Here is a 72,089-nt window from a genome sequence, read left to right as displayed (position 1 = left end):
CCCTTTCCTCTGTTTTATGAGCTGTGGAAAAGAAGTTCCTGTAAAATAGTCTAATAGGGGTTACAGGTGTTGTGTTAGTTGTCTCTTCAGAGGTTGCATGGCATTTCACCTTCCTTCTTATGATGTCTTCAATGAAACCATTGGAGAAGCCGTTGTTGACTACGACCTGCCTTACCCCACAGAGTTCTTCATCCTGCATCAGAGTTGCTTCCATCCTGAGCTGTGGCTGAGAGCACAGTCGACATAAGCGTTAACGACACTCCTCTTGTACCTGTCTGGGCAGTCACTGTTGGCATTGAGGCACATTCCTATGTTTGTTTCCTTAGTGTAGACTGCAGTGTGGAAACCTTCGCTCCTTTCCATGATTGTTACATCTAGAAAGGGCAGCTTCCCATCCTTCTCCATCTCATAAGTGAAACACAACACAGAATTCTGCTCAAATGCCTCCTTCAGCTCCTGCAGATGTCTGACATCCAGTACCTGTGTAAAAATGTCGTCAACATACCTGCAGTATATGGCCGGTTTCAAGTTCATGTCGACTAAGACCTTTTGTTCGATGGTTTCCACATTGCAGTCTACACTAAGGAAAGAAACATAGGAATGTTCCTCAATGCCAACAGTGACTGCCCAGACAGGTACAAGACGAGTGTCATTAACGCTTATGTCGACCGAGCTCTCAGCCACAGCTCAGGATGGAAGCAATTCGATGAAGAACTCTGTAGGGTAAGGCAGGTCCTAGTCAACAACGGCTTCTCCTGTGGGAAATTTTTACCCACCATATCTAATTATCATCTAAGAAATGTATAATTTCTATATCATATCTATATCATATCAAAATCATATCAAAATCATATCTAAATCGTATCTAAATCAAATCAAAATCATATCAAATCGTGTCTAAATCATATTAGAATCATTATAGATTCATTATACAGCTTGATCCTAGATGACAATGCCACTATGATCACGTACGCAATAGGGCCCTATTGATGCCTACATGACTTAATGCATGATCTCTCAAGGATCCAGAAGCTTCTAGAAGTATTTCTTAATTAAAAAACTATTGGAACATTAATCGCTTCTGGTAGAGAGTAAAAATCAAATCCTTAATAAGAATCAGTGGTACTATCAAGTACTACTTATAATCTTTAAATCCTATATCTAATTATATTCTAATCACATTTTATCTCAATCATAAGTCAAGACTATAAAAAAAATCAATCAATATTCATTGAAAGCCACCTCTCAAGGGAAAGGGAGGGCCATCTTGGGAACAAGAAGCGCCCACGACGACACCCTGGGGACTTCGCGTTTGTTTACAACACAGTGAACAAGTGTGACGGATCCTTAGCGAACATTATTTGGCTTAGGACACCTTATCTAGTTATCTTTATCACCAGTGAATGCTCTCTAGAACTGGGGAAGTACCTGGACAATATATCTACAAAGGAATATCCCTAGAACATTTATATCTATAAGTGTAGAGTGGAGCACACAGTGACTTGGCTCCACCTTCACCATCAACCCTCATCTTCTGAAACGCAGTTAAAGAAAAATCCACATAGCAATGCTACAACAACAATCTACAGGAAAGCTGTGAAATATAATATTGTGCCAAAACTCGCAACAAGAGAGTTATCAGTCTGGCACACTTGTCAGACAGGCACCCGGCATTCAGAGAAGTATATTGAAGGTTATTTGGGTATATAGTTGGCCAATTATAAATAAATAAATAAATAAATATGTTTATTCCGGTAAGGTACATACATACAAGTGATGTTACATTAATGGATTGATATATAGATAGCGCTAGTACATACAATGCCTAAAGCCACTATTACGCAATGCGTTTCAGGCAAGAAAAACATTAATATCTAGAACTTAATACTAATTGAGCATAAAGAATAAAAAGTGTTGAGAACAAATACAAATAAAGATAAAAAAAAAGGGGGAACATGACTGAAAAAGCAGCACAAATACAATAGGTTGACAGTGTTGATTAAAAAAAAAAAAAAAAAAAAATAACAGACATGGGTTGACAATAGAGGAGTGAGGTAGGTTACAGGGAATTTATTAGGTAGTGTTTAGTTTTTATCGTAAACTGGTTGAGAGAGGTACAGTCTTTAACATGGTTGGGAAGGTCATTCCACATTCTGGGTCCCTTGATTTGTAGAGCATTTCTAGTTTGATTAAGTCGTACTCTAGGAATATCAAAACTGTATTTATTTCTGGTGTGGTGCTCATGGGTTCTGTTACAACCTTCAATGAAGCTTTTGAGGTCAGGATTGGCATTACAGTTCAGCGTTTTATATATGTATAATACACAAGAGAGAATGTGCAGTGACTTAATATCTAACATATTCAGAGATTCGAGTAAGGGTACCAAGTGATGTCTGGGGCCAGAGTTGGATATTGTCCTAATAGAAGCTTTGTGTTGGGTAATTAGAGGACGTAAATGATTTTGGGTAATAGAACCCCAAGCACAAATACCATAGTTGAGGTATGGATAGATGAGGGAGTAATAGAGAGTAACCAGGGCAGGGCGGGGTACATAATAACTGATCTTAGAAAGAATGCCAACAGTTTTTGAAACTTTTTTTGATATATTTAGAATGTGTCCCTGGAAATTCAGCTTGTGGTCGATGAGAACGCCAAGGAATTTGCCATCTAATTTGTTACACATTAATGATTGTGTGACTTTAATATTCTATAAATCTGTCTGTCGGTTATAAAGCGAGGCAAAGCCTCATATCTCAGTAAGTTTATTAAAATTGTAGTGTAGCAGTGAATCTTTATCCAAGCACTAGACCTCATGAGTGTCCATTTGAGTCAGAAAGAGATTCAGCTGCAATAAGTAAATATAACCTCATAAGTGTCCATGGTGTGGGAAGAGATTCAGTCAAGCTGACTTTACCTAATCAAATAAGTTGAATATAAATACATTGCATATATACTTGAATATATAAATTGAGTTAACAATTGCTTTCTTAGTTATTTTTTAGGTTATCATATAAGTTCATTTAATTGAATATAATTTCTAGTACTTAGTTAACAGTACTTAGACTACATTTAAAGTCATTTATTATACTTTTACAATTTAAATTGTTGTTTATAGTATAAGAACATATTGGCTGTTAATATTTATGGTGTTAGGGTAGACTGTACATGTTTGAATCTCTGATTTAAACAGAGAAAGTGTTCAATCATTGAACTGAATTTATTAAATCTTATCCTTGTATAAAATACAAACTGATGTGAGATCCCTGTCTACAGGTGGACTGGAACTTCTATCAACTAATTCATTCACCCCACCTGTCCCTTACAGCCCACAATCTGTCATTAGGAAAAGAGGAGCTAGGATTTACAACCCTAGCTAGAGATTTTAGTTGAATTAATTTGCAGACAGTAATTTTTTAAATTAGTTCAGTACAAGTCCCTGGTAGTCTCCTCTTATATCAATCCCAGCAGGTTTTTCCTACATTTTTGGTCCTTCGAACCGGATAATAATTCTTAACCCCTAGATATTTCTGGCCTTTTAAACCTAGATAGTCTAGAAATTAGATTATATTTCAATAGCAAATACATAAGAAACTTCTTGATTTTGCATTGGAATAATTTTTACATATCCTAACCTAACCTAGCTAACAGCCAATATTTATCATTCCTATATATCTAAGTAAACAAATTGTTTGCAGTGGCTTAAGCCACCATATCCATTAACTAGTAAGCATTCATAGCATACTAATATTGTTCTATGTTAAAAAAACACAGTACTTAACACTTTGATGCACCCGGCACCTGCGAAAAAACTCTGCGCATTGTGCGCGCTGCGTTTTTTTCTCATGAACGTAAACACCAAACAGTGTGTAATCTTTTCACTCTCCTGACACCAATTCTCAAGCTACGTATTTCCTTTTGGTATCAATGTGTTGGCAATAAAATTCTCTTCAAGATCATATGTATAAAATGTAACCAAAGCATTAGCTATTCCATCACGAAATAAATAAAAATGTAGATCACTTGCCATCTCGCTGTACGCCCAAACAGCTACAAAATGTTTATACATTTTGTTTGTTGTTAGCTCCACATTAGTCCTACAGCGTTAAATTTTATATCACTGAACTCGCAATAAAATTCTTTACACAGACATATGCATATAAATGTAGAATCATGATCGCGGCCAACACAAGAGTGTGTGGAGTGGGCGATTACCCTCGTTGTGTCACCAACTCAATAGTCTCTCCTCTAAGTTACAATACAATGCCGTTTTCTCAAATAGGCACTGTGCCTATTAGAGAAAACGGAAATTTAATGGCAAACATTCATACAAACCCCAAGTCGATCGAGTAGTATATACCCACTATAACACGGACCGTAAATGTACGTCGTGATCCGACAAGCGCTTAAATAAACCGCCCGTATATCGAAGTGAAGATGGCACGAAAGTGTTAAGTATATCAGTGTCACAGACACAACTGCATCTTAATCATACATACATATTTAAGTGTATTATATAGCATTATCTCTAATCAACTGATTTTCAGAGCTGCTCATTACATAATATTCTTTAAAAAGTGTTTTTATCACTGTAAGAGCATTTCATTACAATCTGACCATAATGAACTGTATCAAACCCTATTACAGGTAAAAACAGTAGGCATTCTACTGTATTTTATCAAACAACTATTAGGGTAACAGATCTTGTAATAACTTTGCAAAAATAGTGCCATTTACTATTTTTAAAAAATTATTACAGGATTTACCAACTTGGCGCATTCGGGTCACAAATCAAATTATTACAGTACTTTTGATAATTGAACACCTGCTACATCCAGATTCCAGGGAGGAAATGAAGGACGATCTTTGGAATCATTACCTAAGTAGACAGGAAAGCTCATTTTTCAAAACACATTAACATTAAACATATTTATCAGAAAAGAGAAAATATCTCGGAATCTCCGAAACTCGGAAACGGTCAAAATGGCTGACAGTATTCCACCAGCAGCTGAAACAGGAAATAGGAGGACACTTAATGGTCTACAAAATCACCTAACTCAACTGATTGACAAATGTAAAAAGTTAGCTAGACAACCATCTCCTGATTTAATAATTGTGAATACCAGAGTAATAGCAGCTGTTGATAAGTATGAACAAATCAAACGCCATGCAGAGATTTATCTAACAGAAATGGCTACTGCAGATTTAACCCGAAGGGAACTTGAGGAAATCGTTGCTGAAATGACAATGTATGAAGATAAAATCCAAGATCAACTTGATCCTTTAATCAAACAAATATCTCTAGCAGGAACCCAATCCAATGTGAGCTCCTCCACTCAACAGAGCAAATGCAACTATCACACATATAGCCGCAGAGCTCCCAAAGGTACATTTACCATATTTTGAGGGCAAGGATGAAGACGATTGGGATACCTTCTGGAAAGCCTTTGATTTTATAATAAACTCCAAGGCTTCTCTCAAAAAGGCGACGAAGTTTTAATATTTGCAAGGCCAGTTACGGGGAGAGGCAAGGCAGGTCATTGCTAATTTTTCATTAACAGATGATGATTACGACCATGCCTTACAATTGTCACAAGATAACTACAGTGATAAGGAGACTGCAATTGCCCATCTCTCATACAAATTATTGGATTTACCCTCTCCAAATAAAAGTTATGAGCCATTACAATCATTTCGATTGTCTATAGAATCAATCATCAAAGCCCTCAGTACAAAAGTACCTGTAGGAAATGCAGAGTGGCTTACAAAGTTAATCATTCAAAGGAAACTTCCTAATGAGGTCATAGACAGCCTATGCACTCATTATAACACCAACATCTTATCACAAAGCCAAATCTTTGATGGACTTCGAGCTTACGTACAAAGATTACGAAGCCGAGGAAAACTTAGAACACAATAAAAAATCACTAAAAGTGAATCCACGGACAAAAACAAAAATGTCCAAAATGGCAGTCAAAAATCAAGGCAACAAAACTCCTCTTCTGCAAAGTGGAAACAGAGTAATGTTGGCTCTTATGCTATATCCCCCACAGTTAACAGAACTGTAGGAAATCAAGCTCCCAAGACAGATACGACAAAAAAAGCTGCAAGTGCCCCAAAATGTTTATTCTGCCAAGAAGCACATAACATTTATTAATGTACAGTTTATGAAGGCCGTGCCAGTCGAATCAATCGACTGAAATCTCTGAACACGTGCATCCGTTGTCTACGGAAGCACGATACAAGTGAATGTAACACTCAATTGCAGAACTGCCAATATTGTCATAAAAGTGTACATCACACAGCACTCTGTGGTGATATCAACACTCAATCCAGATCACAGACATCCAATAATCAACCTACATCTCAGGCAAAGTCAAAAGATGATAATACCACAACAGCCGTACAATTCTGCACAGTAATGAGTAATGTCAATACCTTAGATACAGAAATTGTTACAACAGCCATATTGCCTACTGCACAGCTAGAACTATGCAATCAAGGAATTTGTATTCAAACTAGAGGCTTTTTTGATTAAGGGTCACAGAAAACCTTTATCAGTAAAAAGATGGCAGAAGATTTACAACTTAAATCTTCAAAGCAAGTATCTACATCCATATCAGGGTTTTTTACCAATTCAGGTCGTAGAACCTTTCCAGTGGTAAAACTCAATATCTGGCTAGATACATCCCAAAGGACAGTAGAAGCCATAGTAGTTGATAAAATTCCTACTGAAATGGAAGTGACTTGTCTGGCAGCCACAATTAAATTCCTAAAAGAAAAAGGAATCCAATTAGCAGATTCTCTGCTCGATTCTGACTACATAGGGGATATCGGAATCCTGATTGGAGCTGACTACTATCATCGATTCATTCTGGGATCAGAGGAATGTATGGGTATGAATATACTCAAATCAGCAGGAGGCATATTGATGACAGGACCTATATTAGATCTTGAACCTTCAACTCCTGAAAAATCACATCATATAGAAACTGTTATCGTGGCGTGACTAGGCAAAGAACAGTCACCACCTAAAATCCCCCACATGATTGATGATGGATTAGAATCTGTACATCAGTTGTGGGAACTTGATGCCATAGGAATAATTCCTGAACAACCAAGTCCTGATGATGTCTGTGTATACAATCAGTACTTAGAAATTGTACAGTACCATGATGGACAGTACTGGGTAAGGCTACCATGGAAAATCAACCATAAAACCTTACCTACCAATTATCACATGTCTTACAGTCAATTTAAATCTCAATTAGCAAAGCTAAGAAAAAGGCCTGAGCATATAAAACTCTATCATGAGATTATTGCTCAACAATTAAAGAATAAATTCATTGAAGTCCTGAAACATGACAATAAGCAAACAGGCCATTTTTTACCTCACATGGCTGTAATGAGAGAATCAAAAACAACTCCTTTATGGATAGTTTTTAATTGTAGCTCTAAATCTGGACCCCAAGGAACCAGTCTAAATGATTGTTTGCAAACAAGTCCAAGTCTAACTCAGAAATTGTATGACATACTGTTGAAGTTTAGACTTAACAAATATGCGTTTTCAGCAGATATAAGTAAGGCCTTTCTAAGAGTTGGCTTGCAGGAAGAAGATAGAGACTTCACTAAGTTTCTATGGGTAGAGAACCCAGAAGATATCAATAGTCCTATAGTGACTTACAGATTCTCATCCATTCTTCTTGGCGCAACGTCAAGTCCATTTCTGTTGCAAGCAACTCTAGATACTCATCTGAAGAAATCATCAAGTCCCTATAAGGCTGAAATCAGTCAGAATCTATATGTAGATAATTTTCAAGTGACAGTTAACAGTACTACTGAACTGTTAGAATTATATCAAGAGGCCAATAAGGAGCTACAAGGTGCCAACATGCCACTACAATCTTGGGCCTCTAATAATGAAACATTGAATAATCAAATAGCAAGAGATTACCCTGAATATCACGTACCAGAATCACAAAAGGTGTTAGGTATGGAGTGGGATTTAATCTCGGACACGATATCGATCAGAGCTGTACCGGTAAATTATTCCATTGCTACAAAAAGGGATTTGCTTTCACAAGTTAGCAAAGTATTCGACCCACTTGGTCTACTAAATCCTTTAACTATCAAGTGGCGTTTATTGGTGCAAGAAGCCTGGAAGACTAAAGTTCGTTGGGATGATCCACTACCATTCCAGTTACAAAAAGCTTGGATGGAAGTGGCTCAAGAACAAACTTTAGTCGAAAAGATAATCTTTCCAAGACACACAGTCGAGGAAAATGAAGTATCACTACATGTATTCGCAGACTCATCAGCCATAGCTTTTGGAGCTTGTGCTTACTTAGTGACTTCTAATCAATCATATCTTATCACCTCTAAGGCCAGAGTTGCTTCATTAAAAAAGAGGACTTTGCCTCAGATGGAACTAACAGCACTGCTAACTGGCACACTCTTAGCAGTGCATATCAAACAAGTCTTGTCTACCATGAACTTCAAAGATGTCTTTATATGGTCTGACAATGAAGCTGTCTTACAATGGGTACGAAATGACAACTGTCCGACTCCATATGTAAAAAATCGCGTCTCGGAAATTAAAAAAATTTCCGCAGGCTTTCAATTGCTGCATGTACCAACAAAGGATAATCTAGCTGATCTCTTATCAAGAGGTATGACATTTAAACAGTTTGCAAAGGCAGATATTTGGTTACATGGGCCTCGATGGTTAGTGAATGATAGTTGGCCTGAACAAAAGCCACACGTCATCACGACACAAACCATAACTACCACCAGGCAGCAAGCTGAAATATCAGTCTTGGATTGTACTCGTAACTCCTCGCTCATCAAATTAATCAATATAACACAGAACGTGTTTCATTATCTCAGGAAAAAAGGTATAAAATACACTTTTCCAGATGCACTTATCTATTGGGTAAGACAAGCCCAGAGAGAAACTTATGGGAATAACTATGAAAATCTTCCGCATAAGTTAAAACACAATCTCGGTCTGTGGATAGACCAAGAAAATCACAACATTCTGCGTTGTGGAAGGAGACTTAAACACGCAGATATCAATCTAGATACCGTGCATCCATGGCTTTTACCAAAAAATCATTGGATCACAAGGTTGATTGTGTTACATACACATCAACAAATCATCAAACATGGAGGAGTGTTAGACACACTCACACAAATCAGACAGCAGTACTGGATTCCTCAGGGAAGACAGTCAGTCAAATCAATCTTTAAGAATTGCATGATATGCCGAAGGTACGATGCAAGAACTTGCTCTTATCCAGGGCCACCACCCCTACCAAAGGAACGAGTGGTCCATCTACACCCTTTCGAAACGACAGGAGTAGATTATACAGGAGCAATATATCTAACAGGGACTATAGATAAGCAACCTATCAAGGCATACATTTGTCTGTTCACCTGTGCTACCACCAGGGCAGTACATTTAGAGGTAACAACCGATATGACTGCTCAATCATTTATTCAAGCTTTCCGCAGATTCGCAGCACGCCGATCATGCCCTAAGCTGATGATTTCAGATAATGGAGCAAACTTGGTAGCTGGAGAAGCATGTCTACGGGAAATCTGCTCCCATCCTGCAGTTACTTCCACACTGGAACAGCGTCATTGCAGATAATAATAATAATAATAATAATAATATTTTATTTAGGTAAGGTACATACATACAATAAATTTTTACAAAGATTGGTTGACTTATAGGTAGAGCTAGTACATACAATGCCTAAAGCCACTATTACGCAAAGCGTTTCAGGCATGAAAACTTAAATGACAAGCTTAATACTAATTGAGCATAATGAGTAGATGAAAACAAGAAATGAAAACATAGATGAAAAAGCAGCACAAATACAAATATGTCGACAAACAGCGCTCTTTAAAGAAAAACAGACATTGGTTGAAATTTATGGAAATTTATCCCTCCGAGAGTCCCATGGCACGGAGGATTTTATGAACAGTTAATAGGAACTGTCAAAAGATCCTTGAGAAAATGTCTACACCGTCAGAAAATCAATCTTCAGGAACTCCAGACAGTAATCACGGAAATAGAATCAAGGGTGAATAACCGGCCGTTGACTTACTTGTCTGATGATCCTACTCAACATGAGCCCTTAAGTCCTGCCCACCTAATGTATGGAAGACTTCTGACTCCAGTACCATCTCTAGTGGATGATGAGATCAGAGATCCCTCATATGGGGGTCAGTGAGAGTTGGTTCAGGGGTATAAGCATCTATCCAGCATAATCCAAAAATGGAATGATGTTCGGACAAAAGAATACCTTACATCTCTATGAGAACATCACTATGGGGCCAATGTCCCACATAATATATCTAATCTCCAACCTGGCGATATTGTCTTGGTAGACAGTGATGGCCCTAGGGCTGACTGGCCATTAAGTAAAGTTGTCTCAGTCCATCCAGATAGCCAGGGGATTTTGAGAATAGTCAAAATCCTGTCTAAAGGAACAACTTCCCTGAAGACATTGGACAAACTCATCCACATGGAATCAGTGAGCCAGCTGCAGTTAGATCCAGAGAGACCTCAAGACATTCTAACTCCACTTGACCCGCAGACTCCTAACAGACACATTCGTTCACAACGGACAGCAGCACAAAAGTGCAAGCAAAATTTGCACTTGTATTATCAATCCAATGGAGAGTAAATAAATACATATGGTTACTATTGTCCTTAGTATTGGACTCTGTGCCAGTTCTCTCCCTCTGGAAGATGTGGGAAATTTTTACCCACCATATCTAATTATCATCTAAGAAATGTATAATTTCTATATCATATCTAAATCAAATCAAAATCATATCAAATCGTATCTAAATCATATTAGAATCATTATACAGCTTGATCCTAGACGACAATGCCACTATGATCATGTATGCCATAGGGCCCTATTGATGCCTACGTGACTTAGTGCATGATCTCTCAAGGATCCAGAAGCTTCTAGAAAGATTTCTTAATTAAAAAACTAATGGAACATTAATCGCTTTCGGTAGAGATTAAAAATCGAATCCTTAATACTATCAGTGGTACTATCAAAAACTACTTATAATCCTTGAATCCTATATCTAATTATATTCTAATCACATCTTATCTCAATCATAAGTCTAGACTGTAAAAATAATCAATCAATATTCATTGAAAGCTACCTCTCAAGCGAGAGGGAGGGGCATCTTGGGAACAAGAAGCGCCCACGACGACACCCTGGGGACTTCACGTTTGTTTACAACACAGAGAACAAGTGTGACGGATCCTTAGCAAACATTATTTGGCTTAGGACACCTTATCTAGTTATCTTTATCACCAGTGAATACTCTCTAGAACTGGGGGAGTACCTGGACAATATATCTACAAAGGAATATCCCTAGAACATTTATATCTATAAGTGTAGAGTGGAGCACACAGTGACTTGGCTCCACCTTCACCATCAACCCTCATCTTCTGCAACGCAGTTAAAGAAAAATCCACGTAGCAACGCTGCAACAGCAATCTACAGCAAAGCTGTGAAATAAAATATCGTGCCTAAACTCGCAACAAGAGAGTTATCAGTCTGGCACACTTGTCAGACAGGCACCCGGCATTCAGAGAAGTATATTGAAGGTTATTTGGGTATATAGTTGGCCAATTGTATGCCTGTGTGACTTTAACCCTCAAACCGCTAGGGGCCCAAATGGAATTCACACCCACAGGCGCAACAAAAAAAAATCCAAAAAATTCTTTCGTCTTATAGAAGTGTTCATTTTTGTTCCCTGATCACGGAAAAAATAACAAAAAAATCGTAGGTGGCATATTTTAGCCGCAATAGGGTAGGGAAGTGTGGCAAAAAAGGGGCGTTGGCAGAGCCTTCGCCAGACGAGGTCTACTTCGCCCGAGCTGTCAGACGGCAGTTGCCACAAATATATTATTACCTAATTATTTCAATGTCTCTGATTGATTTTTTCCTAGTTTTTTTGCAGTAATATTATTCCATACAGTGAATTGTGGTATATTTATATTATAAAATGTGTGAACCATCGCTGTACTCAAAATTATGGTGTGCATATTAGTGATTCAATTATTATGTTCATAAAGCAATAAACAAATAGTTTTGCTGTTGTTACATTATATACACAGGTTATATATAAGTATCTGCATGTTTTGTACACCATAACGAACTACTAAGTTGGTCTTGTGAGTAAAAAAGCAACGAGGAGTGACCGCCAAACACCAGCGAGCCACTCACTGCCACTCCCTCCCTCAACACCACCTCACTCACCCTCATTTACCTCCCACAATACTCTTTCTGTATTTATTCACTATATACAAACGTTATATATACGTATTTACATGTTTTGTTCACCATAACTGTACATCTTTTTTTTTTTTTTTTTTTGAGATATATACAAGAGTTGTTACATTCTTGTACAGCCACTAGTACGCGTAGCGTTTCGGGCAGGTCCCTAGAATATGATCCCCTGCCGCGAAGAATCGTTTAAGCTTGTATGATGAGTAAAGGCCATAAGACGTAGCTACTCACACAGTCAGCTGATCGGTGGCCGCCCTCAAGGCCAGACGCACTAATATTTGTCCTCCAACAATATTGTTTGTGGTGTTATTACGCTATATACACACATTATATATAAGTATCTACCTGTTTTATTCACCATATCTGAACAAATAAGCTGGTATGGTGCCCAAAGACCATAGTGGCCATCAGTAAACAACATGCCAAGTCGTGCAGACGACGCTCCTCCCTCACCAAAATGGCGGCTCCCAACCTACTCCTCTCGCTGTTATCTCACACTATATACACGTTATATATAAGTATCTACATTTGTGTTCACCATGGCGAACCACTAAGCTGGTATGGTGAGTGCAGTCAATAAATGGTGACCACACACAGTCAGAAAACGACGCCACAACCCTCCCTCCCACAGTATTACTCCTCCTTCCATGGAGCACAGCACTAAATATCACCACAATCCTGCTATTATCAGAATCCTGGTCAGTTTTATCATTCAGGGGGCTTCAGTAATACTATCACTGCTAAATAATAGCAGTATCATTTATATTATGGTATTTGTAGGCGATGCTGTGGTCACAAGCTGAACAGCGGTGCTGTAAGCTCGTGCTGTGTGCGCCAGCCTTGGTGGCTTGCTCAATATTGACGCTGTGACACCCAAGAATGTTGGCCTGGATTTTTTTTCTAGGTGACATCTGGCAACTATCGGTCGTGGCTGTACTATAGCTGCCCCTATCCCAGGCGGGGCGTTTCAATTATAGTGCTAGACACGAAATCATATATAAATGATGTGCGCGGTTTCGGTTTTTTCACTGAGATCATTTATATATGATATGCGCGGTTTGAGGGTTAATATTCTATAAATCTGTCTGTCGGTTATAAAGTGAGGCAAAGCCTCATATCTCAGTAAGTTTATTAAAATTGAAGTGTAGCAGAGAATCTTTATCCAAGCACTAGATTCCATGAGTGTCCATTTGAGTCAGAAAAAGATTCAGCTGCAATAAGTAAATATAACCTCATAAGTGTCCATGGTGATGGAAGAGATCCAGTCAAGCTGACTTTACCTAATCAAATAAGTTGAATATAAATACATTGCATATATACTTGAATATATAAATTAAGTTAACAATTGCTTGCTTAGTTATTTTTTAAGTTATCATATAAGTTCATTTAATTGAATATAATTTCTAGTACTTAGTTAACAGTACTTAGACTACATTTAAAGTCATTTATTATACTTTTACAATTTAAATTCTTGTTTATAGTATAAGAACATATTGGCTGTTAATAGTTATGGTGCTAGCCTAGACTATGTACATGTTTGAATCTCTGATTTAAACAGAGCCAGTGTTCAGTTATTGAACGGAATTTATTAAATCTTATCCTTGTATAAAATACAAGCTGATGTGAGTTCCCTGTCTTCAGTTGGATTGGAACTTCTATCAACTAATTCATTCATCCCACCTGTCCCTTACAACCCACAATCTGTCATTAGGAAATGAAGAGCTAGGATTTACAACCCTAGCTAGAGATTTTAGTTGAATTAATTTGCAGACAGTAATTTTTTAATTTAGTTCAATACAAGTCCCTGGTCGTCTCCTCTTATATCAATCCCAGCAGGATTTTCCCACATCTCCAGTGATTTCGTTGAAGACATCATAAGAAAGAAGGTGAAACACCATGCAACCTCTGAAGAGACAACTAACACAACACCTGTACCCCCTATAAGACTATTTTACAGGAACTTCTTTCCACAGCTCATAAAACGGAGGAAAGGGTCCTGAAAGATATTGTTAATAGAAACGTTATCCCTACAGACAAAAATCAGAAGATACAATTGACGATCTACTATAAAACCAAGAAAACGGCCAACCTACTCATGAGAAACTCTCCAGACACAAAGCAGAATGCTTTAAAAGAGACCAATGTCGTCTATGCCTTCAAATGCCCACTTGGGGACTGTAAGCCTCAAAGAATTCAGTATATAGGCAAGACAACAACTTCTCTTTCCAGGCGATTAACAATGCATAAGCAACAGGGCTCCATTAAGGAACATATAATCTCTTCCCACAACCAGACCATCACCAGAGAAGTCTTAACAAAAAACACGGAAATCATCGATAGATACAGCGATAGCAGGCGGTTAGATATCTGCGAGGCACTACACATTAAGAAGTCGACACCAGCAATCAACAGCCAATTAATGCACATCTATATTCTACCCACTTCAAGACTCCGCACCAATATAGAAGCATCAAGAAATATGGGCCAATAGGCCCTTTGCAGTTACTTCCATTCTTCCCTTTAACTTACAAAATATTATACCCATTGTTTCATGTTCTGTCTTGTGTTGAAAGTTTGTTTTCACCTCATCCAAAACTGTTGTAACATATCACCTCACCCAAATGCAGGTATAAAATCGAGGATGTTAAAGCTCTGTTCCCCCGCTCCTGTGCCAGGTAAGTCCACTACGGGCTCACCATAGCCCGTGCTACTTGGAACTTGTTCCGAGTAGTGAATCTATAACAACAACAACAAGCTCTGTTCAGTTACAAGTTTGTGTGTGTGTAAACTAAAGTCTTTGAAAATGTAATAAGTTTTACGAAACGCGCTCAAGTGTCGCGTAAGACTAGAAATAAAAATGAATTTTGGAGAATTGATTCTTCAGTTACCATCAACAGTGAAGAAAATTGTAAGAAACATTGAGAAAATTCGGGTTAGAGTTATTAATCTTACTTTTTCGGTCATATTTAATAATATATATATACATATATATATATATATATATATATATATATATATATATATATATATATATATATATATATATATATATATACATATATATATATATATATATATATATATATATATATATATATATATATATATATTATATATATATATATATATATATATATATATATATATAGGGTATTAATTTCATCAACACAAGACAGAACAAGAAGTGGTATTAATAGGGTATTAATTTCATCAACACAAGACAGAACACGAAACAATGGATATTGAATAGAAGTGTTTGTAGAAAGCCTATTGGTCCATATTTCTTGATGCTTCTATATTGGGGCGAAGTCTTGAGGTGGGTAGAATATAGTTGTGCAATAATTGGCTGTTGATTGCTGGTGTTGACTACTTGATGTGTAGTGCCTCGCAAACGTCAAGCCGCCTGCTATCGCTGTATCTATCGATGATTTCTGTGTTGTTTACTAGGATTTCTCTGGCGATGGTTTGGTTTTGGGAAGAGATTATATGTTCCTTAATGGAGCCCTGTTGCTTATGCATCGTTAAACGCCTAGAAAGATATGTTGTTGTCTTGCCTATATACTGGGTTTTTTGGAGCTTACAGTCCCCAAGAGGGCATTTGAAGGCATAGACGACGTTAGTCTCTTTTAAAGCGTTCTGTTTTGTGTCTGGAGAGTTTCTCATGAGTAGGCTGGCCGTTTTTCTGGTTTTGTAGTAAATTGTCAGTTGTATCCTCTGATTTTTGTCTGTAGGGATAACGTTTCTATTAACAATATCTTTCAGGACCCTTTCCTCCGTTTTATGAGCTGTGGAAAATAAGTTCCTTTAAAATAGTCTAATAGGGGGTATAGGTGTTGTGTTAGTTGTCTCTTCAGAGGTTGCATGGCTTTTCACTTTCCTTCTTATGATGTCTTCGACGAAACCATTGGAGAAGCCGTTATTGACTAGGACCTGCCTTACCCTACAGAGTTCTTCGTCGACTTGCTTCCATTCTGAGCTGTGGCTGAAAGCACGGTCGACAGATGCGTTAACAACACTCCTCTTGTACCTGTCTGGGCAGTCGCTGTTGGCATTTAGGCACATTCCTATGTTTGTTTCCTTAGTGTAGACTGCAGTGTGCAGGAGCTGAAGGAGGCATTTGAGCAGAGTTACGTGCTGCGTTTCACTTACGAGATGGAAAAGGATGGGAAGCTGCCCTTTCTAGATGTAACAGTCATGGAAAAGGGCGGAGGTTTCCACACTGCAGTCTAAGCTAAGGAAACAAACATAGGAATGTGCCTAAATGCCAACAGCGACTGCCCAGACAGGTACAAGAGGAGTGTTGTTAACGCATATGCCGACCGTGCTCTCAGCCACAGCTCAGAATGGAAGCAAGTCGACGAAGAACTCTGTAGGGTAAGGCAGGTCCTAGTCAATAACGGCTTCTCCAATGGTTTAGTCGAAGACATCATAAGAAGGAAAGTGAAAAGCCATGCAACCTCTGAAGAGACAACTAACACAACACCTATACCCCCTATTAGACTATTTTACAGGAACTTCTTTTCCGCAGCTCATAAAACGGAGGAAAGGGTCCTGAAAGATATTGTTAATAGAAACGTTATCCCTACAGACAAAAATCAGACGATACAACTGACAATTTACTATAAAACCAGAAAAACGGCCAGCCTACTCATGAGAAACTCTCCAGACACAAAACAGAACGCTTTAAAAGAGACTAACGTCGTCTATGCCTTCAAATGCCCTCTTGGGGACTGTAAGCTCCAAAAAACCCAGTATATAGGCAAGACAACAACATCTCTTTCTAGGCATTTAACGATGCATAAGCAACAGGGGTCCATTAAGGAACATATAATCTCTTCCCACAACCAAACCATCGCCAGAGAAATCCTAGTAAACAACACAGAAATCATCGATAGATACAGCGATAGCAGGCGGCTTGACGTTTGCGAGGCACTACACTTCAAGAAGTCAACACCAGCAATCAACAGCCAATTATTGCACAACTATATTCTACCCACCTCAAGACTCCGCTCCAATATAGAAGCATCAAGAAATATGGACCAATAGGCTTTCTACAAACACTTCTATTCAATATCCATTGTTTCGTGTTCTGTCTTGTGTTGATGAAATTAATACCCTATTAATACCACTTCTTGTTCTGTCTTGTGTTGATGAAATTAATATATATATATATATATATATATATATATATATATATATATATATATATATATATATATATATATATATATATATATATATATATATACATATAAAACTGAAAACTCATACCCCAGAAGTGACTCGAACCCATACTGCCTGAAGCAATGCATCTGATGTACAGGATCCCTTAACCACTAGACCAACACGACCGGACAAAAGAGGATGGTAGCCGAGGCTAATTGCCTATCCCCACGCCAGCACTCTGTTGGTAATCTTGGGCATGATATTTTATCAAATCACCTCATTCTTTGGGGCACACGTGAGGAACACAAATGCGAACAAGCCTGAACGGTCTCGCGGCATATATGCAACTGAAAACTCACACCCCAGAAGTGACTCGAACTTATTCTGCCAGAAGCAATGCATCTGATGTACAGGATCCCTTAACCACTAGACCAACACGACCAGACAAAAGAGGATGGTAGCCTTGGCTAATTCCCCATCCCTCCGCCGGCACTCTGTTGGTAATCTTGGGCATGATATTTTATCAAATATGCAGTGGAGTGAGGTGAGGTACAATAAGTGGACACTGCAGAGGGCCTATTGGCTTATCCGATGCAGCTCCCATTCATAACCACACACAGGCCCACACATGGACAATCATAGCATAAAAAAATAAATATTTACAATGAATTAGTGAGACAAATGTGTTCTATTGATCATATTAAATCGCCCTTTAATTGATCTATTAAAAATGGATCTAAGTTATATAAACCACTGCTAATGTTCAAATTACTTTCTTTTGTGATCTGTATTTTGACTGCTGTCACAACCTCTCACTGTGACAGCAGTCAGGTGCTGTCACAGTGAGAGGTTGTGTTAGCTGGAGCTCCGATTGTAGTAATATTATTACAGCAATAATGGAAGGATTAGTGAAGGAACTGGTCAATCTAGTTGGAGATCTGAGGACAGAGCTGGATTCGCTATGGGAGGAGGTACGTTTGCTGAAACAACATCAGGAAGAAACAAAGGAGGCGACCAGTATTAAAAAGATCTCGTCTTGGCAAGTTGTAAGGGACAGGGGTCTTAAGAAGACCTTGGCAAAACCGACACCTAATAGCCTAAGGACTTCTAACGCATTTGATGTGTTAGAGGACGAGTGCTGTGGTGAACCTGTAGTTCAACGAGGAGGCAAAGGCAAAGCAACGAGGAGCTTGAAGCGGAGGTCCCTCAAAGTGCCCTAAAGGAAAAGGGAGGAACGAAGCGAATTTGGTTGCGGGAGATTCCCAGGTGAGGTATTTAGACAGAACGTTTTGTGCCAGAGATAAGGGGAACAGGTTAAGGGTTTGCTATCCGGGAGCTGGTATTGGAGATATTGTTGAAAACATGAAAGATATTATGACGGGAAATGGGAACAAACCCATTATTTGTATTAGTGCAGGAGGTAATGATGTTGGGCGAGTTAGGAGTGAGGAACTAATACAGAGATTCAAGACAGCAATATAATTAGTTAGGAGCAAGGGAGGAATCCCGATCATATGTGGCATTCTTCCAAGAAAGGGAGTGGGAAATGAATGGATGTCGAGGACACTTGGTGTCAATTGCTGGCTGGAAAGATATTGCAAATCAAATGCAATATCTTTCATAGATAACTGGGGACACTTCTATGGAAGATATGAAATGTATGCTCGTGATGGGGTGCATCTATCGAGGGCTGGGGTTGTTGCTGTTGCGAACTCGTTGAAACCAGTGGTTAGAGGTGTTTGTTTGGGATTAAACTGTTAGTAGATAGTAGTATGGGAATTGATTTGGAGGAAGGAGGTAATAAAAGTATGTGATTGGGGGAGAAAGGAATTGGCAAAATGATCAGGGAAATTGAAGGGCCTCAAAATAACAGTTCACTTAGGGTATATTACACTAACAGTAGAAGGCTAAGAAATAAAGTAAACGAATTAAATGCTCTTGTCTGCACAGAAAAAAAATAGATATTATCGCGCTTACCGAAACGTGGATGAATGTAGAAAATAGAGAACTATTAGCTGAATATCAAATAAATGGATTTAAACTATTTCACACAGATAGATATATTAGACGAGGAGGGGGAGTAGCCATATATGTTAGGAACAATTTGAAATGTAGTCTCAGAGAGGGAATCAAAACTGAGCTACATACAGAAATATTTGGATAGAATTAAACGAAAAAGCAAATAATATTATAATAGGAGTTATATATAGGCCACCAAATTTAGACAGAATGGAAGCAAAGCATCTATGGGATGAAATATCTAGGCGCATCTAGATCTAACAGTATTTATGTCATGGGTGACTTTAATTTTAGTGGAATAAACTGGTTGAACAAAACAGGGAATAATGAAGCAGAAGATTTTCTAGAATTAATTGACGATTGCTTTCTTACGCAACACATAAAGGAACCAACGCGGGAAAATAATATTTTAGATTTAGTGTTAACTAACAGTGAAACACAAATTAAGGACATCGAAATAGGGAGTGAGCTAGGGAACAGTGATCATAAATAAATCAGATTTAGCATAGAGTAGAATAGATCTGTAGGAGAAAATTATGTTAAAGTTCCTGAATTTCGAAAAGCTAATTTCAATAACCTAAGAAATTTATTGGGTCAAATAGATTGGAGTCTTGGGTATGGGGTGTGAACCGGTCTTGGAGCTAGATGTGAACCCAGCGATAGGTGACGTAAAAGGGGTTTTCGATGTGGGCTCAAAATATGACCTATTTAAAAATATTCTAAGCGAAGCCCAGGAACGTAGTATACCATATAAATTGAATAGATCGAATATTAATGATCCAAAGTGGATAACAAAGGATCTGAAGAACCTTATAGGTAAAAAGAGAGCGTGGTACAAAAGGATTAAGAATGGGGAAGTCAGTTTAGAACAGAAATTCGTACAACTGGTTAGAAATACTAAAAAAGAGATTAGGAAAGCAAAAAGAAACTATGAAGTTCGCATAGCAGAGCAAGCAAAGACAAATCCTAAAGGGTTTTTCCAGTTATACCGGACAAAGATTAGGGAAAGGATAGGTCCATTAAAAACTAAGACAGGTCAAATAACAGATAATGATGAAGAGATGAGTAGTATTTTTAATAAATATTTTATATCTTTGTTTACTAAAGAGGAACTTAACAATATGCCTTCAGCCGAACAAGTCTATGTGGGTGGGGACGAGGACAGGTTGACTAGTTTAGCAGTTACCAGGGAGGATGTAATTAAACAAATTGTTAAACTCAAACCAAACAAATCCCCAGGGCCGGATGAAGTGTTTGCCAGGGTGCTTAAAGAGTGCAAAGAGGAGCTTTCCGAGCCACTGTCTACCATATTTAATATATCAATAAAGTTAGGCAGAGTGCCAGAGTTATGGAAAGTTGCTAATGTGATACCAATTTTTAAGAAAGGAGATTACTTGCGTCAAACTATCGACCAATTAGAACAAATCCACAAGGTCCGTGACGAGGATTCGAACATAGCCCTTGTGGATTTGTTCATTTGATGCATCACGTTAGTGTGATCTCTGTGTGTGATCGACCAACTAGCTTAACGTAACGTCTATTGTGGGAAAGTTACTTGAATTGATAATTGCAAATAAAATTCGTCTTCATCTTGAAAACACAAATTAATAAATGAGTCGCAACATGGTTTTACAAATGGCCATTTATGTTTAACAAATTTGCTATCCTTTTATATCAGCATAGTTGAGGCAGTTGATAGTGGTAAGGATTGTGATGTTGTGTACCTTGACTTTAGCAAAGCTTTTGATACAGTGCCTCATGAAAGACTGATTAAAAAAATAGAGGCTCATGGTATTGGAGGTGCTATATTAAGTTGGATTAGGGCATGGCTATTCCAAAGGAAATAGAGAGTTAGTATAAATAAGGTTAAGTCAGAGTGGGAAAATGTTGTAAGTGGAGTGCCTAACCCAGTTACGTCTCTCGCTGCGCCGCTTCCGTTTACCAACAGGCGATTAGGGATAACACGTTAGCCAGATCCCTGACTGAAAAATCTGATCCCGAAACTTAAGCACAATATATAGACATTGAGTACTCACGTTAAGCCTGTCTCCTCGTTAACACTCATCCTCAAATTCAGCCCTGTAGTTGAAGTTCACCCAGACTTCCTCCACGTGGTTTGGACGACCACAGAGGATGACCCCATGCTTGCACAAGCAGTGCTGGATGACGAACACGGATGACGAGACCCCAGGGTGGCGTTCACGCGGCTCGTGAATGAAGATTTTGTACCACCCCCCCACACACACGCACGCACACACGCACGCACGCACACACACACACACACACACACACACACACACACACACACACGTGGAAACTGGAAACTCAGATGAGTCACAGAGATGTTAGGAAGTTTTCTTTTAGCGTGAGAGTAGTGGAAAAATGGAATGCACTTGGGGAACAGGTTGTGGAAGCAAATACTATTCATACTTTTAAAACTAGGTATGATAGGGAAATGGGACAGGAGTCATTGCTGTAAACAACCGATAGCTGGAAAGGCGGGATCCAAGAGTCAATGCTCGATCCTGCAAGCACAAATAGGTGAGTACACACACACATACACACACACACACACACACACACACACACACACATCACTCATTAGGAAGTGATGTGGTGGAGGCTGACTCCATACACAGTTTCAAGTGTAGATATGACAGAGCCCGATAGGCTCATGAATCTGTACACCTGTTGATTGACGGTTGAGAGGCGGGACCAAAGAGCCAGAGCTCAACCCCCGCAAACACAACTAGGTGAGTACAACTAGGTGAGTACACACACACACACACACTTGTCTTGTGACCATCGTGTTGGGTGGACGTGGGTTGGGAGCTCCTGGTTCACTAGTGGAGTGGGAGGGGTAATCAGGCAACTTCGAAGTGTACAAGTGAATGAAAAAACCTTGGGGTTTGACCAGAGCCATAAGGTAGTGAAGAAAAACAGTTTAAATAGCGTAATTCAGAATAGTTGAGGAAGTACTGTGGCAGTGTGCAGTGTGGAAGCAGACCTCACCGGCCTCTGACCGCGTGACCTCACCTCCGGCAGCAACCCTTCTACCACCACGTGGGACGACGCTTGGAGATTCACTCACCTATTGTGTTAGCAGGACGGTAAGATACTTGGAACCCCTGTGGGTAAGGTTGCATTATAGCAATGACTAGGTCAGGAAGGACGTCTAGGTCCAACAGTATTATGATTGAGGAAGAAGATAGGTTTGTGGAGAAGATGATTGGGAAATTTGTAGAGAAGAGGGATGTTTGGATAGATGATCTAATCCAGGGGATTAAAAGTGAAGTCTTTAATAAGATACAGGGCGAGGTTCAAAGACTCAAACAAGAGTTTATGGATTATATTCAAGAGGAAATCACGAAGAGCAGGGTAGAATGGCAAGGAGAAATATCTAGGCTTACTAATGAATTTGGCAGGAATAAGGGAAGCTTGGCAGGGGAAGGGGGAGTAGTAGTAGGTGGAGTAGCGGGTGTAGGAGGGGTGGGGGTCAGCCAGGGAGAGGGCCACCAGCATGACCCTGAACTGAGAAAGAGGACAATCATAATCCATGGATTACTTGAAGCCAGGGCACCATCGAGGCAGGAAAGGATGGAGATTGAGGATTTGGAGCTACAGGGGATCTTGAGAGACATGAGAGCCCAGATGGCAGGGAATGAGGTGCAAGTTCAACGACGCATTGGACCATACAACTGTAACAGGAAACGACCTGTCCTGGTACAGTTCACTAACGAAGAGGCAGTGGATTACATACTGCATCACAAACACTTACTCAGAGGTAGCGAAAATTACTACAACGTATATATTGACAAATTCATGACGAAGGAGGAACAGATTGCCCGCAGAGCAAGCAAACAACAATACAACTCTTCCCATTTGAGAGTAGCTACACACCCCAGTGCTAATCCACCCCATGCTAACCAGCTCACACTTGCTTCTCAGGTCACCCCTTCCCCAAATCAGCCGCCCCTGCGTATCTCTCCAACACATCCCTTGACCCCTCTGACCCCACTGCAGTCAAATTCATCCCACATTCCAAGGACCCCCTCATCACCTCAACCCCCAAAACCCATCCAGCCCTCATCCCCTCAACCCCCAAAACCCACCCAGCCCTCATCCCCTCAACCCCCAAAACCCATGCAGCCCTCATCCCCTCAACCCCAAGAACCCACCCAGCCCTCATCCCCTCAACACCCAAAGCCTACCCAGCCCTCACCCCTCCTCATCCCCTCTCCTTCCATGTGACCCCCCACCCTTGCGAGGGGGGTGGGAGGTTCCCCCCACCCCCTCTATCCTTCCCCCTCCCAACCTCTCAACCTCTATCTGACTCCCAACCTTACACTATCTCCCAACCCCTCTATGCCCTCCCTAATCTTCAGACCCAGTATGCCATTCCTACTCCAGACCTACCTACCCAGGCCCTACCCCAGACCCTCCTACCTACCTTCCTAGAAGCCCAGCCCCCAGTAGCCCCCCAAGCACCCCTCCTGAACTCTTTCACCCCCCATACACCCCCCGGACCCCCCGGGACACCCCCCGGATCCCCCCGGACATCCCCCGGATCCTCCCCGCCCCCAGTCATCCCCCAGACACCCCCCAGATCCCCCAGATCCCCCCTGCCCCCAGTCACCCCCCAGACACCCCCCAGATCCCCCCAGACCCCCAGAGAAAGGGAGAACTCTGGTACAAGAGTTTCCATGAAGAATCTCAAGGTTTGGTACACCAATGCTGATGGGGTATCTAATAAAGCAGAAGAGATAAAAGAAAGAGTGAGTGAAGCAAATCCTGACATAGTTGCAATTGTGGAAACTAAAATTAATGACATGATCTCAGATGCAATCTTTCCTGAAGGGTACCAGGTGATACGAAAAGAGAGGACACAGAGACAGGGAGGGGGAGTAGCACTCCTAATAAAGCGGAAATGGAAGTTTGAAGACCTGGGAAATCGAGTTACCAATGAGTGCACAAGCTTCATACATGGAACTCTGACAGTAGATGGGAGGAAGATTGTGATCTTGGTAATCTACAATCCCCCACCAAACAGTAGAAGACCCAGGCAGGAGTATGATGACAACAACAAAGCCTGTATAGATGAACTGCAGAAGGCAGCAACACTAGCCCACAGAATGAGAGCGAAGCTGCTGATTATGGGGGACCTAAATCATGGAGAGATAAATTGGGAATCAAGGAATCCCCATGGAGGGGACAAAACGTGGGGAGCAAAATTAGTAGATGTTATAGACAGGAATTTCCTGACACAACATGTCAAGGAAGACACAAGGGAAAGAGGAGGAGATGCACCGAGCCTATTAGACCTGATTTTCACCCAGAACGTAGAAGATATCGAGAATTTAGAGCATGAAATACCTTTAGGGGCCAGTGACCATTGTGTCCTAGTCTTTGACTACATGATGGAATTCAAACTTATGACCATGGGACAAGAGATCTGGGAAAGGAGAGCTGACTACAGGAAAGGAGACTATAAGAGGATAAGGGACTATCTGGGTGAAGTGCAGTGGGAGGAAGAAATTAGAGGAAAAACAGTCCAAGATATGATGGACCTAGTCATACAGAAATGCCAGGAGGCCGAAGAGAGATTTATACCAACTGTAAAGGGAAAAAATAAGAAGGAATATAATAACCCATGGTTTAATAGACAGTGTCAGGAAGCAAAAATGGCCAGCAGGCGGGAGTGGAAGAAGTACAGAAGACAAAGAACAGAGGACAACAGGATCAGATACAACAGAGCTAGGAACGATTACATTAACATAAGACGAACATCGGAAAGGGACTATGAGAACGATATTGCAATCAAAGCGAAAAAACAACCTAAGTTACTACACAGTCATATAAGAAGAAAAATGTCGGTGAACGACCAAGTGACAAGACTAAGGAAGACAGAGGGGGCATATACTGAAAGTGACAAGGAAATCTGCGAGGCACTGAATGCCAGTTTCCATGGAGTGTTCACTACCGAACCAGAGCAGCTCTCATTGTTGGAAGGGGTTACCCTAGATGAAAGACTATCAGATATAGAGGTGACAGCAGAGGAGGTAATGAAACAGTTGACAACTCTAGATGCAACTAAAGCAGTTGGACCAGACAAAGTATCACCGTGGATACTAAAAGAAGCAGCACAGGCCCTCAGCATGCCTCTGGCAATGATCTTTAATGAGTCACTTATGCCAGGAGAATTGCCCAGTTGCTGGAAGAAGGCAAATGTCGTGCCGATCTTCAAGAAAGGTGATAGGGAGGAGGCACTTAACTATAGACCTGTATCACTGACAAGCATCCCCTGTAAAATACTGGAAAGAATAATTAGGCTACGACTGGTTGCACACCTGGAGAACATTAGGTTTGTGAACAAACATCAACATGGGTTCTGGACAGGGAAATCGTGCCTAACAAACCTTCTGGAATTCTATGATAAAATAACGAGGATGAGACAGGACAGAGATGGTTGGGCAGACTGCATATTTCTGGACTGCCAAAAAGCCTTTGATACAGTACCGCACATGAGACTGCTGTTCAAGCTCGAGAGGCAGGCGGGGTTGGGGGGAAAGGTCCTAGCATGGATAAGGAACTACCTAACAGGAAGGAGCCAAAGAGTTACGGTAAGGATCGAGAAGTTGGACTGGCGAACAGTAACAAGTGGAGTACCACAAGGATCGGTGCTGGGACCAATTCTATTTCTTGTATATGTTAACGACATGTTTACAGGCGTAGAGTCCTACATGTCGATGTTTGCGGATGACGCAAAGTTGATGAGAAGAGCTGTGACAGATGAGGATTGCAGGATCCTCCAAGAGGACCTGAACAGATTGCAGAGATGGTCAGAGAAATGGCTACTAGAATTCAACACGAGCAAATGTAAAGTTATGGAAATGGGACTAGGAGATAGGAGACCAAAGGGACAGTACACAATGAAGGGGAACAGCCTACCTGTAACGACGTGTGAAAGAGACCTGGGGGTGGACGTAACACCTAATCTATCTCCTGAGGCACATATTAATAGGACAACGACAGCAGCGTACTCTACACTGGCAAAAGTTAGAACATCATTCAGAAACCTAAGTAAGGAGGCATTTAGGGCGCTTTACACTGCCTACGTAAGGCCAGTCTTAGAGTATGCCGCCTCATCATGGAGTCCCCATCTGAAGAAGCATATAATGAAACTGGAAAAGGTTCAGAGGTTTGCAACGAGACTCGTCCCAGAGCTACGAGGGATGGGGTATGAGGAGCGCCTGAGGGAACTGGGCCTTACGACACTAGAAAGAAGAAGGGAGAGGGGGGACATGATAGGAACGTATAAGATACTCAGAGGGATTGACAGAGTGGACATAGACGAAATGTTCACACGGAATAGTAACAGAACGAGAGGACATGGATGGAAGCTTGAAACTCAGATGAGTCACAGAGATGTTAGGAAGTTTTCTTTTAGCGTGAGAGTAGTGGGGAAATGGAATGCACTTCAGGAACAGGTTGTGGAAGCAAATACTATTCATAATTTTAAAACCAGGTATGATAGGGAAATGGGACAGGAGCCATTGCTGTAAACAACCGATGCTCGAAAGGCGGGATCCAAGAGTCAATGCTCGATCCTGCAGACACAACTAGGTGAGTACACACACAGAAGAGAAGCAGAAGGGCAATATGAAAACGACATAGCAAGCAAGGCTAAGACCCAACCCAAATTGTTGCACAGCCACATCAGGAGAAAGACAACAGTGAAGGAACAGGTAATGAAACTGAGGATTGGGGCAGACAGATTCACTACAAATGACAAAGAAGTGTGCGAGGAACTCAATATATAATTCCAGGAAGTCTTCACATTAGAGCAAGGAGAAGTTCCACAGATAAGAGAAGGAATAATTAACCAAAAACCACTAGAGGAATTTGAGATTACCAGTGGAGATGTAAGGAAGCTTTTGCTAGAGTTGGATGTGACAAAGGCTATACGCCCAGATGGAATATCACCATGGATACTAAAGGAAGGAGCAGAAGCACTGTGCCTGCCACTCTCCATGGTGTATAACAAATCACTGGTAACAGGTGCACTGCCAAAAATCTGGAAGGTGGCAAACGTGGTCCCAATATACAAGAAGGGGGATAGACAGGAGGCACTGAACTACAGGCCAGTGTCCCCAACTTGCATATCATGTAAACTAATGGAGAAAATTGTGCGAAAAAGCTAGTCGAACATATGGAGCGAAGGAACTTTGTGTGACAACACCAACATGGTTTCAGGGATGGCAAGTCATGCCTCACAGAATTATTTGAATTCTACGATCAGGCAACAAGAAAAAGGTAAGAAGAGAGGGGTGGGCAGACTGCATATTTTTGGATTGCCAGAAAGCCTTTGACACAGTGTCACTGGAGAGACTAGTGCGAAAGCTGGAGGTGCAGGCAAGAGTGAAAGGGAAGGTACTCCACTGAATAAGGGAGTACCTAAGTAACAGAAGGCAGCGAGTCACTGTGCGGGGAGAGGTATCAGATTGGAGAGACATTACCAGTGGGGTACCGCAGGGTTTAGTCTTTGGACCCATACTGTTTCTTTTAACCCAGGTACCCATACTGTTTCTATATATGTAAATGATCTTCCAGATGGTATAGAATCCTTCCTCTCATTGTTTGCTGATGATGCAAAAATTATAAGGAGGATTAAAAAGAAGGAAGACAGTATGAGACTACAAGATGACCTAAACAGACTGCATGAATGGTCCAACAAATGTCTACTAAAGTTCAACCTGAGTAAATGTAAAATAATGAAACTAGGCAGTGGAAACAGGAGGCCAGACACAGGATAAAGAATGGGAGATAAAATCCTTCATGAAACGGACAGAGAGAAGGATCTAGGAGTTGATATCACACCAACCCTGTCTCCTGAAGCCCACATCAAAAAAATAACATCTGCAGCGTATGCGAGGCTGACTAACATCAGAACTGCCTTCAGGAACCTGTGTAAGGAATCATTCAGAACCTTGTATACTGTGAGATATTTCTCTACGCCTACCTCCCTTAAGAGGTGGACTACAAGTTTAAAGTCTGCTCACGGCAGTTAAGCATGAGTCCAGTAGAAAAAGGAAAAGCGGGAGCAAACCGCCAGGCCTCCACCACCAAGGGTGAAAACCTGTCCACAATAGGCCGCTGGCCCCTGCTAGTTAAACAGGACGTTAAAACTAATAAAGGGTAACCGACGGGTTCTCACAATCAAATATTTATATTTGAAGTGGCGCTATGAATTGGAATTCGAATTCCCAAGAACAGCCGCCTTATCAAGATCACATCAACATTTAAAAGTATTATGCAGAAATATGGTGGAATAACATGGTTGAAGGGTTGACATCAAAGACTGTTTTCTATAACATAACAATTTATTAATAACAAGAGACTAACTACTACATTACCGAGTTTACGTTACGTTAATGTCAATCCAGTGGCACGATAACAAACAGCTAAATAGCAACCCTTGCTGTGAGGCTGCATACTGAACTAACCTGAACACAGGTGTGCCCACTGATGATGCAATATTGCAAAATAAGGAAAAATATCACAGACTAAGTTACACCACAGCGAATGGTTACGTTATTGTACATCAAGTGGCATTTGCAACACAGCTATTCAACAGCCCCTCGAGAAGTGACAGCAGGCTCCATCTTGCTGACACTTCGGGCTGACACATGAACTAACTGAACAAATGAAGGATCCACTGAAACAAAGACACAAGCAGGCAATCAATAGTGTCTTGGTTTCCCTGACAGCTACTATAATCACAAGCTCAGGGGTCCTCCCGCCCCCCAGGAGAGACCCACGTAACTAGGCGGAAGTCTAACAGTGACTCCCCCCTATCACAACCCCGCGTGAACACTCTTTGCAACTCCCACTAAGAAGTTGCCCTGTTGTAACCCGATACACCGACAGGCAAGGCGGGAATTCTGGGACACAGCTCCACAGATCCCTAGTATGACTCTACTCTCGTCACTAGACGACAACCAAAAGAAATTGCCTGAAGTGATTAATTACGTTAATTGACTGATCGCAGCAGTCAGCAACAAAGTACTACGGTAATCACAAACAAATTGTCTCCCACTAGACAACAACATGATGATACTCTACGTTAATCTTTAACACTTGTCTCTCTCTTGTTAACAATAACTCAACATATTACAACACACTTGACTCCTTGCAAGTATTCAGTGAGTAATTCTCAATTAAGGTCAAACGGACCACTAATTACATCCCCATTGCGTTACGTTAACTAAGCCTACCCTAACTTGGTACCTTCTCCACAGTCTGTGTCAAAAATTTACTAGTGAGTGTTAATTACCCTAATTAGGGCACTAATTACTGCTGAGCCATTAATTACCTGTCACCAGGACCGATAATTAATCATCCATAAATACGTCTCACTCCGCACTGCCTAAGCAGGTCTCATCAAACACTGTGAATTCACGGGAAAGGAGTTAATTACCCTAATTAACAAGATGTGCCAATAATCCACTGTCCTCAGACAGGATCTGATTAATACAACGATTTATGCTAGCTCCATGACCTCGCTTTACCGAGTCACCGGAGCTCTCCAATGCTAATTACTCCACTAATTAACATGAGCCACTAATGCTATACCCCTGAAAGGTAATTAGTCTCGAGCATATTACGTTAACACAAATACTGACAGACTCTGACAGAACCTCTCCCACTACGTGAATTCATGATGAGAAGGCTAATTACATAATTAGCTACAGTGGTCAATTAACTGTCACATGGACAATTAATTGCTCCCGAGACGTATCTCATTCTCGCTCAACACTGTTCCCTCTTATAACAGCCCTCACTCACTCCCCAATACTAAGTGTGCACCCCTTATCCAGTTAATTACCCCTTAATTAACTCACTGAATCCTTAAGTCCTCAACATAACTTAAAGAACAAAGTAACCCCAGCGTTACATAGGTCACACTATAATGGCATGCAACATCATATCAGCACTACCCACACATATAGTTGCAGCTCTGCAACTCGCTAATTACTGTGCCCACACAATAAAACACACGGTTGTGCAACACACACAAGTATACTAATATTACTGCCCCTCCTCTTCTTTTACTTGCACCCGATTGCAAAGGAATACTGTGAACACACACATACTTCAGCCAGGCAATTAACCCATCAATTGCCTGCTCTCATTAAGTACTGAAAATTCCCCTGAATAATCCTAGAGGTCCCTTGAACCCTCAACACAGTTCCTGGGCAATAATATTGTATACTGATAACAACACTGCACAAACCTGCAACATAATGATGCCGTCAGCATACCCCACATGCTAATGACATCATTAGGCAATCAGTCAGCAATCACCTCTACTGACTACCACACAATCACAGTACATAGACATGCAAATGAACACATAGAAATGGCCTTCACATCCTCTCTGAAAATTATATCACCAAGTAATATGTACTAATTACACAGACTTCAGGGGTCCTCACTGACACTCCTGACTACCTCTAATGATTATAATTTTACTGTACTCACTGGCATTAATCCAGCCTGAACGATTATATATAGAATCGACAGGCTGGATCACTTATATGGTAAATCTCTACACTGACTGGTCACATCCTCTAGTCAGTCTACCAACATACTACCATACAGCGTGGTCCCGTGTATAATCTCTATCTCCAGGTACCGCCCTACCCGACATCTGGATTCCATTGACAGCTGCCCCCCCAGCTGTTTTTTTTTCTAGCCTGGCGAGGCTCTGAGATAACTCTTACCGGGAACATCCACCGGTACTCATCACACTGTAATAGTACTCATTTCTACTCATTTCTACTGCCTTATTTTTCCTCATTACCAAAGTTCTACCACACTTAGCTTTTAGCTGACACACTTAGCTGGCTTGCTCCTCATGCGTCGACAAGATGTGGCCCTAGGCTGTCCCGGGAAAGTGGCCAAGGCATGTGGCCAAGGCAGGTGGCCACAGCGCCCCTCCCGAGCTGAGAGAGGGGGAGGTTGGGTGGCCTGGGGTGGCCGGCGCGCGGGTGGCGCGGGTGGCCGCGGGCTGGCAGGCTGCCGCCCACATGAGTACCCACGCGGCTGAGGAATCTCCACCCCATCACTCTAGAACCATGCCTTTGTTCTACACTGGGGTGACAATGGTTGGTGGCGTCCCCAGGCGGCGTCCCCATACTGACGCAGCCTGGCGGAATGCAGAGTCCAACATGGGCCTGCAATCACACATACGCATACACTGGCCAACATCAATTGTCCATTGCCACTAGACATGATGCTCAGACCCGAGGGATGAGGGATCAATCTGATAATCCACGAGGCTTCTGCCAGCCTGCCTCATGCGTTCACACAGTCAACTGTCCCTTAGCTTTTTACTGTTTCTACCGTAAATCCCTGGCCCCAATTCACTTAATTGAGCCTTGACACAACCCCTGATGGCAGGAGTGCCACCAATCGAGTAATTTGGACGACAGAAGCGATTAACAGGGGGTGGAGGCGGCAAGCGTGCTGCCCCCACCCAAGCACCTCTTCCTTCCCTGGCCGCCCAATTCAAACTCCCGATTTCGCGGGCTCAGGGTACAACAGATACCCATACCTACTCCCTACAATCCCTAGACCAATCAGCTTGGAGCCGGCACAGCCCCTCGTGCCGCCCCAATCAGAATTCTTCGCGCCAAAACTAGGCTTGGACCACACGTGCCCCAAACCAATCACCTCTCTCCGTCACCCTCGGCGTCTTGTGACGTCACAAGGAGGAGGAGGCCTAAGGAGTGGCGTGATGTCTCCCATGTGGGGGGGGAAGAGGCAGCGCTTCCCCACTCTCCCCCCCCCCCCCCCACCTCTAACGGTTATAGTCAAGTATCCTCTCACACTCACTCTCAACTCACATCCTATTTCACAGAAACAGGAAAATCTCTGTAATTCTCTCTACAGAGCAATCACAGACTTCTAACTTCTCTCAAGTGATAGTTCGTGACATAAGCTTTCATTCAACACCCAACAAGCATATGTTATTTTGAAAGCTTCAATTTCTAGAGTGTCTAGCCTGCTCTAGAAACTAGGAAAACTAGCTGAGGGATCTAGATCCCTCACACAACCTCCCACTAAAGAATATATTTTCCTGCAAGGAAAATACATTCAAAACACCAGCTAGTTTTTCTGCACACACCTGCCCAACAGGTGTACTAGCTAAACAAGTGTGGAGTGTGAAACTCTGTTTCCTATACATCCTGGCCTGAGGGTCTCTGTGCACTACCACCGGATCACCCTGGTGGTGCTGCCCGACCTTGGAGTGGCAACATGTTCGGCTCCAGCTCTGGTCCTGGCCGGTTCAACACCTCGCAACCATTTCCATCACTGAACCTCCCATGTCCATCCTCGGTCTGTGTCATACTGGACACATATGCAACACATTGGTGTGGCCTTACCGGTGAAGCACTTCTACACTCCCCTCAGCCTACAAAAGAATTACTGTCAGTCCTCCACCTGACCTAGCAACAAGTTGACAGGATCACTCTCACTGTCCAACTGCCCTACACCAGCCGGTCTTGCTCTACCGACTGAACTATCTGGGAGAAAACCCTCTTCTACAAGTACCTATGCTCCCCTACTGAGCCGGGGGTCCCTCCCTTGCTTCTCCTAGGTCCCCCTACTCTAACAAGGACTCAAGCAAACTTTTGACATCTGACAACCTCTCTTGTCTATTTCTCCCCTGGACCTAACTTGGAATGTGATCAGCATTCCCTCTGCAGATCCACTATAATCCTTTATCAAGGCAATCCTTAAAGAACAAAATCATTATGCTGCTGGGGATCTGAACCATGGAAAATCACCAGCCCAAAATGACCCTTGCCATCTTGCATTGGCAGCCTTTCTTCAAAAGGCGATTGATGTATGCATCCATCGAATCGTCTTTCTCAGAACTGCCAAGCTAGGCATCTTTACCTTCATACCTTGTCACCGGGTTAAGTGCACTAGGGTGGGTTTGTCTTCCCTTCCCTGTGTGAGATTGCCTCCTTGCAATCTGCACTTGAGCCAGCACTGACTTGCTGCGCTCTCACCTTCAGGCTCGAACTCGGCCCTGCTGTCACCTCTGCAAACGGGAGCCTCTGCTCAACCTCTCTAGTGACTACCATGAATTCTTCCTGGGGTTGTACAGTCCCCACTCTGGCAAGAAATTCCATCACCTGTCTAACTACAGATGAATTACTCCACTTCTCTAAAGAAGTCTACTCGGATCCTACTCTGGTGGCGCGACCTCCCACTAAGATCCTACTGTGTAACAATAACTACACTCCCATGACACCCTTGACAACTACAGTGTCGTCCAATAAGACCTCTCACACTTGAGGTCACTTCTAGAAGCTTCTTCTACCCTAAGGTAGGTGGTGTCTTGCACCTCAGGCAGATCCTGAGTGCATTCTTGCAACCACTGTTGCACGCTGGCTGGGTGTCCACGACACCTGCTGCTGAGCTGACACCCCTCACCAATGAGTGGGTCAATGTCCACAAGCTAGCAGCCACAAAAAGCCAGACAGATTTCCCCATATCTACCATGAAATACCTCTTTCATACTGTGTGTGTGTGGTGTGTGTACCTACGTGTGACAACCGTGCACAAAACATACCTCCAACAATACTGTTCCACAATATTCTGCAACGATATTTAATGTTACTTTAAAAAATCAATAAGACTACTCTTCATGGGCTCGAACCCAAGTTGCATAGCCCCACGTTGGGCGCCAGCTGTGAGATATTTCTCTACGCCTACCTCCCTTATGAGGTGGACTACAAGTTTAAAGTCTGCTCACGGCAGTTAAGCATGAGTCCAGTAGAAAAAGGAAAAGCGGGAGCAAACCGCCAGGCCTCCACCACCAAGGGTGAAAACCTGTCCACAATAGGCCGCTGGCCCCTGCTAGTTAAACAGGACGTTAAAACTAATAAAGGGTAACCGACGGGTTCTCACAATCAAATATTTATATTTGAAGTGGCGCTATGAATTGGAATTCGAATTCCCAAGAACAGCCGCCTTATCAAGATCACATCAACATTTAAAAATATTATGCAGAAATATGGTGGAATAACATGGTTGAAGGGTTGACATCAAAGACTGTTTTCTATAACATAACAATTTATTAATAACAAGAGACTAACTACTACATTACCGAGTTTACGTTACGTTAATGTCAATCCAGTGGCACGATAACAAACAGCTAAATAGCAACCCTTGCTGTGAGGCTGCATACTGAACTAACCTGAACACAGGTGTGCCCACTGATGATGCAATATTGCAAAATAAGGAAAAATATCACAGACTAAGTTACACCACAGCGAATGGTTACGTTATTGTACAACAAGTGGCATTTGCAACACAGCTATTCAACAGCCCCTCGAGAAGTGACAGCAGGCTCCATCTTGCTGACACTTCGGGCTGACACATGAACTAACTGAACAAATGAAGGATCCACTGAAACAAAGACACAAGCAGGCAATCAATAGTGTCTTGGTTTCCCTGACAGCTACTATAATCACAAGCTCAGGGGTCCTCCCGCCCCCCAGGAGAGACCCACGTAACTAGGCGGAAGTCTAACAGTGACTCCCCCCTATCACAACCCCGCGTGAACACTCTTTGCAACTCCCACTAAGAAGTTGCCCTGTTGTAACCCGATACACCGACAGGCAAGGCGGGAATTCTGGGACACAGCTCCACAGATCCCTAGTATGACTCTACTCTCGTCACTAGACGACAACCAAAAGAAATTGCCTGAAGTGATTAATTACGTTAATTGACTGATCGCAGCAGTCAGCAACAAAGTACTACGGTAATCACAAACAAATTGTCTCCCACTAGACAACAACATGATGATACTCTACGTTAATCTTTAACACTTGTCTCTCTCTTGTTAACAATAACTCAACATATTACAACACACTTGACTCCTTGCAAGTATTCAGTGAGTAATTCTCAATTAAGGTCAAACGGACCACTAATTACATCCCCATTGCGTTACGTTAACTAAGCCTACCCTAACTTGGTACCTTCTCCACAGTCTGTGTCAAAAATTTACTAGTGAGTGTTAATTACCCTAATTAGGGCACTAATTACTGCTGAGCCATTAATTACCTGTCACCAGGACCGATAATTAATCATCCATAAATACGTCTCACTCCGCACTGCCTAAGCAGGTCTCATCAAACACTGTGAATTCACGGGAAAGGAGTTAATTACCCTAATTAACAAGATGTGCCAATAATCCACTGTCCTCAGACAGGATCTGATTAATACAACGATTTATGCTAGCTCCATGACCTCGCTTTACCGAGTCACCGGAGCTCTCCAATGCTAATTACTCCACTAATTAACATGAGCCACTAATGCTATACCCCTGAAAGGTAATTAGTCTCGAGCATATTACGTTAACACAAATACTGACAGACTCTGACAGAACCTCTCCCACTACGTGAATTCATGATGAGAAGGCTAATTACATAATTAGCTACAGTGGTCAATTAACTGTCACATGGACAATTAATTGCTCCCGAGACGTATCTCATTCTCGCTCAACACTGTTCCCTCTTATAACAGCCCTCACTCACTCCCCAATACTAAGTGTGCACCCCTTATCCAGTTAATTACCCCTTAATTAACTCACTGAATCCTTAAGTCCTCAACATAACTTAAAGAACAAAGTAACCCCAGCGTTACATAGGTCACACTATAATGGCATGCAACATCATATCAGCACTACCCACACATATAGTTGCAGCTCTGCAACTCGCTAATTACTGTGCCCACACAATAAAACACACGGTTGTGCAACACACACAAGTATACTAATATTACTGCCCCTCCTCTTCTTTTACTTGCACCCGATTGCAAAGGAATACTGTGAACACACACATACTTCAGCCAGGCAATTAACCCATCAATTGCCTGCTCTCATTAAGTACTGAAAATTCCCCTGAATAATCCTAGAGGTCCCTTGAACCCTCAACACAGTTCCTGGGCAATAATATTGTATACTGATAACAACACTGCACAAACCTGCAACATAATGATGCCGTCAGCATACCCCACATGCTAATGACATCATTAGGCAATCAGTCAGCAATCACCTCTACTGACTACCACACAATCACAGTACATAGACATGCAAATGAACACATAGAAATGGCCTTCACATCCTCTCTGAAAATTATATCACCAAGTAATATGTACTAATTACACAGACTTCAGGGGTCCTCACTGACACTCCTGACTACCTCTAATGATTATAATTTTACTGTACTCACTGGCATTAATCCAGCCTGAACGATTATATATAGAATCGACAGGCTGGATCACTTATATGGTAAATCTCTACACTGACTGGTCACATCCTCTAGTCAGTCTACCAACATACTACCATACAGCGTGGTCCCGTGTATAATCTCTATCTCCAGGTACCGCCCTACCCGACATCTGGATTCCATTGACAGCTGCCCCCCCAGCTGTTTTTTTTTCTAGCCTGGCGAGGCTCTGAGATAACTCTTACCGGGAACATCCACCGGTACTCATCACACTGTAATAGTACTCATTTCTACTCATTTCTACTGCCTTATTTTTCCTCATTACCAAAGTTCTACCACACTTAGCTTTTAGCTGACACACTTAGCTGGCTTGCTCCTCATGCGTCGACAAGATGTGGCCCTAGGCTGTCCCGGGAAAGTGGCCAAGGCATGTGGCCAAGGCAGGTGGCCACAGCGCCCCTCCCGAGCTGAGAGAGGGGGAGGTTGGGTGGCCTGGGGTGGCCGGCGCGCGGGTGGCGCGGGTGGCCGCGGGCTGGCAGGCTGCCGCCCACAGGAGTACCCACGCGGCTGAGGAATCTCCACCCCATCACTCTAGAACCATGCCTTTGTTCTACACTGGGGTGACAATGGTTGGTGGCGTCCCCAGGCGGCGTCCCCATACTGACGCAGCCTGGCGGAATGCAGAGTCCAACATGGGCCTGCAATCACACATACGCATACACTGGCCAACATCAATTGTCCATTGCCACTAGACATGATGCTCAGACCCGAGGGATGAGGGATCAATCTGATAATCCACGAGGCTTCTGCCAGCCTGCCTCATGCGTTCACACAGTCAACTGTCCCTTAGCTTTTTACTGTTTCTACCGTAAATCCCTGGCCCCAATTCACTTAATTGAGCCTTGACACAACCCCTGATGGCAGGAGTGCCACCAATCGAGTAATTTGGACGACAGAAGCGATTAACAGGGGGTGGAGGCGGCAAACGTGCTGCCCCCACCCAAGCACCTCTTCCTTCCCTGGCCGCCCAATTCAAACTCCCGATTTCGCGGGCTCAGGGTACAACAGATACCCATACCTACTCCCTACAATCCCTAGACCAATCAGCTTGGAGCCGGCACAGCCCCTCGTGCCGCCCCAATCAGAATTCTTCGCGCCAAAACTAGGCTTGGACCACACGTGCCCCAAACCAATCACCTCTCTCCGTCACCCTCGGCGTCTTGTGACGTCACAAGGAGGAGGAGGCCTAAGGAGTGGCGTGATGTCTCCCATGTGGGGGGGAAGAGGCAGCGCTTCCCCACTCTCCCCCCCCCCCCCCACCTCTAACGGTTATAGTCAAGTATCCTCTCACACTCACTCTCAACTCACATCCTATTTCACAGAAACAGGAAAATCTCTGTAATTCTCTCTACAGAGCAATCACAGACTTCTAACTTCTCTCAAGTGATAGTTCGTGACATAAGCTTTCATTCAACACCCAACAAGCATATGTTATTTTGAAAGCTTCAATTTCTAGAGTGTCTAGCCTGCTCTAGAAACTAGGAAAACTAGCTGAGGGATCTAGATCCCTCACACAACCTCCCACTAAAGAATATATTTTCCTGCAAGGAAAATACATTCAAAACACCAGCTAGTTTCTCTGCACACACCTGCCCAACAGGTGTACTAGCTAAACAAGTGTGGAGTGTGAAACTCTGTTTCCTATACATCCTGGCCTGAGGGTCTCTGTGCACTACCACCGGATCACCCTGGTGGTGCTGCCCGACCTTGGAGTGGCAACATGTTCGGCTCCAGCTCTGGTCCTGGCCGGTTCAACACCTCGCAACCATTTCCATCACTGAACCTCCCATGTCCATCCTCGGTCTGTGTCATACAGGACACATATGCAACACATTGGTGTGGCCTTACCGGTGAAGCACTTCTACACTCCCCTCAGCCTACAAAAGAATTACTGTCAGTCCTCCACCTGACCTAGCAACAAGTTGACAGGATCACTCTCACTGTCCAACTGCCCTACACCAGCCGGTCTTGCTCTACCGACTGAACTATCTGGGAGAAAACCCTCTTCTACAAGTACCTATGCTCCCCTACTGAGCCGGGGGTCCCTCCCTTGCTTCTCCTAGGTCCCCCTACTCTAACAAGGACTCAAGCAAACTTTTGACATCTGACAACCTCTCTTGTCTATTTCTCCCCTGGACCTAACTTGGAATGTGATCAGCATTCCCTCTGCAGATCCACTATAATCCTTTATCAAGGCAATCCTTAAAGAACAAAATCATTATGCTGCTGGGGATCTGAACCATGGAAAATCACCAGCCCAAAATGACCCTTGCCATCTTGCATTGGCAGCCTTTCTTCAAAAGGCGATTGATGTATGCATCCATCGAATCGTCTTTCTCAGAACTGCCAAGCTAGGCATCTTTACCTTCATACCTTGTCACCGGGTTAAGTGCACTAGGGTGGGTTTGTCTTCCCTTCCCTGTGTGAGATTGCCTCCTTGCAATCTGCACTTGAGCCAGCACTGACTTGCTGCGCTCTCACCTTCAGGCTCGAACTCGGCCCTGCTGTCACCTCTGCAAACGGGAGCCTCTGCTCAACCTCTCTAGTGACTACCATGAATTCTTCCTGGGGTTGTACAGTCCCCACTCTGGCAAGAAATTCCATCACCTGTCTAACTACAGATGAATTACTCCACTTCTCTAAAGAAGTCTACTCGGATCCTACTCTGGTGGCGCGACCTCCCACTAAGATCCTACTGTGTAACAATAACTACACTCCCATGACACCCTTGACAACTACAGTGTCGTCCAATAAGACCTCTCACACTTGAGGTCACTTCTAGAAGCTTCTTCTACCCTAAGGTAGGTGGTGTCTTGCACCTCAGGCAGATCCTGAGTGCATTCTTGCAACCACTGTTGCACGCTGGCTGGGTGTCCACGACACCTGCTGCTGAGCTGACACCCCTCACCAATGAGTGGGTCAATGTCCACAAGCTAGCAGCCACAAAAAGCCAGACAGATTTCCCCATATCTACCATGAAATACCTCTTTCATACTGTGTGTGTGTGGTGTGTGTACCTACGTGTGACAACCGTGCACAAAACATACCTCCAACAATACTGTTCCACAATATTCTGCAACGATATTTAATGTTACTTTAAAAAATCAATAAGACTACTCTTCATGGGCTCGAACCCAAGTTGCATAGCCCCACGTTGGGCGCCAGCTGTGAGATATTTCTCTACGCCTACCTCCCTTATGAGGTGGACTACAAGTTTAAAGTCTGCTCACGGCAGTTAAGCATGAGTCCAGTAGAAAAAGGAAAAGCGGGAGCAAACCGCCAGGCCTCCACCACCAAGGGTGAAAACCTGTCCAAAATAGGCCGCTGGCTCCTCCTAGTTAAACAGGACGTTAAAACTAATAAAGGGTAACCGACGGGTTCTCACAATCAAATATTTATATTTGAAGTGGCGCTATGAATTGGAATTCGAATTCCCAAGAACAGCCGCCTTATCAAGATCACATCAACATTTAAAAATATTATGCAGAAATATGGTGGAATAACATGGTTGAAGGGTTGACATCAAAGACTGTTTTCTATAACATAACAATTTATTAATAACAAGAGACTAACTACTACATTACCGAGTTTACGTTACGTTAATGTCAATCCAGTGGCACGATAACAAACAGCTAAATAGCAACCCTTGCTGTGAGGCTGCATACTGAACTAACCTGAACACAGGTGTGCCCACTGATGATGCAATATTGCAAAATAAGGAAAAATATCACAGACTAAGTTACACCACAGCGAATGGTTACGTTATTGTACATCAAGTGGCATTTGCAACACAGCTATTCAACAGCCCCTCGAGAAGTGACAGCAGGCTCCATCTTGCTGACACTTCGGGCTGACACATGAACTAACTGAACAAATGAAGGATCCACTGAAACAAAGACACAAGCAGGCAATCAATAGTGTCTTGGTTTCCCTGACAGCTACTATAATCACAAGCTCAGGGGTCCTCCCGCCCCCCAGGAGAGACCCACGTAACTAGGCGGAAGTCTAACAGTGACTCCCCCCTATCACAACCCCGCGTGAACACTCTTTGCAACTCCCACTAAGAAGTTGCCCTGTTGTAACCCGATACACCGACAGGCAAGGCGGGAATTCTGGGACACAGCTCCACAGATCCCTAGTATGACTCTACTCTCGTCACTAGACGACAACCAAAAGAAATTGCCTGAAGTGATTAATTACGTTAATTGACTGATCGCAGCAGTCAGCAACAAAGTACTACGGTAATCACAAACAAATTGTCTCCCACTAGACAACAACATGATGATACTCTACGTTAATCTTTAACACTTGTCTCTCTCTTGTTAACAATAACTCAACATATTACAACACACTTGACTCCTTGCAAGTATTCAGTGAGTAATTCTCAATTAAGGTCAAACGGACCACTAATTACATCCCCATTGCGTTACGTTAACTAAGCCTACCCTAACTTGGTACCTTCTCCACAGTCTGTGTCAAAAATTTACTAGTGAGTGTTAATTACCCTAATTAGGGCACTAATTACTGCTGAGCCATTAATTACCTGTCACCAGGACCGATAATTAATCATCCATAAATACGTCTCACTCCGCACTGCCTAAGCAGGTCTCATCAAACACTGTGAATTCACGGGAAAGGAGTTAATTACCCTAATTAACAAGATGTGCCAATAATCCACTGTCCTCAGACAGGATCTGATTAATACAACGATTTATGCTAGCTCCATGACCTCGCTTTACCGAGTCACCGGAGCTCTCCAATGCTAATTACTCCACTAATTAACATGAGCCACTAATGCTATACCCCTGAAAGGTAATTAGTCTCGAGCATATTACGTTAACACAAATACTGACAGACTCTGACAGAACCTCTCCCACTACGTGAATTCATGATGAGAAGGCTAATTACATAATTAGCTACAGTGGTCAATTAACTGTCACATGGACAATTAATTGCTCCCGAGACGTATCTCATTCTCGCTCAACACTGTTCCCTCTTATAACAGCCCTCACTCACTCCCCAATACTAAGTGTGCACCCCTTATCCAGTTAATTACCCCTTAATTAACTCACTGAATCCTTAAGTCCTCAACATAATTTAAAGAACAAAGTAACCCCAGCGTTACATAGGTCACACTATAATGGCATGCAACATCATATCAGCACTACCCACACATATAGTTGCAGCTCTGCAACTCGCTAATTACTGTGCCCACACAATAAAACACACGGTTGTGCAACACACACAAGTATACTAATATTACTGCCCCTCCTCTTCTTTTACTTGCACCCGATTGCAAAGGAATACTGTGAACACACACATACTTCAGCCAGGCAATTAACCCATCAATTGCCTGCTCTCATTAAGTACTGAAAATTCCCCTGAATAATCCTAGAGGTCCCTTGAACCCTCAACACAGTTCCTGGGCAAAATTATTGTATACTGATAACAACACTGCACAAACCTGCAACATAATGATGCCGTCAGCATACCCACATGCTAATGACATCATTAGGCAATCAGTCAGCAATCACCTCTACTGACTACCACACAATCACAGTACATAGACATGCAAATGAACACATAGAAATGGCCTTCACATCCTCTCTGAAAATTATATCACCAAGTAATATGTACTAATTACACAGACTTTAGGGGTCCTCACTGACACTCCTGACTACCTCTAATGATTATAATTTTACTGTACTCTATGGCATTAATCCAGCCTGAACGATTATATATAGAATCGACAGGCTGGATCACTTATATGGTAAATCTCTACACTGACTGGTCACATCCTCTAGTCAGTCTACCAACATACTACCATACAGCGTGGTCCCGTGTATAATCTCTATCTCCAGGTACCGCCCTACCCGACATCTGGATTCCATTGACAGCAGCCCCCCAGCTGTTTTTTTTTCTAGCCTGGCGAGGCTCTGAGATAACTCTTACCGGGAACATCCACCGGTACTCATCACACTGTAATAGTACTCATTTCTACTCATTTCTACTGCCTTATTTTTCCTCATTACCAAAGTTCTACCACACTTAGCTTTTAGCTGACACACTTAGCTGGCTTGCTCCTCATGCGTCGACAAGATGTGGCCCTAGGCTGTCCCGGGAAAGTGGCCAAGGCATGTGGCCAAGGCAGGTGGCCACAGCGCCCCTCCCGAGCTGAGAGAGGGGGAGGTTGGGTGGCCTGGGGTGGCCGGCGCGCGGGTGGCGCGGGTGGCCGTGGGCTGGCAGGCTGCCGCCCACAGGAGTACCCACGCGGCTGAGGAATCTCCACCCCATCACTCTAGAACCATGCCTTTGTTCTACACTGGGGTGACAATGGTTGGTGGCGTCCCCAGGCGGCGTCCCCATACTGACGCAGCCTGGCGGAATGCAGAGTCCAACATGGGCCTGCAATCACACATACGCATACACTGGCCAACATCAATTGTCCATTGCCACTAGACATGATGCTCAGACCCGAGGGATGAGGGATCAATCTGATAATCCACGAGGCTTCTGCCAGCCTGCCTCATGCGTTCACACAGTCAACTGTCCCTTAGCTTTTTACTGTTTCTACCGTAAATCCCTGGCCCCAATTCACTTAATTGAGCCTTGACACAACCCCTGATGGCAGGAGTGCCACCAATCGAGTAATTTGGACGACAGAAGCGATTAACAGGGGGTGGAGGCGGCAAGCGTGCTGCCCCCACCCAAGCACCTCTTCCTTCCCTGGCCGCCCAATTCAAACTCCCGATTTCGCGGGCTCAGGGTACAACAGATACCCATACCTACTCCCTACAATCCCTAGACCAATCAGCTTGGAGCCGGCATAGCCCCTCGTGCCGCCCCCAATCAGAATTCTTCGCGCCAAAACTAGGCTTGGACCACACGTGCCCCAAACCAATCACCTCTCTCCGTCACCCTCGGCGTCTTGTGACGTCACAAGGAGGAGGAGGCCTAAGGAGTGGCGTGATGTCTCCCATGTGGGGGGGGGGGAAGAGGCAGCGCTCCCCCACTCTCCCCCCCCCCCACCTCTAACGGTTATAGTCAAGTATCCTCTCACACTCACTCTCAACTCACATCCTATTTCACAGAAACAGGAAAATCTCTGTAATTCTCTCTACAGAGCAATCACAGACTTCTAACTACTCTCAAGTGATAGTTCGTGACATAAGCTTTCATTCAACACCCAACAAGCATATGTTATTTTGAAAGCTTCAATTTCTAGAGTGTCTAGCCTACTCTAGAAACTAGGAAAACTATCTGAGGGATCTAGATCCCTCACATATACCACATAGGTAAGACCAATCCTGGAGTATGCGGCCCTAGCATGGAGCCCGTACCTTGTCTAGCACAAGGCGAAGCTTGAAAAAGTTCAGAGATATGCCACTAGGCTAATCCCAGAACGAAGATGCATGAGTTACGAAGAAAGGCTGCGAGAAATGCATTTCATGGCACTAGAAGACAGAAGAGTAAGGGAGAGACATGATCACTACCTACAAAATTCTCAGAGGAATTGACAGGGTAGATAAAGATAAACTGTTTAACACGGGTGATATGCGAACAAGGGGACACAGGTGGAAACTGAGTACCCAAATGAGCCACAGGGACGTTAGAAAGAACTTTTTCAATGTCAGAGTAGTTAAAACACTTTAGTGCGCGCGGCACTGGCTGAAAAAAAAAAGTGGGTTGTGTGCACGGCGTTCTGCGCGCTCAAGCGTAAACACAAAAAAGTGTATAATCTTTTCACGCTCCTAACATCAATTCTCGAGATACGTTTTTCATTTTGGTATTAATGCGTTGGCAATAAAATTCTCTACAAGATCATATGCATAAAATGTCACCCAAGGATTTGCTATCCCACCACGAAGTAAATAAACACGAAGATGACTCGCCGTGACACCCAAACAGGAAGTAAATGTTCATACTCTTTCGTTTGTTGCCAGCCTCACAGTCATCCTACAGCGCTTATTTTGATATCACTGAACTCGCATTAAAGTTCCCCACCCAGACATATGCCTATCAATGTCTAATTATGTTCCTCACGAGTGTGGAAACTGGGCGAAGCGTAAGCCGTGATTTCAGCAGCTACGACACTGTTGTGATGCAGCACTTTGAAAGTTTATACTTATTTCACTGTTCTGACATTATTTCTCGAGCTACGTATTTCATTTTTATAGCAATGTGTTTGCAATAGAAAGTTCTATAAGAACATGGGTAGAATTGGCCAACAGAGCGTCAAATAAATTTGCGGCGAATAAAATCTTACGCGTGTTTGTACCCGTGAGAGTAAAAAGTTTTTACTTTGCTCATGTTTTTTCAAGTTTATTCTGGATTCACACCGTTTTTTTTTTGTATAGTGTTCGGAATAAAATTCTCTACACAGACATATGCATATAAATGTAGAATCATGATCGCGGCCAACACAAGAGTGTGTGGAGTGGGCGTACCCGCGTTGTGTCACAAACTCAATAGTCTCTCCTCTAAGTTACAGTACATTGCCGTTTTCTCAAATAGGCACTGTGCCTATTAGAGAAAACGAAAATTTAATGGCAAACATATTCATACAAACCCCAAGTCGATCGAGTAGTAAATACCCAATATAAAACACGGTCCGTAAATTTACGTCGTGATCCGACAAGCGGTTAAGCAAAACGCCCGTAATTCCAAGTCGAAAATCCAGAAAAGTGATAACAGGTGGAATGCATTAGGCAGAGATGTGGTGGAGGCTGACTCCATACACAGTTTCAAATGTAGATATGATAGAGCCCAGTAGGCTCAGGAATCTGTACATTAGTTGATTGACAGTTGAGAGGCGGGACCAAAGAGCCAGAGCTCACCCCCCCCCCCCCGCAGGCGCAATTAGGTGAGTACACACACGAGTGGGATGGCTCATACAAAGCTGTGGTGGATTGCGGGTGACGAAATGGATGACTAGGCGAGGTGGAATTCATTGTCCCAAAGAGCTGGGTAATTCTCACTCAATTACTACAAGAGACTTCCACAAATCACTGGATAGCCTTCCACATTTCCACTGCTACCAGGTATCTTGGTCAATATTACAGATGACCTCAGATGTTGACAATAAACAAGGATCACAAGTGCAAACATTTTGCACCTGCTAGACCGCATGTTTGACACACTCTCAGTACTCTCATAAATATCAAAATACCGCCTCGCCGCGACTCTTGACCCTGCCAGACGAATTCGCACTTACGGCATGATAATGAATGTTTTATTTAATGGTCGCTATAGACCGTACTGATTCATGGCTCGGACGAGCCACGAGATAGCATGTCTCCCCAACACAACGACCCCAGGCAGACTTTCCTGGCGTGCTCGGGCAGGTGTGGAGCACGCTGCCTTCCCTCTGTTTTACTTAACCAATCAGAGAGCAAAGCACCCACTCTTCCTAGGTATACCGAGTGATTATATATGTAAGAGCTATCAATGAGTGCTCTTTCCCTCGTGTTATGCGACTCTGGTGACGTGACATCACAGCACGGGAGGTCTACTTGGCTGACTTCACCGCCTGCCAGCCATGCTACTCCCAGTGAGAACCGATTGGCTTACTGACTGTGAGAATGTTAAGTTGTGGAATAAAATGAAATTGGTATAGGGAATTGAGCTCGGAAAATCTCTAAGAATTTTCTTAATTCTTTAACCTTTATTCCTGTCGTGATATTCAATTAGGTCGCCTGAGGAAGGACTTGCTTAGCTAACACACCAGTGTAGTAAGTAGCTCATTCCTCACTTTGGGACCATGTATGAACAATTGACTAGGCGCGAGCAAACGCGGAGACCCCAAAGAAAATTTAAATCCCCCTCACTAGGTCGTCGACCTTCGCCATTCGCCGAAGCGAATCTAACGAGTAGGTCCTGGGCTCTCACAACAATAATTTATTGTTGTGTGGTGCCGTATATTTGGTCCAAAACTCAGAATCAGTCTCAATTTGATTAGTCGAGTGTGAAGAACACTTGCATAACAATAATAATGTGTGGGGTGTAACGAAAAGACAGTTAAACATAACAACTTAGTTTATTCAATAAAGTACTAACTACTACAACAAAACAAAAAGAAATGTCAATGGCGTTACTCAAAATCCTTCCTGTGACACTATCAATGACAGCTAGACACCAGCCCCTCGGACTGCATAATGAACTAACTCAAACATAAGCGTGACCACAGAGGAATCAACAAGAAACCAGAACTAACAGATCTATAATCACAATTACAACAAATGACACAGTGGGTTCTGAAACACGTCTCCAGTAACCTCCAAACTGTTCAGTGCAGTCTACACCTGCAATGGCGGTTGTAGTGCAATCAAATCAGTAGTCTTTCAATGACAACAAAACGAATGGGTTCAATGGCAACTCCAGCACCCTTCCTCAAATTACTCCTTACGTTAACACTCTGTCCCACGGACGATCAACAATAAATAACAATTGATTTACGTTAATAACAAAATAGCATTTACGTTAATAACAAGGTAACATTTACGTTAAATTAATAACTCTTACAACTGTCACTAGTAACGCGGAAATTACACAACACTCTACCCGTCGAGCATTCAGTGAGAAAATCCCATTAATCCCTGTACTACCAGACAGCTGATAAATCTCTTTACTAGTTACGTTAATTTACATTAATCGGTTACTAATCACTCAGCGATGGTAAACTTTGATTTACAATGTCCAAAGTGCTAAGAGAACGGTAATCACTCGTGATTACCTTTAGAGTAATTAATTACTATCCTCAAGATCAATAATTAAACAATTAAAATATGCAACCTTTCACACTGGCTCAGCAATTTACATTAAGGTATGAATTCCGTCTAAGCCTTCCATACTCAGACCAATTCAGGTGGCTAATAACAGTAATTAGCCCCACGTTTACATTATTCTAAAATGACGTTACTCCTCCCACGAGTCAATAAAGTGCCGGTACTTCCGGACAGACAAATAACGACATTACGTTAATGGAACAATGGAGCCTTCGTGTGAGTCGATCAACAAGGATCGAGGTTAACTACTTTGACTTCCTGAAACACGTCAATTACCCGGCCCACTGACCGTTAATTACGACAGACAATACACTAATTCTTATCCGACTGATGGCTAGGCTCCTTGAGACTACCGTAGCTGCTTGCAGGAAAGTAAATTAACCCAAACGTATTCTATGTTACTCAAATTGTTAAAGAACAAATTCTCTTAAAGCAATGGGCATTCCCTTCGTTTCGTTATATTATTTGCCTTGCAATCACCTCACTGAATACTGGACTTCGATGTCCTACCAGATAACCAGGAGAATATATGTGTACCTAAGTACTCGTCTACAGCCGAATTCACCCACGACAATGACATATCACAGTGATTTACGTTACAATCCGGTTGCAATGACAATACTGCAGAACCTAGTAAAATAACATAGAGGACATGAACCCTCTAGAACACTGCCCCACAATGGCTTTACTGAATTGCAATTACATACGGTGATGCTCAACACTAGCAACAATCACCATCAAATAACAACCCCTTTGCAATAACACACACGGCAAGTACTCTAATTTCCAAGTATTAGAATACTGCACACACTTACCTACTTACTGTTGCAAATGACCCCAGTGCTCTCAATAACCCCTAGAACATAGGTCCCAAATTTGCAATCACCACACAATAAATAACACAATAATACTGGGTACCGTGACACTACGATTATATATATATATGTTGTACCTAGTAGCCAGAACGTCATACTCGGCCTGCTATGCAAGGCCAAATTTGCCTAATAAGCCAAGTTTTCCTGAATTAATATATTTTCTCTAGTTTTTTTCTTATGAAATGATAAAGCTACCCATTTCATTATGTATGAGGTCAATTTTTTTTATTGGAGTTAAAATTAACGTAGATATATGACCGAACCTAACCAACCCTACCTAACCTAACCTAACCTATCTTTATAGGTTAGGTTAGGTTAGGTAGCCGAAAAAGTTAGGTTAGGTAGTCAAAAAACAATTAATTCATGAAAACTTGGCTTATTAGGCAAATCAGGCCTTGCATAGTAGGCTCAGAAGTGCGTTCTGGCTACTAGGTACGACATATATATATATATATATATATATATATATATATATATATATATATATATATATATATATATATATATATATATATATATATATATATATGTATATATATATATACATATATATATATATATATATATATATATATATATATATATATATATATATATATATATATATATATATATATATGTATATATATATATACATATATATATATATATATATATATATATATATATATATATATATATATATATATATATATATACATATATATATATATATATATATATATATGTCGTACCTAGTAGCCAGAACGCACTTCTCAGCCTACTATGCAAGGCCCGATTTGCCTAATAAGCCAAGTTTTCATGAATTAATATATTTTCTCTAACTTTTTTCTTATGAAATGATAAAGCTACCCATTTCAATATGTATGAGGTCATATTTTTTTTATTGGAGTTAAAATTAACGTAGATATATGACCGAACCTAACCAACCTTACCTAACCTAACCTAACCTATCTTTATAGGTTAGGTTAAATTAGGTAGCCGAAAAGGTTAGGTTTGGTTAGGTTAGGTAGGTTAGGTAGTCGAAAAACAATTAATTCATGAAAACTTGGCTTATTAGGCAAATCGGGCTTTGCATAGTAGGCTGAGAAGTGCGTTCTGGCTACTAGGTACGACTAGGTATATATATATATATATATATATATACATATATATATATATATATATATATATATATATATATATATATATATATATATATATATATATATATATATATATGTCGAACCTAGTAGCCAGAACGCAGTTCTCAGCCTACTATGCAAGGCCTGATTTGCCTAATAAGCCATGTTTCCACGAATTAATTGTTTTTCGACTACCTAACCTACCTAACCTAACCTAACCTTACTTTTTCGGCTACCTAACCTAAGTAATAAAGATAGGTTAGGTTAGGTTAGGTAGGGTTGGTTAGGTTCGGTCATATAACTATGTTAATTTTAACTCCAATAAAAAAAAAATTGACCTCATGCATAATAAAATGGGTAGCTTTATCATTTCATAAGAAAAAAATTAGAGAAAATATATTAATTCAGGAAAACTTGGCTTATTAGGCAAACTGGGCTTTGCATAGTAAGGTGAGAAGTGCATTCTGGCTACTAGGTACGACATATATATATAGATATATATATATATATATATATATGTCGTACTTAGTAGCCAGAACGCACTTCTCAGCCTACTATGCAAGGCCCGATTTGCCTAATAAGCCAAGATTTCCTGAATTAATATATTTTCTCTAATTTTTTTCTTATGAAATGATAAAGCTACCCATTTCATTATGTATGAGGTCAATTTTTTTTTATTGGAGTTAAAATTAACGTAGATATATGACCGAACCTAACCAACCCTACCTAACCTAACCTAACCTATCTTTATAGGTTAGGTTAGGTTAGGTAGCCGAAAAAGTTAGGTTAGGTTAGGTTAGGTAGGTTAGGTTGCCGAAAAACAATTAATTCATGAAAACTTGGCTTATTAGGCAAATTGGGCCTTGCATAGTAGGCTGAGAAGGACGTTCTGGCTACTAGGTACGACATATATATATATATATATATATATATATATATATATATATATATATATATATATATATATATATATATATATATATATATATATATATATATCTATATATATATATATATATATATATATATATATATATATATATATATGTCGTACCTAGTAGCCAGAACGCACTTCTCAGCCTACTATGCAAGGCCCGATTTGCCTAATAAGCCAAGTTTTCATGAATTAATGCTTTTTCGATTACCTAACCTACGTAACCTAACCTAACCTAACTTTTCCGGCTACCTAACCTAACCTAACCTAACTTTTCCGGCTACCTAACCTAACCTAACCTATAAAGATAGGTTAGGTTAGGTTAGGTAGGGTTGGTTAGGTTCGGTCATATATCTACGTTAATTTTAACTCCAATAAAAAAAAATTGACCTCATACATAATGAAATGAGTAGCTTTATCATTTCATAAGAAAAAAATTAGAAAAAATATATTAATTCAGGAAAACTTGGCTTATTAGGCAAATCGGGCCTTGAATAGTAGGCCAAAAAGTGAGTTCTGGCTACTAGGTACGACATATATATATATATATATATATATATATATATATATATATATATATATATATATATATATATATATATATATATATATATATATATATATATATATATTAATAAATATGACCGAAAAAGTAAGATTAATAATTCATTATTAATCTGACTTTTTCGGTCATATTTAATAATATATGTCTACAGGAAAGACTGCTCCCAAAATATACTAATATATATATATATATATATATATATATATATATATATATATATATATATATATATATATATATATATATATATATATATATATATAAATATATATATATATTTATAAATATATATATATATATATATATATATATATATATATATATATATATATATATAATTACTACCGACACATGTAGCCTACAGCTATCAAACGTTATTGGGAACACTAAGGAGATCTCGCACTCCTTAAATCACATGAGTGAGTGATTTATCGATCACGCATGCCGATAAACACTCTCGAGAGTTACGTTACTCGACAGAGCGATGGCGGTCTCTCCAGACAGCCTCGTAACTCACCAAATTCTACCAAAATTACGTTAATACTGCAACCACAATACATATATATATATATATATATATATATATATATATATATATATATATATATATATATATATATATATATATATATATATATATATATATATAAATCACACTTGTCACGGCCCTGGGAACAATAAAAGAAATTAAGACCACACTGTGGTACACTCCACAATAATCATTGCCAGGAATCACTGATGTTACACACATAGCTGAGCGCTCAGTGTTGGAATTCCACACCTGCAAGACTACACATGGAAATGATATCACTCCATAACACGGATGATCAAAAATGATTTAATTACCACAATGGAATAATATAATTAATACATGGACATCCTGACAGTCCTTGGCTAATCTATGTATACTCTCTTCCCGTGTGTACCCACACACACACACGGTACGTCTGTGTACACAAGACGTAAGTCCATCTGGACTGACAAGATGACAATAAAGGGGGATTATCTCCTCGTCCACACTTCACTTCACCTCACAGGTGCTGCGTGACAATGTGACGGAACACTTGACCTCGAATTCAAGCTTTTAGATACTAACTGATCACCAGAAATACACACATAGGTACTTACTCATTCATACTGCCGGCTTACACACCATTCCCATACATCAGGCACCCCGCTATGGGTGGCTGGCTCGCTCACGGCATTGGTAGGTGGCGTAGGCGGCGGTAGTACCTTGCGTGGTATTTTACGTACAATTGGCGCGCACCCGAACCCCTCCCACTCACAACACGGCTCGGTTCGCACCCTCGACCCACCGGTGAAGTGAGGCGTTCGTACCCAGGTGACGCGCACAACGATAGTGTCTAACAGAAACATGGGAAATCTGCCTTAAACACTGACACGAATTTCCCCGTTCCCATCGACTGCTACAGAACACTAGCAAGTCTAATCATCACTGGTATGGGATCTATGAGTCTGTTACTGCTCGTATGCACAATACCCCACGATCCCAGATCACAAGATCTTCTCTACCCACTCACTGTTCACAATGTCTTTTCCCCCCTTCGAGCGACGACTTCACCCGGATTCTGTGATGACCCAGTCATAGATGAAGCAGGAGGCGAAGCAGTTGAGTAGTCAAGCCACCACGATGCCCTATACTCAATTTGGCCGAATTGAGTACAGAGAGCGTCTTGACAGAGTGGCAGCTATGTTCAGAATGACGCTTACACCGACGATTCCCGCATCCTCCTCGAAATAACCAATGAGAGGAAGGCATACAGCGGCCTACCCCTCTCAACCAATCAGCGACGGTGTAGCATAGCCCCTACGGCAACTCCAAGATGGCTGACCAACATGGCGGCTCAAGACTTTTACTAAGATGGCGGCTGTTTCCATGACGACGACTCAAGTGGCCAGCGAGCGCGGGAGGCCCACAGCTCACCCCACGCCTGCGGCCTAGCTGTTCCCGCGCAAAGTTGAGTCTCGCTCAAGCCATACAATGAGATGATGCTATCGGCTCTATCACTGTCCACAGACGTGCTACCCCGGCTGGGTAACATTTCTGGACTGCTGATGACTGGGGCTCTCACATGAGCCCAAACACTAGATGTTTCGGTTGCTGGTTACCAAACTTAAGTCCGCCCACTTAACAAGTGTACTGGCTCCCACTGGCATAAGAGCACTATTGTAAGTGAGCTGGTGAACCATCTCTTCACACAGACCACAACTCCCCCTCTGCGACTCACTGCACATTTTACATGTAAAACATACTAAACGCTGTATCTACTCTCACAGAGTAGTTACAGCTGCCTTAAAAAAAGGGCCATGGTACCCGAAAATACGAAGAGAAATGGAATATTTACGAAAATTACGAAAAATACTACAACGTTCTGGCAACACTGTGGTCCAACCATTTAATGTTATCTTGAAAAATAACGTAATTAGAGTCAAATTTCCCGCTGCAACTTTCGTGAATCTGGTCCTCGCGGCGTGAGTGCACCGCTGGTTATTGTATCTTACGTTGTAGAAGTCTTATTTTTCGTAATAGCGTTGAAAATAACATGTTATGCATAAAATGAATATAAACTCACTCATTGGCAACAGTATCGTGTGAGAGAGAGAGTGGTACGTGGCTCAGCCCCTCAGTCACTGTGTGTGTCTCATAGGGAGTGGATGTATCGCTGACGCGCTCTCACAATATCTCCCAGAACTCATGCTATTTATGCTATTTGTACTGCAATATGACTTACCAAACGAACAAGAGAAAAGCATTGAAAGCTAGATGCATGCGAGCTCTCCATAGAAGGTACGAGCTGGCCGCAATGCGTAAATCACACATTGTAACGAGTGAAGATCGTGACCGCGAGTATGAGTATCTTGTCGCGGTGCGTTTACGCCACTCCAACTTTTACAACTAGATCTGCTCTCACAGCCTTTATTTATTATTCAATTTACATGAAACTTGGACATTATATGTAGAGTTTACGCCTCTAAAAACGGATGTCATTATTCTTATCTACGTAGATTTATTGATTTTATAAATAATGATACACTTCATTTTGTTGCATACGTTTTTGGGAAACTTTTAAAAATCTGTATTATTGCACTAAATACATCTGGGATAAAGATGTGACAACCAAATCTTTATTATATAGTAAGGTCATAGCTGAGTGTCGTAGAAATGATTTTGGTTCACAATTGTGGGCTGTGAAATCAATTGAACATGGTTGAATTTTTTTTTTTTTTTTTTTTTTCCTTTTCTATTTAGGCTGAGATGCTGAAACTTGGCCTAGGTGCAGCACCTTTCACATGTATCAGGATAATAAATTATGAATACCCTACAACAATTTCTTATATCCTGGTACCATGACCCCTTAGTCTCAATGGAATGGTCTGGGGCTAGGCTGTCCCTAGACACCAAAGAAACTATGTTTCGTGAAAGAATTACCACAAACAGGTCCCGTGCACCCCTAATGTACCTCATGTCCTAGTGTGTGCATTCCACTACACAAAAGTCCAGAATTTTACCATCAATTACCATATTTTTGTAACATTTAGTAGAACTTTATATAGTGAATATTTATTTGAATGTGAATATGAAAATGTATATTAGTGTTTCATATACATTTCTAACCAACTTCAAGTTCAAGTATGTTTATTGAGACAAGAAATAAATAAATCTCAAAGGGATAGAGTAGCTTAGGCTATTCTACCCCCCACATTTCTAATCTATGCTTGAAATGTAAATCTCTCAAACAAATTTAATTATCGGAGTTCACTGTAGAGTTTTCATCTAACTGGTAATATTATAAAGAGACAAATTAAACACATTGTGTTCTAGAGAATAATGAAACGAAAATATAATTAATAATCACACTATAAACTTATCATATTGTTCCAGTTGCTTATCCTTTTTTTCTATCGTGACAAGGTGGATAGCTTCCAAGTCCACCCAACCAATCAATGATCGGGTTGACATAACACTTGTGTTTCAACATGACTTGATGAGTCCGGTATTGATCACAGTCGGCCACAGACAGTTGTTAGAGTGCTGCAACCTTCATGCTCATTTACAGGGCCCCGGTTTCTGCGCGGGTACGTTGACCCGTTGTTTGGATTGACTTACAGTTTTCGTGATGGCCCGTGTGGGAGAGACGCGTCCGACTCTGTCGGAGATCCTGGAATTCGCAAATGCTGTAGATATGTGACGATGAGCAGTCAAAGTTTAGGAATTTTAAATATCAATTGACGACCTTGGAATCCAGAAGCTCGGTGATGGGGTAATTGATTTTGAAATTCGTGGTTGAATCGTCGTTTATGAGGTTTATGGACAGAACTGAGGGTTGTGATTATTAGTTAAGGGGCGATTGTGGATCAGTGAAGGTCGACGACCTCGGGATAGGACACAACCTATGAAGTTGTGTGTAACGCACTATTTTAAATACCTGACAGTTTGTACCCCCTCCTCCTCCACACCTCTTCCCCCTCCTCCTCCACACCTCTACCCCCTCCTCATCCACACCTCTACCCCCTCCTCCTCCACACTTCTACCCCCTCCTCCTCCACACCTCTACCCCCTCCTCCTCCACACCTCTACCCCCTCCACTTCCACACCTCTACCCCCTCCTCCTCCACTGCTCTACCCCCTCTTCCTCTTCCACACCTCTACCCCTCCTCCTCCACACCTCTACCCCCTCCTCCACTGCTCTACCCCCTCCTCCTCCACACCTCTACCCCCTCCTCCTCCACACCTCTACCCCCTCCTTCTCCACACCTCTACCTCCTCCTCCTCCACACCTCTACCTCCTCTTCCTCCACACCTCTACCTCCTCCTCCTCCACACCTCTACCCCCTCCTCCTCCACTGCTCTACCCCGTCCTCCTCCACACCTCTACCCCCTCCTCCTCCACACCTCTACCTCCTCCTCCTCCACACCTCTACCCCCTCCTCCTCCACACCTCTACCCCCTCCTCCTCCACACCTCTACCCCCTCCTCCTCCACACCTCTACCTCCTCCTCCTCCACACCTCTACCCCCTACTCCTCCACACCTCTACCCCCTCCTCCTCCACACTTCTACCCCCTCCTCCTCCACACCTCTACCCCCTCCACACCTCTACCCCCTCCTCCTCCACACCTCTACCCCCTCCTCCTCCACACCTCTACCCCCTCCTCCTCCTCTCTCCGGAGGGCGCTCTCCAGCTATGGAAATGTGATTGGTGTTCTTTTGCAACACTTTACATCTGGACCTGCGATTGGAGTTTTTTCCATGAGCTGGACTGCGGCAATGAACATTGTGAAGAGGATCTCCTCGCTGCTGAAAGTGGCACGAAGCACAGTAAATGTTTCAACAAGAACAGAAGCATACTTGTTTTAGTGCAGGCTGTCTGGGCAAGTGGAGGCTATATGTCAGGATGATCCTGAGGTCCAGGCAAATGTGTTCCCCCGAAGTAGATATCCCGCCGATGATGGGACCCGTGTACAGTGGAGGTAGTGAGATGGTTGGTCTCACTACCATCGGTACCTCGGTACCATCGTGTGTTGTCCTTGTTGATGGGGATTGTGCTGATAAGGCTCTTATGCTTGCTTCGTCATCTGTCACTAGTTGTGTGGCGAATGATTGGGGTCGATCGTCAGATATGATTTCTGGGGAGATGGTTGGCAGTGGTGGTGGTGGTTGGGTTGACGCTTCTAGGATGGTAATTTATTTTATTGCAATTCGGTACTACATCGCAATGGTAGGAAGATGAGTGTGGAGGCGTTGGTGAAAACCCTAAAGGACGTGTGTGTAGTTGATGGCTCGAGTGGTGAAGTTGGACATCTGTGAGTCCAAAAAAGTGTTTCATGAGATTGATGTGGATCATGAGGTGGGAAGGTGTGTGATGTCTCATGGTCACTGAAACGTAGTTTATACAGGGAAGTGTTTCTAACAGTCGATGAAGGGTGTGTTTACATGGATGTCTTTGGTTTGTGGTGATGGAATTTCTGATGTGTTTGGTTTGGAGGAGGGTATAGTGTCCAGGATTACGGATAAGTAAACTGTAGTGGATGGCAGAGAACATGGTATTGACTTGGGTGGTGAGTTCAGTGGTTTGTTGATTAGCTTTGTTGTTGGATTTTATAGTGGCCTTTTGCTGTGCCACTAAGAATGTGTATAGATTTCTTGACATCGAAAAAAGGCGACTTCAAATAATCTTAACTGGATGAGTTTTATTGGCGTTTTCATCTTCTTGCTTTGTTAATTCAACAACACAGGGTTAAAAATGTGGATCAGATGAAGTTGTTGGCTCAGTTGTTTCAGTTTTTTTTCAGTCGTTGTCATTCCTTACAATGTCGTTGTTGATTAGGGTGTTGCAAGTTGAGAGGAATGAGGATGGGTATATGTTATTGATATAGCATCGGTTTATGGTAATATGGTTACGATTTTGAAGGTTTATGTTCAATCAGGAAATGTGAAGTGTAAAAATAAAATTAAAAAATGTTGTGGATTTGTTTCCGTTTTTTAAGGTATAGTATGTGATCGTTGGTGCAAAGTGGGGATTTTAATTGTCACCTCTGTGTGTGTGTGCCGTTTGGGATGATGGCTGATGGATGATGGCACTAAAGTATCTCGGGAAGGCCCAAGAAAAGATGAAAGAACGAAACAATGCTAAATCTAAGTTGCGGGTATTTCAGCCTGGCGACCCTGTCCTGGTATTAAAGCCTCAACTAGGGAACACTATGTCCCACAAGTACGAAGGCCCCTACATTGTGACAGGAAAGACTGGGGATCCCACGTACAAAGTGAGGCACTCTGACAAGCGTAACCAGGTAATGCTCGTACATGTAAATCGGCTGAAGAAGTTCCAGGGCCCCAGGCCCATTGCACTAACCAATGTTTCCATTTCCAGTGAGGGAGGGGATGATTGTTCTGGGGACCGAACTAATCTCATTCTCAATAATTCTAGTTCTGTGAATGCTGTGGAGGATGGACTGTCCCATTTGCAGAGGGCCCAACGTCAAGAGGTGCAGTTGTTGGTTGATGAATTCTCCAGTCTGTTCGGGGAGGTCCCGACCCAGACTGATGCCATTTGCCATGATGTCGAGTTGACGGACTACACCCCCATTCGCCTTCAACACTATCGGATGAGTCCAGAAAAGAAGGCCATCGTACGGAAGGAGGTCGACTTCTTGCTCCAGCACGGCCTCATCCGGCCGAGCCAGGGCTCTTGGTGCTCGCCCTGCCTTTTGGTCCCCAAACCAGACAGCTCCTGGCGATTATGCACCGACTATCGGCAGCTCAACAAGGTGACCATTGTGAATGCTTATCCGCTGCCCCTCCTCAAGGACTGCATCGACGAGCTGGGAAACGCCAAGTACGTCTCGAAATTCGACCTCTCGACGGGATATTATCAAATCCTGCTCACTGAACGTGCTAAACAACTAACTGCGTTCGTGACACCCGAGGGTGTTTTTGAGTATCAAGTGTTACCGTTTGGCTTGCATAATGCCCCTGCCACGTTCCAGAGGCTAATGAACTCTTTGCTCGATAATGTGCCAAATTGTCGGGCGTATTTAGATGATATTGTGCTCTTTGACAGTAATTGGGCTGACCACATAGCTTGGTTACGCCAGTTGTTCGCAATCTTGATAAAGGCAAATCTTACCTTAAATGCAAAAAAGTGTCATTTTGGCCAAGGAACAGTGACGTACCTCGGTTATGAAGTGGGCCAAGGAAAAGTGTTAGCTCGGCAAGATAAAATCAGTGCCATTCTGGAGTATCCAGTGCTAAAGTCTAAAAAGGACGTTCAAAGATTTATCGGTATGTGTGCGTACTATCGACGCTTTTGTCAGAACTTTTCCAGTGCTGCCACTCCTCTCACAGACTTGTTGCGGAAGGCCGTTTAATTTAAATGGTCATCAGACTGTGCAGAGGCATTTCAAAATTTGAAATTGATCTTAGGTGTCCACTCCAGTGCTTGCTAGTCCAAGGTTCAACCGACCGTTTAAAATTCATGTTGACGCGTCTGACTCGGGTGCTGGTGCAGTGTTGTTGCAAACTGGGGATGATCAGGTGGAACACCCAGTATATTATTACTCTGTGAAATTTGACAAGGCGCAATGCAATTATTCAGTGGTAGAAAAAGAGGCGTTGGCGCTAGTGTTAACATGTAAAAAGTTCGAAGTTTACCTCACAGGTAATATAGTGGAAGTGTACACGGACCATAACCCACTGGTCTTCCTGACTCAGATGAAGGGGAAGAATAAATGCATCCTCAGGTGGGCATTGTACCTACAGGACTTCAGTCTTTCCATTACCCACCTACCGGGCCGGGCTCAACGTGATAGCCGACGCTCTGTCCCGGTTGCCTGAATAACATTCATCTGAACCACAGAAAGCCATTTACCAACTGTCATGCTTTAGTTATTTTTTTTTAGGTTCTCCTGTGACATTAAATATTCCGTGTCCAATTTATTTACTTCCCTGTTTTTTTGTGTATGTGTTTTTTTTTTCAGAGAATTCCTTTGTACTTTTCTTGCAGAGAAATTGTTGTTTTTGATTGATTTTTTTTTGTCATAGATTTTCCTTTTTATTCTCTGTATACTCTTGCATAAAAATATGACTACTATTCTAATAGTCACATTTTTTTTTCCTCTGAAGGGGGGAGGAGTGTTACGACCCTGGGTTCCTCAGTGGAAACCAGAGGTCAAAATTGAGCTATTAAACTTTCTTATAGTATAGTTGGATGCATCACGAGCTGAAATTGTTTGCATCTTCCCTGCCAGACATAAGACTATTTTTGTTTTTCAAAGAGCATTTAAGACTGAGCTTGGGGTTGATTATTAAATAATAACATAGGCACCAACTATGTTTACTAATACTTTCTAATCATTTGTAAAGTAAACCTGAGTAAACTTGGTATAGGGCTGCGGTACGATTAGTTGAGCAGTCTGCCGGCAGCGAGCCAGCTGGGCGGGAAGGAGACTGAGACTCGAACTTCTCTGGCTGGCATTCGTGGGGACGAGACCTACTCTGTGGCTGCACCCCTACTCTGTAGCTGCACTTCTCTTCTTCTCCCTTCTCTTATTTCCCTTACCTTAAGTTCCTGTACCATTAAGTTAAGTACTGTGTGTTTAAGTATGCCTACTCTGGTAGTAACGATTGGTGAGACCTGGGGGTAGTATTTGCCAGTGTTTTAGGTACCCCTAAGTGTTGTGGTTTTGTATTAGGGTACCACGTGGTCTCACTACCCTAAGCTGCATCCAGCTTCAGTGCTTATCCAGTAGTACTTTACTCTAGCTTGTTCACAGTGTAACCCTTGTATCCTGCCTATGTGGACCAAGGATTTTAACGTAAGATAGTGTGGTAAAGTAATTATTATTATTGTTATTGGTGTGAGTGTATATGGGGGGTTGTTAAGGGGTTAATAAATAAGTAAGTTAGAACGGAGTATCCCTTCTTCCTGTGTGGGAGTGCAATGGTCAACCTCTAGTCTGACATGTTCTAGTAGCAAGTTATTATTACTGTGGATAGTTTACTTTGGGGGCCGGGCCTTTTAGTTCTCCCTTATTTGATAACTCTGTATTCTAACTACCCTTACCCCTTAATAGTACCAGTTCCCCTATAGCAAGCCCACCAATTTTCATAACAGTTTTCAACACAAGAAATTTTCATGCTGAATTTTGTGTCATCTGCCTGGTTGATACCTGATCAACCAGGCTGTGACTCATACGTCAGGCTGCGAGCAGCCGCGTCCAACAGCCTGGTTGATCAGTCCGGCAACCAGGAGGCCTGGTCGACGACCGGGCCGCTGGGACGCTAAGCCCCGGAAGCACCTCAAGGTAACCTCAAGGTATCTGCAAAAGATGACATGAAGCTGGCATTTGCCTTTTTGTCTAAACATATTTATTTATTATTATTTATATATATACAAGAAGGCACGATGGGTTTATGAGTGTATATAGCATTGAACTTTTTATATTCTTGTAAAGCCACTAACACACATAGACTTTTGGGCAAGTCCTTAATCTAACAAATAATTTGAAGTAAGTAATTTGTAGCAATTTGTAGGTTATTTGTTATATCTGATACAAGAATGAGAAAAAGCAGAGGTGACGGGACTATGCACTGCAATACAAAGTTTTTACTATGCTTAGACAAGTTTTATTTGATTGACTATTACTCTCAGCATTCTGTATGACAGGAAATAAAATATTCATCGCTGTACTTTACCTGATATTCCAGTTGATCTCATGATATACGCTATCACTTCATAGTTTTACTAGCCAGATACCACTGCCAAATCAGTGTATACCAGAACTGGATTTATTTCTTCTTTTAATGCTTCTATGAATTTGTCAAAGTGGGCGATTAAGTGTGAAAGGCATGATCTTTCTGGTTTAAATCCATGTTGACCTGGGTTGTGAGAATCGTTGTTCTCCGTGAAACTGGGGAACTGGGTAATCAGCCCCTGATTACCCTTTTAAAAACTTTTACTATGTGTAACGTTAGTGAGACTAGTTTGTAGTTTTGCTAGTGCTTTGCTCTTGTGTAGGGATACTATATCTGTTTATTTAAGTACTTCTGGTATCCTCCCTGTATCCAAGCATTTTCGCAACACTACACTCAGCGTTTTTGCAACTTTCCCTTCACATTTCTTTATAAATACGGAGATGCATGTTTCTGGACTGAGGGCTGAATTCATGGGTATGTTGTCAATTTCTATTTCAAAGCCCCCAATGTTCATGTTCATATCAGTTATAGTATCAGGATTTATGGTGTCCTTCATAAAGAAGCTCTCCAGATTATTAACTTTCACTTTGTTTATTCGGGTGCTAAACAGCCTCATTCTGATCGTTTAAGATCTCCCTAATTTCAATGTCATCCTTTGTGTATGAACCTTCTTTGTAAGTATAGATCCAATGCTGGTGGACCTTTTTGAATATTGATTTAGCATTAGTGAAGAAATATTTAAGATTTTCCTTTTATCTGTAATTTTATCTTTTATCTGTTCCAACTTTGATTCTTCAGTTTGGTAAGATTGCTTCAGTTTCAGTTCTATTATTTCTTTAGTATCTCTTTAAGTGATTCTTTGTTGGGATAGTCGGGTCTGTTCAAATTCTAGAGTCTAAATCTTTATTCTGTGCTTCCTCTATAGTATCGTCTGTCCTTTCTTTCCAATATTGTCCTCTTTCTGACCAATTGATTGACTCTTTGGGGTCTTGATACCCTAAGCCAACTCAATTAACACAAGTAGCAAATATAAAAGGCCAGAGCATAAAATTTGGGGCAGTACTCAGAAAAAGAAATGACGTAAAGACACATGTAATAACAAAAATATTCAACAAAACTTACTAATACATTATGATATGCTACATTACAACAATTAATAGTAAGACGTGTGTCATTAGGACTCCGCTTATACCCCACTTACCTACGTCTTACTAAGACTCCATAAGGTAAAAAGCTTACCTACGTGTCACTAAGATATCTGTAAGGACCACAAATAACCGACGTGTACGTAAGACACCCACAAGGTAAACTTACCTACGTGTCACTAAGACACCCGTTAGGTACACAACTTACTTACGTGTCACTAAGACATCCATAAGGCACACAATATACCTAAGTGTCACCAAGACATCTATAAGGTACACAATATACCTAAGTGTCACCAAGACATCTATAAGGTACACAATATACCTAAGTGTCACCAAGACATCTATAAGGCACACAATATACCTAAGTGTCACCAAGACATCTATAAGGCACACAATATACCTAAGTGTCACCAAGACATCTATAAGGTACACAATATACCTAAGTGTCACCAAGACATCTATAAGATACACAATATACCTAAGTGTCACCAAGACATCTATAAGGCACACAATATACCTAAGTGTCACCAAGACATCTATAAGGTACACAATATACCTAAGTGTCACCAAGACATCTATAAGGCACACAATATACCTAAGTGTCACCAAGACATCTATAAGGTACACAATATACCTAAGTGTCACCAAGACATCTATAAGGTACACAATATACCTAAGTGTCACCAAGACATCTATAAGGCACACAATATACCTAAGTGTCACCAAGACATCTATAAGGTACACAATATACCTAAGTGTCACCAAGACATCTATAAGATACACAATATACCTAAGTGTCACCAAGACATCTAGTGTCATTAACACTTCCATAAGGTACATGTGAGAGTTATTTATTTGGGTTTGGACACTAATACAAATGTCCTCAGTGCGAGAGGACTGCATAAGCCAGAAGGTTAAGTGCCAGACTAGATTAAATATTTTTAAACTGAAATAAACTGAGGCAGCAGCCACAATGGTTCAAAAACAATTGGGACCCCTTATCCAATAGGTTGTTGATCTTCTCAAGTGCTTAGTGCAATGATAAGGGTACCTCACAAGTTCTCACATCAAATTTAATTTTATATGTGTGGCTATGGATCGAGTTCGAATCCAGAAGCAGGCCTTCATTAAAGTTTGCAAGAACAGTTCAATATGTTGCAGCATGTATGTGACAATATTATCGGAAGGTATTGACATAAAGACACTATTCTTTTGCCAACAATAACCATTTATTCATAAAGAGCTAAATCCAATACAAAGCACAACAATCTTGACGTTACATTAATGTTCTTCTGTGACACTTAACCTCTGTGCCGCGCCAACCGAGAAAATTCGGTCAATGGGAAACAGCGCCAACCGAGAAAACACCTTTTTAACATTTCGAACCCATTCAAAACGCGTGCATGGTAGATTGTGCACGAAATGGACTCTTGGGACCTCCAGTGAGAGGCAGTCATCTTGGAAAAAAATTCCCATAATTTCCTTGGGCTGCTGGCTGGGTTAGTACTGATTGAGCAACCATGGGTGGTGCACGCGCCTCTGGCTCCCAAACACCTGTCCGACTTGGTGTTGATAGATCGCGCTCTGTCGGTGAAATTCAGATCTTATTGTCTGAAGAACATATGGGTCATGATATTTATGAAGCTTGGCGCAATAAGGACCTAACATAGAGGTCGGATGCAAGTGATACAGCACTGATGAGGACGATACAGCGAGTGTATTCAGTTGTAGCTCTGAGAACCACCCTTGCCATCTCCAATTCGTATAAATGTACAAAGATGAATCGTTTTCTGGATTCTAGTGATGATGCATCTGATACAAGTAGCATAGATGAACAGTGTTAGCGGCTTCCATGGTGGTGTTTTCCATAGATATTTTCTGGAATAACTGAATCTCTTCCGGAATATCTGAGTCTCTTCCAGAATACCTGAATCTCTTCCAGTGAGGCACCTTACAAAGCAATTTTTCCAAGACTTCCATACAAATTGACCTTTTCCTATAATCTATTCAAGACTACTTTATGCTTCACAGGTTTGGCTACATACCACCTACAGGTACTAAAGCCAAGGGTATACGCGAGTGCTTTATTTGCAAGCACACAGAACGAAGAATCAGGAAGCGAAAATTTATCTGTACCTGGTGCACTGAGAGCGAAGTCGCGCTGTGTACCAGGGACTACTTCGTTGATTATCACTCACTTCCGAAGTACAGTGTGTTACTGTGTAAATAGTGTGTGAAACTGTACATATTTAAATTTTAGTGAATTTTTAACAAGTAATATTGCGACAATAAACATTTATTTTGGACACATTACTGACACATGTATCACAGTTCCATGGAACATTATGAACGTTCTACGGTACACATATTGTAAAGGAAACAAATATTCATCATACATGATAAAACAAAAACAAATAAAACTGCATTGGAAATACATTGAACAAATCATTGAAAATATATATGTTGCACTTCGCAGTATTGAATGACCCATGTGACCGTCTCCTGAACTTCACCCACAAGCGACCAGCCCATGACGCTCCCTTCTCAACGTCCCCACAGCCAAAGTAAGTGGAATTTTTTATATTTTTTTACATGTACGTGTTCAGGAAAGGGATTTTATCGTTTTACAAAAACAAAAATGCAAACACTTGATCTTATGCACACGGGGAATGTCAAGATATACTCGGCGAATCACAGTGGTTAAAGACAGCTATCCAGACAGCAAGTTTAGCAAGAGTCCATCTCCTTTGTCACTCTTAGAATGGCAACAGATTCTAATCTGTGCCACTTCAGGCTTTTATAATGAAAAACTGAACTACAGAACTACTGAAGTACTTGGTAATTAAATATGTTAATTTATTGTCAACCGGAAGGTCAACAGCAAAGGTAATCTACGTTAATCACAATCTTGTATCTCAGACAATCAAATAAATCAAAACAATAATTCGCTATCATAACTACTCAGTCACTCTGACCAATTAAACACTCAGTGAGTAATTGCATTAATTACTGTCAAACGGACACATAATTAATCGAGAACGAATTACGTTACCACAACACTGTCACTCACGACAGCTTGCCAAACAAAACTATGTCACTTCACTTTATGACATTAATTACCCTTAATTACTTCTCACGGAATCCTTAATTACCAACTAAAGATCACATCAAGTCCTTGTCACGCAGACAAGCAAAACACAGCAACATGTTGCTTCACTACTCAGTGCTAATCTATCACACTGCACGACAAATCACAACACAACACAATCGTAATTAATAATCACACGAATATTAATCAATAAACACAGTAATTTCTTACACAGGGTATGACAACAGATAACCCCTTACCTCTCTTGAATCACTGGTTTTTCTTGGATTTAGAAAACACATTCATGGAATTCTCTACACAGATTGGTATAATATTGAACTGAAAAAATCACTAACATAATTGTACCTCTGACTACAATTGAGTTCCCTGATGTATTACATACACAACATTAACCACCTTATCACAGTAGTTCCCTCCAACGTGCTGTGGTCGCTCTTTACTGGTGCGTCTTCCTCGACTATGCTTCCTTCACCTAACCAGGTGCTCTAGGAAAACGTTCTACCGCAAGTTGACTTAACATCAACCAAAGAAACTGCAGCACCAAATACAGAAATATGAGTAATACCTTAGACCGGCCTTCTCAAGCACACTTCTCCCATACATACTGACACTGAATACGGCAGTTGACTAAAGTTCATCCAAACTTCCTCCACACGTTGTTATAGGAGACCATGTGTAGTGTGACCCGGTGTTGAAACGGGGTGCTAATCAGGTTACCTTACCTTGAGGTTACCTTGAGATGGTTTCGGGGCTTAGAGTATCTGCGGCCCGGTCCTCGACCAGGCCTCCTCAGCACAATGTTTGCTGTTTGGACACTGCCACATGTGATGACGAGTCTGACGCAGCACGGTGTGGCGCGGGAAGGCGAACTGTGCAGGTTCCCTCAACTGACAAGACTCGCGAGGGATGGCTCCCCACACACGAGAGCATTATTTTATCGCTCAAACGATAGTGAGCTGCCCCTCAGCTCCTGTGAGGAAGAGAGAGTTAGCACACATGGTGCACCGTGTGGCGCTTTACTCTGATGGCAACCTTGTGTTCAAGTTACACGGGCTGGTCCAACGGATTGGGCGGGAATTTCTATGTCCCCCAGAACTGGCTGAAGCCAAACTATTTCCCTAAGTAACGCATTCGGAGCTACTGGGCACAGTCTCTGATCCATTCAGATTACTGCGTGTCACACTAGATTGACAGGTGGTCACAATATGAGCAGATGCACTATAAAGAGGTCTGCCTTACATATGGTGAGTTACAGTATATATTCTGCTTCCTTTCAATATTAAATTATCGTAATTCCTTTCGCCGCAATCCCAGATTCTTCTTGATGGACCCGCAATGACAGAACAATGATAAATGAGTTACTAACTGTCCCCCTCGACAGTATTTCTCGTCGTTTGGTCGAACCACGAGAAAACATGTCTGACAAACACAGCAACACGGGGCTGAATGTCTACCCAGGGCAGGGCAGGAGTGGGCCATGCTTTTTCCCTCTGTTCTATGAGTTGACCAATCAGCAGCTAGGCCTATGGATGCAATGAGGTGCCCCACGAATCACAAGGCTACCTTCAGTCACGTGGTGCCTTGTGACGTTAGTACTGGGAGACCTGGTGTTTACACAAGCGACTAGAACAGTTGGCTCTACTACCACCACCAATACCTGTTTCTCCTCTCTCCATACACTTAAATGTTAAATACATGATAATGGATGCACCTCTTCTCACAGAAAAGCATCGGCGGCCTCCATAGTCTTACTGAACAGTCCTGGGTCAATGTTCTTCATATACATCAAACATGAGATGTCTATGAAGAACTACAGAATCTAGAGTGAGTGCACTTTGATGCACTCGTGTCAGAGTGCAACCTGACGACTTGCGCTCCAACACATAGTCTAAAAGCTAGCTGGTAATCCCTCCCACCCCCCCCCCCCGCAGTACATAACTTACCTACATGTCACTAAGACATCCATAAGGTAAACTTTCCTACATGTCAGTAAGATATCCATAAGGTGTACAAGTTATCTACGTGTAACTAAGACTCCATAAGGTACACAACTTACCTATGAATCAGTAAGACTCCATAAGGTACACAACTTACCTATGCATCACTAAGACTCCATAAGGTACACAACTTACCTATGAATCACTAAGACTCCATAAGGTACACAACTTACCTATGAATCACTAAGACTCCATAAGGTACACAACTTATCTATGAATCACTAAGACTCCATAAGGTACACAACTTACCTATGAATCACTAAGACTCCATAAGGTACACAACTTACCTATGAATCACAAAGATTCCATAAGGGACACAACTTACCTATGAATCACTAAGTCTCCATATCGTTGCAGTACTGAAATTTGGAACAAGTGCAGCCCTTTTTATATACAACTAGTCAAAAAATTGTGGTTGACATTGAACAACTTTCATTTTCCATTTTATTGGCCCCTTATTATACGGTACACAACTTACCTATGTATCACTAAGACATCCGTAAGGTACACAACTTACCTATGTGTCACTAAGACATCCATAATGTGTACAACTTATCTTCGTGTCACTAAGACATCCATAAGGTGTACAACTTACCTACGTGTCACTAAGACATCCGTAAGGTACACAACTTACCTACGTGTCACTAAGACATCCAAAAGGTACACAACTTACCTAAGTACCACTAAGACTCCGTAAGGTACATAAGTTACCTACGTGTCACTAAGACATCCATAAGGTACACAACTAACCTACGTGTCACTAAGACATCCATAAGGTACACAACTTACCTACGTGTCACTAAGACATCCATAAGGTACACAACTTACCTACGTGTCACTAAGACATCCATAAGGTACACAACTAACCTACGTGTCACTAAGACATCCATATGGTACACAACTTACCTACGTGTCACTAAGACATCCATAAGGTACACAACTTACCTACGTGTCACTAAGACATCCATAAGGTACACAACTAACCTACGTGTCACTAAGACATCCATATGGTACACAACTTACCTACGTGTCACTAAGACATCCATAAGGTACACAACTTACCAATGTGTCACTAAGATATCCTTAAAGAACACAACTTTAGCATATCACAAAGACTCCACAAAGTTCTTATGTAAATATATTTCCCCTGTGTCACTAAAGACACTGTTACTGGACTCGATGGTGACAACCTAACAGAAATGTGTTACTATTAAACACACACCCAACAGTCACTGTCAATGACGTGACACGCCTTGAAGTGGCAAATACTATCCCTCCTACCCGAGTTGACAGCTTAACTCTTCCACAATACACAATTGATCCAGACAAAGAGACAGCTCGTTGCCGGGTATACTCTGGTTGATCCAAAATTGGGTTCTTATTACTATTCACCTAAGCATATAGTTCCAGTTTACAATATATAACAGGATCCTCTACTCACAATATTTACTCCTTCAACTGTTCTCAGACATACATACACCCCGACGATGGTGGTGACCCCAGGCAGTGCCGCCTGTGGTGGCTCCAGGCAGTGAGGCCTGTGGTGGCCCCAGGCAGTGCCGCCTGTGGTGACCCCAGGGAGTGCCGCCTGTGGTGACCCGTGGCAGTGCCGTCTATGGTAACCCCAGGCAGTGCCGCCTGTGGTGGCTCCAGGCAGTGAGGTCTGTGGTGGCCCCAGGCAGTGCCGCCTATGGTGACCCCAGGGAGTGCCACACGTGGCTGACCCCAAGCAGTGCCGCCTGTGGTGACCCCATCCAGTGCCGCATGTAGTGACCCCAGGCAGTGCCGCCTGTGGTGACCCCAGGCAGTGACGCCTGTGGCTGACCCCAGGGAGTGTCGCCTGTGGTGACCCCAGGCAGTGCCGCCTGTGGTGACCCCAGGCAGTGCCGCCTGTGGTGACCCCAGGCAGTGCCGCCTGTGGTGACCCAATGCAGTGCCGCCTGTGGTGACCCCAGGCAGTGCCACCTGTGGTGACCCCAGGCAGTGCCGCCTGTGGCTGACCCTAGGCAGTGTCGCCTGTGGTGACCCCAGACAGTGCCGCCTGTTGTGACCCCAGGAAGTTCCGCCGCCTGTGGTGACCACAGGCAGTGGTGGCCCCAGGCAGTGCCGCCTGTGGTGGCCCAAGGCAGTGCCGCCTGTGGTGACCCCAGGAAGTGTCGCCTGTGGTGACCCCAGGCAGTACCGCCTGTGGTGACCCCAGGCAGTGCCGCATGTTGTGACCCCAAGCAGTACCGCCTGTGGTGGCCCCAGGCATTGCCACCTGTGGTGACCCCAGGCAGTGCCACCTGTTGTGACCCCAGGCAGTGCCACCTGTAGTGACCCCAGACAGTGCCACCTGTGGCTGACCCCAGGCAGTACCGCATGTGGTGACCCCAGGCAGTGCCACATGTGGTGACCCCAGGCAATGCCACATGTGGCTGACCCCAGGCAGTACCGCCTGTGGTGACCCCAGGCAGTGCCACCTGTGGCTGACCCCAGGCAGTGTCGCCTGTGGCTGACCCCAGGCAGTGCCACCTGTGGTGACCCCAGGGTGCCGCCAGTGGTGACCCCAAGCAGTGCCGCCTGTGGTGACCCCAGGCAGTGCCGCCTGTGGTGATCCCAGGCAGTGCCACCTGTTTTAATAATTCAGTTTTTTTCGAATGTTTTTAATAATAATTTTTTTTAATTGTTAATTTTTGAATAATAGTTTTTTAATAATTCAGTTTTTAAATATTCACTTTTAATAAGGAATGTATGAAAGCAAAGGAGCTGAACAAAAGGGCATGGAGGAACTTCCGTAATAACAGAACACCAGAAAGTAGAGAGAGATACCAGAGAACCAGGAACGAGTATGTCAGTGTGAGAAGAGCAGCTGAGAAAATGTATGAAAATGATATAGCTAATAAAGCCAAGACCGAACCAAAGCTACTACACACTCACATCAGGAGGAAGACAACAGTGAAGGAACAGGTGATGAAACTTAGGGTGGGCGAGGACAGATACACAGAGAATATGACAAAGAGGTGTGTGAGGAACTCAACAAAAGGTTCCAGGTCTTTACAATAGAACAGGGAGATGTTGCGGCGCTAGAAGAGGTGGCAGCAAACCAGGTGACCTTGGATAGGTTCGAAATTACAAGAGTTGAGGTCAAGAAGCACCTATTGGAGCTGGATGTGAGAAAAGCTGTTGGGCCGGATGGAATCTCGCCATGGGTATTGAAAGAGTGTGCAGGAGCACTTTGCCTACCACTCTCCATAGTGTATAGTAGGTCACTGGAAACGGGGGACCTACCAGAAATATGGAAGACTGCTAATGTAGTACCAATATACAAAAAGGGTGACAGACAAGAGGCACTGAACTGCAGGCCAGTGTCCTTAACTTGTATACCATGCAAGGTGATGGAGAAGATTGTGATAAAAAACCTAGTAACACATCTGGAGAGAAGAGACTTCGTGACAACCCATCAACATGGGTTCAGTAAATCTTGCCTTACAGGCTTGATAGAATTCTACGATCAGGTGACAAAGATTAAGCAAGAAAGAGAAGGATGGGCGGACTGCATTTTTTTGGACTGTCGGAAAGCCTTTGACACAGTACCCCATAAAAGGTTGATGCATAAGCTGGAGAAACAGGCAGGAGTAACTGGTAGGGCGCTCCAGTGGATAAGGGAGTACCTAAACAATAGGAAGCAGAGAGTTACATTGAGGGGTGAGACCTCAGACTGGCGTGAAGTCACCAGTGGAGTCCCACAGGGCTCTGTACTTGGACGTATCCTGTTTCTGATATACGTAAATGATCTCCCAGAGGGTATAGACTCATTCCTCTCAATGTTTGCTGACGACGCCAAAATTATGAGAAGGATTAAGACAGAGGAGGACAGCTTGAGGCTTCAAGAAAACCTGGACAAGCTGCAGGAATGGTCGAACAAATGATTGTTAGAGTTTAACCCAACCAAATGTAATGTAATGAAGATAGGGGTAGGAAGCAGGAGACCAGATACAAGGTATCACTTTGGAGATGAAATACTTCAAGAGTCCGAGAGAGAGAAAGACCTGGGGGTTGATATCACGCCAGACCTGTCCCCTGAAGCTCATATCAAGAGGATAACAGCAGCAGCATATGCCAGGTTGGCTAACATAAGAACGGCCTTTAGAAACTTGTGTAAGGAATCTTTCAGAACATTATATACCACATATGTCAGACCAATCCTGGAGTATGCGGCACCAGCATGGAGTCCATATCTAGTCAAGCATAAGACTAAACTGGAAAAGGTTCAAAGGTTTGCCACCAGACTAGTACCCGAGCTGAGAGGTATGAGCTACGAGGAGAGACTACGGGAATTAAACCTCACTTCGTTGGAAGACAGAAGAGTTAGGGGGGACATGATCACCACATTCAAGATCCTCAAGGGAATCGACAGGGTTGATAAAGACAGCCTGATTAACACAAGGGGCACACGCACTAGGGGACACAGGTGGAAAC

The sequence above is a fragment of the Procambarus clarkii genome, chromosome 57, assembly GCF_040958095.1.
Source record: "Procambarus clarkii isolate CNS0578487 chromosome 57, FALCON_Pclarkii_2.0, whole genome shotgun sequence".
Lineage (NCBI taxonomy): Eukaryota > Metazoa > Arthropoda > Malacostraca > Decapoda > Cambaridae > Procambarus > Procambarus clarkii.
This window is presented reverse-complemented; position numbering follows the sequence as displayed.